General features: G+C 48.3%; 1 long non-coding RNA gene across 3 annotated transcripts; it reads right to left on the bottom strand.

Moving 5' to 3' along the window:
• Positions 1 to 12,454: 12,454 nt before the first annotated feature.
• LOC134558184 (uncharacterized) lies at positions 12,455 to 48,448 on the bottom strand. 3 transcript variants are annotated; one of them, XR_010082301.1, is made up of 9 exons: positions 48,192 to 48,448; positions 46,014 to 46,275; positions 44,243 to 44,396; positions 26,257 to 26,337; positions 25,175 to 25,225; positions 23,314 to 23,390; positions 21,216 to 21,426; positions 18,488 to 18,546; positions 12,455 to 17,642 (listed from the first exon to the last, which is right to left on the bottom strand). It is a non-coding gene; the product is annotated as an uncharacterized LOC134558184 (long non-coding RNA). The 3 variants fall into 3 exon arrangements; XR_010082302.1 differs by lacking the exon at positions 46,014 to 46,275; XR_010082303.1 differs by lacking the exons at positions 46,014 to 46,275; positions 48,192 to 48,448 and adding an exon at positions 45,015 to 46,005.
• Between the last annotated feature and the right edge of the window lie 23,426 nt (positions 48,449 to 71,874).

Genomic DNA, 71,874 nt, shown 5'->3' on the forward strand with positions numbered 1-71,874 from the left:
GATCCACCTCCATCCCCCCATCCCCACCCAGGCAGGACCCTCATCCTGGCAGGGGCTCTCTCCTGACGTCCCAGCCCAGCCGTGGAAGAAGCCCCGTGGCCAGTGCAGCTCCTCCCTTTGGATCAGTGCAAGGAAAGCACAGAGTGCCCCTGTTTGTGTATTTTACTTTACAGACACCTCAATGTTGTAAAAAATCATCCAAAAAAAAACCCCCAACCAACCCTATAAATCACTGAATACCATTAAAACCAATATATAAGAATTTAAAGAGGGTTTTCATGTGATAAATGTATCTAAAGAGCTCCTGTATCTAGAAAAACACATGACAAATATAAATATTACATAGCAACTGTTTAGACAGTCAGACAGAAAAATGCCTTTTCAGAATAGCACTGCCTGTCAATCTAAATGTCACATTTTTCAATCAAATTAAATCACACCTCTGAATATTATAACACTAATTTTCCAAACTTCCCACAGCACAGTGGTTCCAAGCCATCCCTCCCGTTCCTGCTCTCCTCTTGCTCCTGTCAATTTTGCCTGCCTGCATATTTGATGTGTATTTATAATTAAAAAGCAGCCTTTGCTGCCCCGTTAGCCCAAGAAGGTTCTGTACATCATCTGCTAGGGGATGTAATGGATAAATAATGGGATGTATTCCTTCACCTGGGGAAGCTGCTCCCACACCACGCAGAGGGAATCAGAACAAGGCACCTGAATGTCAAGGAGGGGAACAAGAAGAACCCAAAATCCCCTGCTCCTGCACGGGGCTGTCATTACCATCCTGAATAATCCATCTCCCCCCAAATTCCTGCGGAGAATGAAAAGGAAGAAGCGTTCTCGGCAAGCAGGTGTTTTTCCCATTGCTACCAAATAATTTAGGGCAGAATGTAATATTTTGACAGCGTGGCTATGTGGGAGTGTGAGCGGCTGTCAGGCAGGAATTCCCCTCCCAGACAAAGCTGTGTGAGAGGAACAATCTGGAACGACATCAAAGGCTCCCCGAGCCGGGGGCTGGGGCTGAGAGGTGACACACAGCATCACATCCACAGCCCCTGCTGCTCTGCTTTACAAACGGGGGGAATTCCTGCTCCTGTGCTCCCCTGCACAGAACCAGCCCGTGGAAGGAGCTGCGAGCTGACAGGGTTTGGTTAACAGGACACGGGGAGGTCGATCTGGATTCCTCTTGCCAGTGGAGGCTGCACACGTTCTGAGGGATGGTGTGACCCCACTGAAATCCTCAGCCCTTCTCTCACAACTCGGTGCTGCAGCCAGGCATCAACTCTGAATTTCAGATCCTAAGTGCAAAGCAAGGTCAGGCCTGCCCAGGCAATAAATATCTTTGAAAAGGTGAGTGAGAGGTTAATAGGGAACCTTGGGCTCAGCTTTGGTGGGAATCATTCCCCAGCTCCAGGGGAGCACGGCACAAAGGGCACTGGGGTTTCCAGAGCTGGGTTTTACTGTCCTTGTGCTGGAGGCACTAAAACGTCACACACAGGGCTCACATCTGGTGTGCCCTGGGCAGGGCATTCCCTTCCCACACCCCTCCCTCCTGCCAGGGGATGAGGGCAGCAATCCTCGGGGGCAGCTCAGCTTTGTGCCCTGCTGGGTGCCCGGGCAGAGCAGGAGCTCTGCCGTCACCTTTGGGCAGTGACCGTGCCCAGCCCAGGCTGCTGCCGTGGACCCCGACCTTCTCCTGCTGGATCCTGACCTTCTCCTGCTGGATCCCCACCTTCTCCTGCTGGATCCCCACCTTCTCCTGCTGGACCCCGACCTTCTCCTGCTGGATCCTGACCTTCTCCTGCTGGATCCCCACCTTCTCCTGCTGGATCCTGACCTTCTCCTGCTGGACCCTGACCTTCTCCTGCTGGACCCCCACCTTCTCCTGCTGGACCCTGACCTTCTCCTGCTGGATCCTGATCTTCTCCTGCTGGATCCCCACCTTCTCCTGCTGGACCCCGACCTTCTCCTGCTGAATCCCCACCTTCTCCTGCTGGATCCCCACCTTCTCCTGCTGGATCCCCACCTTCTCCTGCTGGATCCCGACCTTCTCCTGCTGGACCCCGACCTTCTCCTGCTGGATCCCCACCTTCTCCTGCTGGATCCCCACCTTCTCCTGCTGGATCCCCACCTTCTCCTGCTGGATCCCCACCTTCTCCTGCTGGATCCCGACCTTCTCCTGCTGGACCCCCACCTTCTCCTGCTGGATCCCCACCTTCTCCTGCTGGATCCCCACCTTCTCCTGCTGGATCCTGACCTTCTCCTGCTGGACCCCGACCTTCTCCTGCTGGATCCCGACCTTCTCCTGCTGGATCCTGACCTTCTGCTGGATCCCCACCTTCTCCTGCTGGATCCTGACCTTCTCCTGCTGGACCCCGACCTTCTCCTGCTGGATCCCCACCTTCTGCTGGATCCTGACCTTCTCCTGCTGGACCCCGACCTTCTCCTGCTGGATCCCCACCTTCTCCTGCTGGATCCCGACCTTCTCCTGCCCCCATGCCCAGATTGTCCCCTCCTGTCCCCTCAGGGTGCACTGGGAGCAGCCTGGGCTCTCCTGGGGCTGGGACCTCCTCCTCCTCCTCTTCCTCCTCCTCCTCCTCCCAGGAGCTGCCTGAGGACCCATGGCCTGATTTAACCTGTACTAATTCCCTCCGTGCTGGCAATAAATCCTGGGAGTTGCTGGAGAGCACATTCCCGTGGGGAGGGAAAAGGAGCATTTCCATCTGGGCTCAGCCAGAGCTGCCTGGGCTCTTTCCCTCAGGAGAATCTGCCTGCAGATTTAAATAGAAAATAACCCAAATTTAAATCCCAGCATTCCTCTGATTCTCTGCTTTCTTTCTGCCTCTCCGCCCCCTTTCACAATCACATTTAAACCCTGCAACCCAAAAGAGCTCTCTCCAGCTCCATGTAAATTCACATTCCTGGGAGTTTTTCTTCCAGTTTGTGGCAGTGTGATTTGCTGCACAACATCCAAAGCTCCACCGTGTCACTTAATCCTTTTCTATTTCAGTAAAAGCACAAATCACAACTGGGATTTGGTGGGTTAGAAAAGGACAAATCAAAACTAAAGGCAACATTTCTTTGCCTATTGGAGAGGAAAGGGAGGAAAACAGTTCACCTGTGATCAAACCTGCTTTAATCAGCAATTATTCATTAGAAGAACCTTCACTGTAACAGAGATAAATATGTTAAAACTTCTTCAAAATGTGACAGGCTTTTCTGTTCATTTATCATTTTTGTATGAGAATTGATTGTCTTTACATTACACAGCCCCATCTGTTCAAGCACAGAGTCACCATTAAATAAAACCCAGTGCTCAGGAATTCGGTGTTAATGGCAATATTATGAGTGCAGGAGAGCTGTGCCTGCAGTCCCAGCTCTCCATGCTTTCCTCAGAGGACTGGTGCATTTCCTCTGCATCCAGATTTTGCTTTAAATAAAATAAATGTGGTATTTACCTACTGACAAAGGCAAGGGAAGGAATTGTTCCTGCCACCAGCCTGGCTGCTAAAAATAAAGGCAGAGAGTTCTAATCTCAAGAGGCAGTTAAAAGAAACAAGGAAATTCTTCTGCATAACACAACAGCTTTTCCTTTCCCTTTCCAAGTCCTCTCCACACAGACACTTTCTTTTCCTGGATTTTTGCAGTAGGAGGGAAAAACCCCGTTTAAATTTCCCTGCCATAGCAGAGATTGCAGCAATAACCCCGGACCCAGCAAAGCAAAACAAACTAAAGGAAAATCTCTGGATTTCAAGGAGTTAGCCCAAAATAAAACCAGGAGGCATCTGAGGTGGAGGGTGCTGCATAGCAACGGTGGGAGAGGAGCAGCACTGCCAGAGCCAAGGCTGCTTTCCTGGGAAAAACCCAAATCAGCTCACCTGGCCTGGGCAGCAATTAAAACATGGGATCTGCATCTCCACAGGAAAATGTCATCATCCCCAGAAACTCCAGCCCCAGCACTGGGAAAAAAAATCCTTTCAGTAATTTATAAAATTAGAGGAGCAGAGATGAGGCTTAAAGGAGTAAAGTGAAGAAAGAAGACACAAACCCAGCGTCATGGCAGTAAGGGAAAAATATCCATTGTGAGGAGCAGGAAAACATGGGATAAAAATCCAATTATGGACCCACTAAAGGCAGATTCCAGTTACATGGATTTAAACTCAGCAGTTAGCTTGGGAAGAATCCAAACAAGCCAAAACTTTCCCTTCCAACCCAAACCATGGGATGGCTCTATGATCTGTGGGGAGGTTGTGTCCTGACCTTCTCCTGGCCTGGAGCTGGGGCAGGCACCAGACCCTGAGCTCAGGGCAGGGAAGGGAGGGAAATGCTCGGCTGTGAGATAACGTGAAATCCTCTGCAACCCTCTCCCTGCAGCCCACTGTCCCTCTGAGCACTCCCCAGGGCAAACACAGCTCTGCTCTAGAGCAAACAGGCACTGCAAGCCTGCCTGAGCTCATTCTGCTCATTCCTGCGGGTGCTGGCCCAAAGCAGCTCCACTGCCCTGTGTCCTGCAGGGAACAGCCCATTCCCAGCCCCTGGAATAGCCCCAGGACAGCCCAAATCCCCAGCACAGCCCAAATCCTCAGCACCCTGTTCTCCTGGAGGGAATTCCCCATTCCCAGCCTCTGGAACGGCCCCAGGACAGCTCAAATCCCCAGGACAGCTCAAATCCTCAGCACCCTGTGTCCTGCAGGGAACAGCCCATTCCCAGCCCCTGGAATAGCCCCAGGACAGCTCAAATCCCCAGGACAGCTCAAATCCTCAGCACCCTGTTCTCCTGGAGGGAATTCCCATTCCCAGCCTCTGGAATGGCCCCAGGACAGCCCAAATCCCCAGGACAGCCCAAATCCCCAGAGCCCTGTGTCCTGCAGGGAACAGCCCATTCCCATCCCCTGGAATAGCCCCAGGGCAGCCCAAATCCCCAGGACAGCTCAAATCCCCAGGACAGCTCAAATCCTCAGCACCCTGTTCTCCTGGAGGGATTTCCCCATTCCCAGCCCCTGGAATGGCCCCAGCACAGCCCAGGCAGGAGCTGCTGCTGGAACCAGAGGGGCTGTGCTGTCTGCAGGCTGGGAGAGGAGCCGGGGTCCAAACCCATCCCTGCAGAATTCCCAGCCCAATTCCCAGTTCCCTGGCCATCCACGCTGACCCTGCCAGCCCCTCCTCAGGCAGAGGTGCAGCAGGAGTGGCCCTGCAGGTTAAGCAGCACTGCCCCAGGGTGACAATTCCATTTCCATTTCTGTTCCAGCTCCACTTCCCAGCGCCCTGGGGGGACCGAGGGCCCTCCAGAAAGTTCCCATTGATCCGGCTGGGCTGGGGGGAATCACGAAGCCTGTGAGCCCTGGTACTGTGCCAGGAGAAAAGTGGTGCCTGCAGCGACTCCTGTGAAGGATCCAGCATTGCCTGGGACAGGGAATTAAGCACAGCTCCCAGCAAATTCCCTGCAGACAGCCAGCACTGTCCCGGCCCATTAGGCACGGAAAACATCGGAGCAAGCTTTACACTTGGTGTCCTTCTCCCAGTCATCAGCTCAGCTTTTTCTGCTCTTTCTCCGCTTATAAAAGATAAAATCACTTCTAAAAGATAAAATCAAGAGAGTCAGGATCCAAAGGAGACTTAATGTGGGTGAAAACAACAATAAAGGCTCCTGCTCCCTCCCGGCAGAGCTGCCCGGCGCTGCTCCGGCTCCTCGGGCCACGCGTGCCACAGCAGCTCCCAAAGATTCGGGAAAAGGTGATGAGTCAGTTCCTCTATCTTGATCAGATTCAGCTGGAACTGCAGCAGCAGCAAAATGCACTTTTATCTCCAGGAGGGGGAGAGAAATAGAGGGCACGGATTAGACACAAAGGACGGAACCAGCGCATCCCCAAACCCGAGATTCTCATTAAGGCACGAGCAGAGAGAACCAGTGACAAATGTGCTCTGCTGCGAGGCAGATAATGGCAAAGGTAAAGAAAATGCACATTATGCACAGGACATCACAATTCTCTGCAGCACAAAGTTTGCAGTGTTTCAGCTGAAAAAGGAGACAATTGCTGATGGGAGGCTGGGCGCTGCCCCAGCCCGCCAGCAGCTGATGGTGAGCACGCTCCTGACTTCCCGCTGGATGAAATACAATGGGAACAGAGGAGAAAAGTGGATTAGACCGTGAAATATAAGTATGACACTATTAAAGAATATTATGATACTTCACAGTGTAGAAAGAATAAAGAGTGGGATCACTGGGCTGTGAAAGTTCCTCTTCCCTCAGATAAATCCCGAGCGCGGCGTTACCTGACAGAGGCAGAGGGAAGCTCTTGCTTCAATAGTTTTTCTAATTTGTTCAATTCCTATAAATGCACCGGGAAGCTGAACAGCTCGAACTGGAATGTCTGGAGGCAGAGGGGACCCTCAGAGGGGTCAAACCTGCTGGGGGTGGTGACAGAGCCAGGCTGGGCTTCACCACCCAGGGACCCATGGGTGTCCCCCCTGCACCCACCCGTGGGAGCTGGGAGCACCCAGAGTTTGGGGTGGAAAGAGAGGGAGAGGCCGTGGAGTATCCAACAAACACCCACAGCCTGGGCAAGAGCCCGAGCTCTTCCCACAGAGTGGGAAATGGGCACCACAAAAAGCAGAAACAGCAACGCCCCACCTGCAGCAGAAGCTGTGGGAACCCCACAGACCTCCCAAAACACCCCTGGCTGAGAGGAACCCCAGTGGCAGCAGGGTGTGAGGGGGTTTGGGGCTGGGAGTCACCCTGAATCAGCCAGCCACACACCAAATGTCCTGCTTTGGCCTGCAGCGTTTGACAAGGACTCCGTCTGATCCTGAGGGATTTTTTCCCCCTCTGTTCATCTCCCCTGTTTTAAAGGCACCTCGGAAAATGCTTTCTGAGAAGTTACAAGTATTTGTTTTATCCACAGAGTGTTTCACCCTGTGAAAGGAATGCAGAGCTGCCAAACCCCACTGCTGGATGCTGGTGATGCTGGGACCCTTCACCACGCAGCACCTGCTGCACAACAGCGGGGAAAATCACTTTTTAAAAAATCCTTGTTTATATAAAAACCACCTTAAAGGCAGCCCCACAAATGCTCCTACAGCTGCCAGGGTGGAGTTCAATTCCCTTCAGAGGGCAAGAAGGAAAATGTCCTTGGGAAATAAGCAAGGCCATGTATTAAAATGGAAATTTAGATTATAAACCTTACGGAAATAGATAAAAAGTTAAAACATATATATTATATATAATGTTATATCCACTTCCCTGAAAAAAATGCCAATATATAGAAATAAATAAAGTATTTCACTTTCTAACAGCTTTTAAAAAGTATTTGAAGTTCCCAGTTAAAACAAAACAAATTCTTAGCAGGCAGCAAAGGATTGGAATAGTTCAGACTGAAGGGATCTAAACAAGATAAATAGGAGGCAGAAGGGAATGACACAGCAGCTCATTAGGAATGGTTCACAGAACAATCTTATCAGTGAAAACATTTTCCCCCTTCGTTTTAAGAAAGCATTCATTTAATAGAAAAATTAATTCTGAGCCTTGACTAAATGGAGCCTGGAGCCTTTCAGCAAGGATGGCAGGAACTTGTTGGGGGTTTGATTTCCAATTTATGCCCCAGACAAATAACAGAAGTTTGATTCAAGTTAAAAATCCATTCTTTAATTATTTCCCTGGTGGGAGCTGCAGGTACCTGCTGCACCCTGCTGCTGCCGTGGGGAACAGGGAAACTGGGGAGCATCCCAGGGAAAATGGGGAGCTGGGAATTACAGCTTTAATTGCATTGTGACATTTCCTACCACAAAGGCACTGGTGGAACTCCAGAGCTGGCTCTGAGCAGGCTGAGTTGGGCTCGGAGCTCCTGGTGGGTCCCCTCCATTCAAATCCTGTGAAAGGCCTTGATTGGTTTTGTTTGCCCTGAATAAAACCTGGGATTTTGCACTCTGTCATTTTTGGACACTGAAGCATTTATTTTTTTAACAATCCACCATCTAATTTTTACTCTTTTTTTGGAACTGAAATACTTGCACCCACTTGAAATTGAAAACTCCAACATTTCATTTTCCTTTTTAAGCAGGGGCTTTGGCAGGGGCGATGGCAGAGATTCCGAGGCCTTGGAGCTGGGCTCCCATTTAGATAAGCTGCCCGTGGCCAGAGAGGTTATTTACCTTATCCCCACCATCTCTGGGCCTCAGCTCTGCAGCTGGGGCTGGGACAGCTTCTCAGGAACATCAGCAAGTCTAAATCTCTGCAGGCAGGGCAGGGGGAGCAGGCAGGAATTATCTGCCATGTCAGACCCTTCAAACACGCAGTAATTCCAGAGCCATTAGGTCCCTGCAGGGCATTCATCAGAGCAGATACTGCAGCAGTCCTTGTCTCCCTCTCCCACAAAACCCGGGAGGAAAGCAGAGCAGGCTGCTCGAAGCCCAAGGAATAACAAATTCAGAATTAAATATATTCTTCTTTTTAATCCTAAGCTGCTTGAACAATAACATTTCCCCATCCTCCTTCCTCCAGTGAGAGCTGCTAGGGATCCAGACACAGCAGCATTTAATCCAGAATTCATGACATTGATAGGAACGGGTGAAGTGGCTCCATCACTGCCCTTCCAGACAACCCAGAGGAGCCAGAACCTCCACCAGCATTAAAACAAGGAATGATCCATTTATTGCACTAATTCTCCATTTAGGACTCACTTCAGGAGCCCCCCCAGCCCTCAAACCTGAGCCTGCATTGAGGGAAATGCTTCACGTGATAATGGACTTCAAAATTATCCCTTTCTTGTGAACAACGAAAATTAACTTCTAAACGAGGAACATTTCTAATTCCTGTGGGGACACTGAGGAACAAAGCATTTCTGGCTGTCCCCTGCAGGCAGAGGGGGAGTGCTGGCACTGCCCACTGCAGCTCAGGAGCTCCAAATTCACTGCATGTCCCACAGGCTTTCAGTCTGATGGGTTTGGGTCTCTGAGCCCAGACATTTCCCAAAATAATTCCAAATGTGTGCAAAGGGTGAGTGACACCCTCGCTGCAGCCAGACCAGCCCCTCCTGTCACACCAGCCCCAACAGGGAGCAGCTGCAAATCCTCCATCCTCTCTGCAGCAAAGCAGGAAAGGAAAAGGCACAAAGGAGGTGCCCAAAAGCTCAACAACCTGCAGTTCTTGATGTTATAGAATCACAGAATCCCAGAATTGTTTGGGTTGGAAGGACCTTAAAGCCCATCCAGTGCCACACCCACGGGCAGGGGCAGCTTCACCGTCCCAGCCCTGCCCAGCCTGGCCTCGGGCACTGCCAGGGATGGAGGTGCTGGAAACTTCCACCGTTCCCTTTCTGCTGCAGCAATTCAGTTCTGCCTCTAAAACCTCTCTCTGCTTTGCAGCCCAAGCACAGAATGAACAAACCAGGCCAGGAAGAGCTCCCGGGAGGCTCCGGCAGTGCCAGCACTGCCCTGCAGCTCAGCACAGGGACGCTGCTGGACCTCAGCCACGGCTTGGCAAGCTGGCAGGAGCACAGGAACACCTGGAGTCCGTCCATCCATCCATCCATCCATCCATCCATCCATCCATCCATCCATCCATCCATCCATCCATCCCTCCATCCATCCCTCCATCCATCCCTCCATCCATCCCTCCATCCATCCATCCATCCATCCATCCATCCCTCCATCCATCCCTCCATCCATCCCTCCATCCATCCATCCATCCCTCCATCCATCCATCCCTCCATCCATCCATCCATCCATCCCTCCATCCATCCATCCATCCCTCCATCCATCCATCCCTCCATCCATCCATCCCTCCATCCATCCCTCCATCCCTCCATCCATCCATCCATCCCTCCATCCCTCCATCCATCCATCCATCCCTCCATGCATCCATCCATCCATCCATCCATCCCTCCATCCATCCATCCATCCCTCCATGCATCCATCCATCCATCCATCCATCCATCCATCCATCCATCCATCCATCCATCCCTCCACCCATCCCTCCACCCATCCCTCCATCCATCCATCCATCCATCCATCCATCCATCCATCCATCCATCCATCCATCCATCCATCCATCCATCCATCCATCCATCCATCCATCCCTCCATCCCAGCTGGCAGCAGCCAGGGGAGCGTTAAACACCAGCCCTGGGCAGTAATGCAGGGCTGGATTTCAGCAGGGCTGGGCTTGGCAGGGGCAGTGAGGATTTCACCGTGGAAATCCGGGCTGGGGGAGTGCTCAGAGCAGCGCCCACAGCAGCCAGAGCTCCCCAGTGCAGCACCAGTTTGAGCTGACACCGCCTGGAGAAGAGCAAAGCCGCTCTAGAAGCTGGGTTGAAACAAGCTCAAATCTGTCCTGGGTGCGCTGCCAATTCCTCCTTGCATATTCCTGCTTTGTACAAAGGGAAATAAGAGCAAAATCTGGCCCCCAAATTGCCAACAGCTCTCTGAATGCTAATTTAGGCTTTTCAGATATCCAAGTACGTACAAAAGCACAGCTCAGGTTTGAAAAACAACCAGAATTGGCTTTAAAATGCTTGCACTCTCTTCTCTCCCTGTTCCCCAGGCAGAGCACAGCTCCTCCCCATGGCCAAGGCTGCATCCCAGAGGAAAACCTGGATTTTACCTGTGCTGGAGCCGGGGCTCACACCCGGGAGCTCCATCCTGGGGTTCTCCATCCAGAAGCTCCTCAGTGTCAGCAGAGGTTCCCTGGGGAGCAGTTCCTGGCTTCAGGAGGAGTTGGAACCGTCAGGGGTTTGACACCTCTTGGAGAAGGTTTCTCAGAGTTATTCCAGCGTGGCTAGCAGAGCCCAGACATCCACTGACATTCCCAGAGCTGCAGTGACCATGGAAAAACCAGTGGCCAGCAGGTCGGAAAGTTTCTTTTACAAACTTCTAATAGTTTTTATTATTATCATGCACAGGTCTTATCCCTTAGCACTTTATATCAGCAGTTATTTTAATTAAGCTTCCCAAAGTCATGATTTTCACTCAATTCAGTCGTTTCACTGAACCAGTGCCAGCTCATGTCTTTAAAAAATTGAAGAGCACCTCTTTGAGATTTGTACCCCAGGCAGAAGCTGTGCAGCTGCCTCAGGATTTTCAGCCCAGACACAAATATTCACACTGTGGCAACAAAAATACCCAGGAATTTTATTGTAGAGGATAGTAACCTGCGTGGCAATCAACCAGCAATTAATTCCTTTACAATACACTCACCTGGCCCTTGAGAATGGGCTGATTATTTATTTTGAGTTTGGAAGCAGCCCCCAGCCCCAGTTTCCCTGTGCTGGTGTTCCTGGGCACGAGGCCATTCCCTGCACTCCTGACAGAAATGGAGGTTCCCAGTTTTGGGCAGAGCCCCCCAGTGCCACAGGGCAGGGCCACAAAGGCAGTGCCAGTCCTGGGTGCCAGCCCAGTGCCACATTTCTGTCCCAGTGCCACATTCCTGTCCCAGCCATCCCAGTGCCACACTTCTGTCCCAGCCAGCCCAGTGTCACATTTCTGTCCCAGTGTCACATTTCTGTCCCAGCCAGCCCAGTGCCACATTTCTGTCCCAGCCAGCCCAGTGCCACACTTCTGTCCCAGTGTCACACTTCTGTCCCAGCCATCCCAGTGCCACACTTCTGTCCCAGTGTCACATTCCTGTCCCAGCCAGCCCAGTGTCACATTTCTGTCCCAGTGCCACATTTCTGTCCCAGCCAGCCCAGTGTCTGTCACACTTCTGTCCCAGCCATCCCAGTGCCACATTTCTGTCCCAGCCATCCCAGTGTCACATTTCTGTCCCAACCAGCCCAGTGTCACATTTCTGTCCCAGCCAGCCCAGTGTCTGTCACACTTCTGTCCCAGCCAGCCCAGTGTCACATTCCTGTCCCAGCCAGCCCAGTGCCACATTTCTGTCCCAGTGTCACATTTCTGTCCCAGTGTCACATTTCTGTCCCAGTGTCACACTTCTGTCCCAGCCATCCTGCCTGGCTCTCCCACCTCCCTTGGTGCTGCTGGCACAGGGCTGTTCTCCTTGGGAAGGAGGAACACTGACTGCAGCATTTAGAGAAATTTCAGGGCTCTGTCTGGAGGCTCTGAACACGTGCACGATGCACATTAACAAATATCTCATATTCTATCACCACAGCTTCCCTCTCCCTGTTTATTTTGCATTTCATTTTCTTCAGTGAATCAAATGGGGACAGAATATTCCATGTCTGGGAGGGAACAAATGTCCCATCAAGCAAAACAGACACTTCTGGATGAACTTGTGCTCTCCAGACTGGCTCCTCCACAGATAAATAAACCTCAGGGAAATTCAGGTTATCAAGTAATTCTCATGGATATGATAGACTAGAAATGGAAAATACGAAAGGAAAATTATCTCCAAGTATTTCAAAGTGACTATAGAAATAAACTGGCTCTTTAAAATAAGATACACAATGATATTTTAGTTAAATTCTGAACTTTATGTTTATTTATTAACAGCAAACATTTAAAGTTCCAAACCCTCACCTTGTATCCCTTTTTAAAATAACGTAGAACAGGATTTTTCAAAGAATTAACAAAAAATATTAGAGGGAAGCAGGAATTTGGGAAAGGTGCTCTCCCACAGGCTCACAGTTCCTTTCTGCAGCAGGTTTTCTCTCTGTAGCATCCTGTGATCAAAATAAGAACCCCAGTGGCACCTTCCAGACTGCAGAGAACTCATTACCCTGACAGATTGGCAGCATCCCATTATCAGGACTTATCAAATATCTGCATTTATACTGGAAAATAGGAAATTGCTGTTGAAAATCAGAGAGAAAACCACGATGGAAGGCATTTTACCCATGCAAAATTCAGGTTATATTGTAGCAGATGCCTTTATTTCCTTCCTTAGGAATGCAGACAAACAGCTCAGGTGCATCACACGAGGCGTGATGAAAGCCTGCCCATCAAAGGAGAAGGTTTTCCTGCCTTTCTGTGGAGCAGGGAGGGAATAAAGCACATTTTGTCTCACCTGACTGGGACTGGCTCCATGGGTTAATGGCTCTTGCTCTGAGCCAAGGGATTAAAGCTCCTCTGCTCTGCCAGCTCTAAACCCACGTTCAATACAGCAAATTTGTGATAGCCCTCGCTCCCTCTGGGACTCTCCAGTAAAAGCTCTCCCTTCCCTCATCCCTTCAGAATTCCTGGCTCTTTTATCCCATTTTCCCAGGTGTTTTCTGGCAGGGGCTGTATTTAACCCTTCCTGGGTGCTCCTGTGTGAATCCAGGGAAACAAAGCCATGAACTTGAGAAGCTTTTATGAGCCAGCAGAAACCCAGGGCTGACACCTCATTGTCATTCCCAAAGGGAATCTGAATTTTCCACAGCTTTCTTGGTCTCCAGATTCCAGGATACCACAGCCTCCAAATGCAGCAGTGATTTTGGGATGCTCTAAGGCAAACCCAGTTGATGACTGGTGCCTGAACTGGTGGTGCTGGTAAGCTCTCCTCCTCCTCCTCCTCTGCCTCCCTGGCTGTCCTGGGCATCCCGTGAGGGTCCTGAGGGATCGGTCACCATCCCCTGGGCACGGAGGGAGGGTCCCTGCCAGGGCAGGGTGGAACGGGATCAGCTTTGAGGTCCCTCCCCACCCAACCCAACCCATTCCAGCAGCGTTTGATTCCACAGATTGCAAACGTGGTGACAAAAATCAGCAATGAGCCTCTTCCAAAAATAACAGAGATGGAAGAACGGCCCAGCCTCCCCTGCTCCTTCCCTGCCCCTGCCCCCAGGACAGCAGCTCTGGTGTCAGTGCCAGAGGAGCAGGAGGATTCTCCCGACCTCGGAGCCCCATCCCAGCCCCGGGGCAGGCACAGGGGAGCTGTAAATCCTCTCTTCAGGCCACTTGGCAGAACTAATCTCCTTTAATCTGCTCTCTTTATGGCACCTCTCTGGGCTGACAAAACTGAGATTTATGGACTGTCAGCTAAGTCCACAAGGCCAATATCTTCCTCCAGGAGTTCCCTTCCTCCAGCAGCGTGCAGTGGCCAGGGAGGGGATTGAAAGGCAGAATTTCACTGGCTGCAGCCTCAGAGCTGCACACTGTTCCAGCAGCAGCAGCACTCTAAAGCAATAAAAACGTACATGTATTTGGCAAATTAATAAAGAATTAGGGCACGGCTTTGTCGGAGTGGTTTCCCTGCAAGGAAAGTGGAGCACGGCCTGGGAAAGCAGAGCTGGGAGCAGTGGGGAGCTGTTTGTGCACCCGTGACCCCGTGGCAGACCCGGGGACCTGCACACTCCGTTCTTTACCCAGCTCATTCCCCGGTGCCCTGGGCTCAGCAGCCTCCCCTGAGGCAGGGACAGGGACAGGGACACCATGCCAGGGCTCTGTGCCACTGCTCAGTCCCCAGCTCCCCCTGCACCGATTCCCTCCCCAGGGAGGAGCTGTGTGCTTTTCGTGCAGCAGCTACATTGAGAGGCTGAAAAGGGAAGAGGCCCTCGAAGAGTCAGAGGATAAAAATAATTACCTTTGATTCTGAAAATCAATATCCTTTTTTAACCAATCTGGCAAGACTGTGTCCAACTAATTAGTTAAGGAAAAAATTATTCCTATAAGATTAGTACTTAAATGTCTCCAATAAGATATTCATTGGCATAATATTGACGGGGCAATTGTGAAGTATTAACTGATTTAGCACAAACAGATCGAATAAATAACTATTCTGACTTGAAGGGGGTCAACAGGAGATGGAGAAAGACTTTTTACACAAGCATGGAGTGACAGGACAAAGGGGAACTGATTCACAGGGATGGGTGGGATATGGGGAAGGAATTCCTGGCTGTGAGGGTGGGCAGCCCTGGCACAGGGAGCCCAGAGCAGCTGTGGCTGCCCCTGGATCCCTGGCAGTGCCCAAGGCCAGGCTGGAGCAGCCTGGGACAGTGGGAGGTGTCCCTGCCATGGCAGGGCTGGCACTGAGTGGGGTTTAAGGTCCCTCCAACCCAAACCATTCCATGATTCTGTGACTTCACAGTCCAAAACTGAGTTACAGCCAGACCAAGTGATTGGCTGGGGGTCACACAGACCTTCTGCAGCAGAGGCAAAAGCAGCACCAGCATTTTCCAGACCAGTTCAGTCCTTATCCACCAGCTCATCCTTCCTCTCCCCATTCCCTGGGCCGTTCTTTCAGCACCCCAGGACAGAGGCTGGAATTTCAGTGCAGTTCCACACCGTGTTCAGCACCTCACCCCCACGGATTCCATTGCTAAAGCTGAGTAAAGCCATCCACATGCACAGGAGCAGCTGCAGAACTGCTCCCCGGGTGAGAAATATTTCAAAAGGCACCCCCTGCAAGGGGAGAGGCGTCTGCCCCCTCCTCCTCTCCTACATGTGTATTTTGCATCTGTAAACCATAAACATATGATAAAAGCTCTGCAAACCTCGGAGGAGCTCGCAGGCAAAACCGATCTGTTTTGCTCTGCCAGTCTGAAAATGGTTTTCTTGATGAAACTCATGAGTCTGCTGGAGACTGAGACACAGATGGATGAGCTGAGCATATGATAAACCTGCTGCATGAGTTTGTAGTTAATTGCCCATCATCTTTTTTGTCTCCCCATAAAACATTTCACGCCCACCTTGCACAGTAAAGGTAACCCGAGTGTCATGAGCCATTTGTCTCCTGAGCTTTCCCTCTGCACTCCCCGAGCTCTCGTGCTGAGAGAGCCGTGCAGACAAGACAAAGCTGCTGAACCCTTTTACAGATGAGGCACGCTGCATCTTTTATCAAATGATCTCCATTCTCTAATGAGAAGAAACACCTCCCAGAGTCATTTGTATGCTAATATCTTTATTTCTAAAACAATAAGCTGGCTGGGGCTCTCTCAGCACAGACACTGCAATTCCACCAGCCAAGGGTGGAGAGAGGCCAAGAAACCAAATCCCTTCCCCTGGGCACAGAGGGGACTTTGGGCTGAGCACAAGGAGGGGCAGAGGGGGCCAGGACAAGAATCATTCCCTGGGTGGGGCCCATCACTGCTGGGCTGTGCAGGGCCAGGAGCTGGACTTGGTGACCCTTGGGAGTCCCTTTCAACTCAGGGTGTTCACAGAATCTCACACTGGTCTGGGGTGGAAGGGACATTAAAGATCATTTGTGCCACCCTGCCATGGCAGGGACACCTCCCACTGTCCCAGGCTGCTCCAGCCCCAGTGTCCAACCTGGCCTTGGGCACTGCCAGGGATCCAGGGGCAGCCACAGCTGCTCTGGGCACCCTGTGCCAGGGCTGCCCACCCTCACAGGGAAGGATTTCATCCCAACCTTTAATCCAAACCTACCACTCTCAGCTTTCACATTCGTGGCCCTGATTTCCAGGGTTTAAATCTCCAGCACAGAGCTGTTCCCTGCCTGGAGCAGCAGAGAGCAGAGGAGCTGCCAGCACAGGGCTCCTTGCTCCTGAAAAGCTGCTGGGAACAAGGAGGACTCTGCTGAACACCTAATTTTGGAAATTGCTGAATAGCAGCAGAAACGGCTCAGGGAAGAGGAACAAACTCCTCCAAGCTCACCTGCAGCCTCTGCTGAGGCTTAACAACAACACAGATAACAGAAGTGGGACCTGCAGTTATTGTATTGGTCCTGTATTTATAATATTGATTCTGTTTTGTTACATTGGCAGCTCTCCAGAGGGAATCACACAAAGCCTTCACCTTGCTGATGAAGCTGGTGTTTTTCTGTCTGTGCATGCAGACACATCTGGTTGATTTTGGTTATGTGTTTATGGGTTTGTGTCCTTACATCTCTCTGTACATTCAAACCACATGTTTGCAGTGCCCATTTGAAATTTCACCTCTTGTCTTAGCCTGAAATGTAGTTCTACTCTGAAAATATAAAAGAATATTATAGAAAGGCAAAAATTATACTTACCTAAGACTATGACTGTTGTAAGCACTTGAGAAGTGATGGCAATGATTAAAACCACTCCTGTCCTGATATGAGGTCAAGAATTGAAATAATCTTGTTAGCAGGGAACTAGAGAGCCTCTCCCTCTCCCGGGTGTCTGTGGAAGTGCTTCAGAGATGCCCATTTTTCCCCATGGACCTGAGAAGAGCCATTCCACAGGCTCTGTTTTTCTTTCTGACTGCATTAAAACAAACACTCAAGGGAGGGAGTTTTTCCCCATCTCTTTCAAAAGGCTGCCACCATATGGGGGATTGGTTTTAATACAAGGCTCAGTCTGGGGTTTTGCAGTAGAGCCTGCTGGAGCCTCAGCTCAGCCTCGGGAAGAAGAACAGCTCTGGGAATGGTGCCACAGAAACAGCTCCGGCCCACAAAGGCCTGGGATTACCTTCCCCTTTAAAATCTGCTCAACTCCTCATGGTTTCCATTCGTGTTTCATCCATTGGTGTCACACAGAGCTGTGTGGATGTGGAGCTGCAGCATTCCCGTTCTGCTCCAGGTGAAGGATCCTTGTCACTGACTCTGTCCCCTGTCCTTGTCCCCTGCTCATGGAAGGATCCCTGCCCATGATGGATCCAGACCATCTTTAGGGTCTCCTCCAGCCCCAGCCAGTGAGCCCCTCAGTTATCCTCTGGAGAATTGAGCTCAACAGGAGTGGGAAGGGACCCTGGATCCCGAGGAAGGCATTCCCACTCGTGGGCAGCAGTGGTGAGCAGGGAAAGCTCTCACTCTGAGAATAACCATGATCCAAGGCAAAGCACATTGTCTTTCTGTGGGAATTAAAGATTAAGATAAAGGAAATGAGAGCAGGTGAAATGAGGAAAGCACAAAGCCCTTTGGTACATTGAATTTCTCCACCAGATCTGCCACTATTCCACTCTGGAGCACATCATGAAGAGCTAACCCCAAAACAGGACTTGAATTTGATAAATAAAATAAATCCCTGTCTCTCAGTGGAACAGATTAAGCCAGAGGTTCTTCCTATCAAGCTATAAATGTCATGTGAAGATCAAGTTCCCATCTCACATAAGTGTTTGTTCAACAAAGCACGGCAGGGCCTTCCCAGGGAGCTTAAACACAGCAGAACCTGCAAATAACCCTGCTCTCAATTGAATTCTTCTTGCAGACAGGGCAGGGCCACAGCCCTTCCCTTGTCCAGACAAGCACAGGGCCCTGCTGAAGCGCAGAGCTGAGGGGTCATTCCCAGCCCTGTCTGCAGATTCCCTGTGTCTGGGCAGGACTGGAAGGGAGGTTTGGAAATTGGATGGAAAAGCATTCCCTGTGCACCGTGATTGATCTCTGCTGATCCCCACAGCTGAGGAATGGCCCTGCCCTCCCTCAGCTCCTTCTCCCTTCCTGCCACACACCCCTGGATGGTTCTGTCCACAGCAGAAACCTGCCTGGCCCTCTCCAATGCCAGGGGGCATCACTGGGATTTTTATTTTATTCCTGTAGTGCCACTGGCTTTTACCAACAATGATATCCCAGCCTGAGCTTTTATTTCCCTCCTAAATCCAAAGTTTCCTTTCCTAGCAGATGTGGAGCTTGTGTGCAGTCCTACTCTGGAATAGAAGACAATAAAATTAATAAATTCAATGTATTCAGCTCATTTTACCTGGATCTGGCTCTGCCCTTAAAGCCTGGTGCTGTTGGAACACTCTGCTGGTGCCTCCACTGCAGTCAGGGAGTAAAAGAGGAGGGAAAAACAAGGAAAAGAGTTATATATATATATATATATATTTATTTATATATATGTATAGTGCCAGCCCAAGGAATGACTGAGTGTGCACAGCTCCTGAGCTCCAGCAGCTCAGACACAGAGCTGTGAAACCCTTGGGCTGCACAAACTCGTGGCTTTTCCTCACACACAAACAAGGATTTTACCACAGAGCGGCTCCTGATGCCAAGGAAACCGGCAGGATAAGGAGCGAGAGGAGAAGTTATTACATTTAAAATGTTATCATTAGCAACAAGAGGTTTAAAAAAACCATCATGAACTCTTGCCTGCCCCGTTCCCTGCCCACTGCCATCAGAACCAGCAGATATTCTGATGGTCCTGGTGCCTGTGGAGCATAAATGAGGTTTTCTCTCCAGTAAGTGTTTATTTCACTCCCCATAAAGTAAAAGGCACCACAGTTTAGAAATAATGCGTTCCCAGCCCTGAGTATTATGGGGAACCCATTATTTTTATTGCTCGCTGTGTAAAGGATGTTTCATGTTTAGGGAACAGAGCTGTTCCCAAATAAAGAAGGAGGTGGGAGCTGGAGAAAAGCCTTGGTGAAAATACCCATACAATTATGAGCCAGGCAATGCAGGAGTACATTGTACCTGCTCCCAGAAGTTTTATAGCCCTGAGAACAATCCCTTATTTGCATGTGCAATTACTGCAATTGCATTTGCAGTTACATCAATTGTCCAATTACATCAGCTGTGTTTCCAATGAGCTAAAGGGAAAAAAAAATAAAGTACACATTGCTCTTTGCTGTAATAAAAATGTAATTTGCATCCACAGAAAAAAGATTTCTGTTTGCTGGGAGATGAAATTAGACTACCTTGGGGTATTTTGCTTTTCTTGCATGAAGCTTAAGCATTTCTGTGATATTAAAAAAGGTTGGAGTTGTTTGATAACTTGAGACTGCACAGTAATTTCTTCTCCTGGGCCACTGTAATTACTATGCAGTTTTTCATTGTCATCAGAGAAATTATTTTATGTTTAGAATTAATAGGACACAGTCTTGGGGCCAGTTCCCTTAAAGCTTTCTTTTCCTAATAACTTAGATCATTAGGAGTCACATATATTCCATTTCTCAGAAATGTGCGAATAGGAGAAGTCTAAATTCCAAGCCAGAATTCTCTCCCCAGCATTACCAGCATCTGCTCTCTCTAATAACTCCACAGGAGGCAGGAAATCCCTTAATCTGCTCAGGACCAATTTCCACGTGTGAAATGAGAGCACCTGAAAGTGCAGCACCAATCAGAAAAATACAGAAATGGAATCCTGGATTTTTAAGTGTATGGAGCATTTCCAGGATTTTCAGCTCTTACTTAAACAGTTTAGGAATATAAAGTTTTGCTTATTTTCTTCAGTGCTGCATAAAGTCTGTGATTTTCCCTGTGCTGCAAATTTGGGCATCAGCAGAGAGCAATTCCAGTGAGATGTTCCGAATCCTCTCCCCAGATTTGCTCTCCCCATCCTCGTGTTGAGGTTGTGCAGGGGACAGGGCTGGGTGCTTCAGGGCCACCCTGGCCCGTGGAAATCCCTTGATTTTGGGCTGTTTTGTGGTTTTGCTTAGCCCAGGACCAGTTGATGTCCCTCAGTCCTGAGCAGGTGGAGGGGACATGTCCAGGTGTGGCCAAGCCACCACCCGTGTGTACCTGAGCCTGGACATCCATGAAGAATTTCCAGCAGGGCATGCTGAAACCCCTGTGCAGGTCCTGCTCCCACACCTACAGCATCCAGGGATGAAATCCCTCTAACCCCACATTAAATTCTAAAAGATAAAGAAAATAAATCTGCTTTGGTGGGTGAATGCTGCACCTGGGGGAAGCAGAGCCTGCTCTCCCCTGAACAAACAGCACCAAACCGACCCAGCAGCAGATTTGTTTTTCCTCTCCTCAGGAACAGATGGGAATAGCACTGTGGAAGGGAAGAGCAGGGTGTGGGTGTCATCTGTGTGTCACTAAATTCAGGTTCCTGCCTGGATCAGCCTCAGCAGGGCAGACAGGGCTCTCTGCTGCCTCTGCATCCCCGGGCAGGGAAAGCAGAGCTGGCTGAGCCCTGCCAGATCCTTCCCAGGCTTTGGCACTCTGAGACAAATACACGTTAATTAAACTGAAAAACTGACTCCTGCAAAAACTAGAAAAGCTTATTTAATTGTTATTTCAGGCCCAAAATCAAACAAATACTTCTGCCACTGAAGAACAAAAAATGAAAATGTTGAGTTCCTGTCATTGCTCAGTTTTAACCTCAGCAGAAGCGACTCAGTCCCTGGCTCAGGGATTTTCTCCTCCTGCACAGCGTTCATCTGGCATTATTTTAATGCATTGTTACCTTTCATATTTGCTGCTTTCAGGTGTATTTTTCTATTTCATTACCTAACAGCACACACTGAAGGCAACAGCAAAACCAGATTTGCTACCAAAGCTCAGCGATTTCCATTCAAAGCTGCTCCTCTCTCCCCTCACACACCTCAACGAGCTCTGGTCTAGAGAGCTCATTCAAACCACGAATTAGACCTTGGGAGGAAGTTTTTCACTGGTGAAAATGTTCCACTTACTTTGAAATTACTTTCCTTTTACTCTGGAGTCATTAAAAGTGGTGGCATCGAACAACTCCCACTTACCATGGAGAGCCCGGGAGCTCTTGGTCTCAGCTGAGCCCCCTGAGTGGAGTCTGGGAGCACTTGAAGTAATTTTTGCTCTTCAGCTGTGTTGGAGAGGTTTCCAAGAACCCTTTATTAACAGTGAGAGTGTCCCTGTGCCCTCTCCAGGCTCTGAGGATGCTGCTCCACGCGCCAGCCCTCGGGAGAGCTCAGGGTGCAGCCTCTTCCTTCCCTGGAGAGCAGGAAAAAACCCCAGCACAGAAGAGTTAATGCCAGAACATCTTTTTGCTTAGTCTGACAAAGGTCCTGAGGAGCAAAAATCAGTTTTGATACAAGAGAACGAGGCAGGTTGGGATATATTTCTGACAAAACTCGTCTCTCTTGGTGATAGTGTTCATTCTTGTCTCCAGTTGCATTTTGTTTTCACATGTAATTCGTGTGTAATGAACACAGGGCTGAGATTCCAAACCTAGACAGCAAATGTTATAAATAAAGACCTTCACAGAAGAAATGAGCAGCAAAGTGCTTTAATTTGTATTTGCCAGTTCTGGGAACAATTGCTGTGGGGTGAATGCCTGGCTCTTTCTGTCAGGGAAACTTTGCTGTTAATTCCTCAGCCTGAGAACAATTCCCCACTTAGCAGAGAGCTCTGGGGTACTCAAGCTGGGGCAGCAGTTCCACAGCAAGCACCCACAAAGGACGGGCCAGCAGAGTTGTTGGATGTGTGCTTGGAAGATGGAAACCCAGCCCAGAGCCAAACCAGTCACTGCAAACATGGTGAACATCAGCTGAAATTCATTGATAACTTACTGCACAATGTTATTTTCATTTATTTCCCTTGCCCAACCCTCCTCTCCCCTTTTCCCTTCACATCCCCAGCTGCTCCCACCCCAACATTTGGGCCTCACACCAGGTCAGTGCTGGGACCCCTCAGACAGATGGGTTAATTAATGTGCTTTAATTGGTTCCATAATGACAGGAGACTGCAAAGACAGACGCTCTAGAAACCACTGAGAGACAAAATAAGATGGTCCTTACTTTAAAGTTAAATTCACTTTATGAGCAGTAATATAGAGGGGAGGTATTTAATTGAATGACAAGGCTTCTCCAGACATTAACTGGATAAACTTGGACCCAGTGTGGGAGAACTGGACTGACACATGAACCCACTGTGCAGTTTAGGAAACTACCTGGAAAATCAAGAGTTCAATATTAAATGTAAAGGCTTGACCAGCACTGAAGATTTAAACACAAATCACGTGGAACATTTGTGACTGCACGGACCAAGCTCTTGGAGGATTTCTTATCTCTAACTCAGTTTCAGCAGCACTAAATGAAGGAATATTTAGTGATGAATTAAACATTTGTAAAAAGGCAGGAGTTTAAAATGCTTTGCATTAAGAGCTTAAGTTGACCATTCCCTTTTCCTGCCCTCTGACTTATGAGCTCTCTTATTGGAAAAACAGATTTCCATTAATAAAATACATTTATTTCAATCTGCCTGTTGAGCAAGAAAAAAGCTTTGTGCAACTCCCAGCTGTGGCTTTGAGATACTGCTGCTCCCCAGTTCTTGGCAACTTCTCCCTTATTAACATGCCTATTTTTATGCTATTTGTATAATATTTTTATGATATTTTTACAGTGTCTCAGTGTCACAGGGCTCACGGGGTGCCCTGCAGAGGTTTGGTGAGCACTGTTGCATTTGTAGCTGCTTTTCTCACGTTTCTGATCCCCAGAGCTGCTCGAGGTCATCCCTGAGCACAGAAAACTGAGCTCAGTGCTGAGATTGTTTGCCAAAAATAAATATCAGCAAGAGCTGAAGGGACATGCAGGGATCTCAGGGCTCAGGGAGGGGCTGGGTATTTGCTGTACAGCCCACAGGGGCAAACTGGACACACACCAGCCAAGCCATGTCCTCCCCAAACCTCCCCTTCACCAGCTGCCACTGAATAATTTTCCAGGCAAATCCCAGCAAAAATTATGGAAATTGCTTCTCCTACCACAGCACAGAGAAAATGCAAAGCCTGTGTTGTCCCATCCAACTGGTAGTGACAACTTTAGCACCCAAAAATAAGCTCTGAGAAAGGAGGGGAAGGAGGAGCCATCTGAGCTGACTTACGTGAGAGCTTTTTATGGCTTGGAACAGGAACTATCGCCAGCAAACCCCCACACTCTGACAGCCAGGGCCACAGCAACCTGCAAAACAAAGCACAGTGACACAGATTGAAGTTTCCTAAAAATCTGTGAAGGAAGAAAATTGTGGTGCATCCACTGCCCTGAATGAAGCTTTGCCCCTGTCCTTTGTCCTACAGTCAGGGCTTTGCATCACCCCAGAACTCCAAGCACACATATTGAGAGGCAGAGTCAAACAAAACTCATTTCTCATCTTTACCTGGAGCTCTTTGTGATTCTTTTTGCTGGGTTTGAAGGCAGACACTGAGCTGTGTTTGTTCACCCCACCACCCTGTCACCTTCACTGCCAAATCCAGACACTCTGACAGATGTGGGACAGCCACCTCTCCCAGGAATCCCCTCACAGAGAATCAGAAACGCTCCCAGGGGTTAATTTGCCTTTTTGGGGCACTGCATCGCTGCTTTTTCCCTCCTTTAAATTTGCTCCCCTCAGTCTCTGGGCTTTGACTGCTTCATTCAGCAAAACCCCCAAGCCCCCCTTGCTTCCCTGTGATCTGCAACTTAACAATACATATGCAAATGAAATTAGTGCTGGCAAAAATAATTACAGTTGCTCATGGGAGGATTAATAACTGAAGCCTGCCCTGCTTAAGCTGGGGTTTAATTCTGTTACAGGCACTAAAAGAAGTTAATTCTGCCTTCAGTGTTGTGTGTGGCAGTTCAGAGGTGTTGAGTAGAGATAATTAATTGGAGGGGAGGAGGGGCTGGGGGTACATCCCTGAGCTTGTACAGGGAAAATGATGGAATCACAGAAAGGGTTGGATTGGAAGGCACCTTAAAGACCATTGAGTTCCAACCCCATTCCATGCTCAGGGAATGTTCCACCAGAACAGGCTAATCAGAGCCCCGTGCAGTACACAACCAAAACATTTTGTATATATATGCATATGCATATATAAATAAATACATTAAAATCCACTAGTGATCATTAGCTGGCAGAAGAATGAACATCTCAACCCTTTTCTCCTGGATACACCCCCCTGCCATCCATCATTTGAAAGGGAACAGGATTGACTCATTCCTACCAGGTGTAATGATGTTGTATAAACCGTGCCCTCAGGCTGGGAGTATTTAATAAAAGAACAAGCTCCTTTTTATACAACGTTTGTGGGAACAAATCAAATTTAGAGCAGGCTGTAAATCCCTCCCTCGTTACAGCATGGCTCTGCTCCGGCTGGGGAAAGAGGGACAGGAGGGACAGGCACAGAAAGCAGGAATGCAGCAGCAGTGGGACACAGAGGGGACACAGAGGGGACACAGAGGGGACACAGAGGGAGCACAGAGGGAGCACAGAGGGGACACAGAGGGGACACAGAGGGGACACAGAGGGGACACAGAGGGAGCACAGAGGGGACACAGAGGACGGGGTGCTGCCCTCCCATCCCGCGGGAATTCTCCCCCTTGGGAAGAGCTGGGCTGGGAAAGTCCTTCCATCCTTTTCCATCCTTTCCCCAGCAGCACTGGGACAGTGAGCAGGGCCCAGTGGTGCCAATCCCTGCTCAGGGAAGGAGCAGGGAAGCCCTCAGCTCGCAGGGATTTTTAAGCACCTTCCAGGCTGAAATCCCCCGGCTTTATCTGCCTGTTTACAGCCCTGATGAGCTGGATTAGCTCAGCGCAAGCCGTGGCTACAACAGCTGCTTTTCACCTAGGATTAGCATAAAAATCAATCAGCCCCCCTTCTGGAGCCAGCAAACTCAAACTGGGAGAGCTCCAACAAAAACAACAGCCAGGTGGAAAATATGAAAGTTTTCTGGAGCCAAAGAACACACGGCCAGGTTGGACATTACCTGCTGCAGACGTGTTTGTTTCAAATCCACAATTTAGGGCTTGTTCCAGGACTGAAATGAGGCAAAGCTGATGTTATTTGATCAATTTGTAACTTGATTTTAAATTGCTGCACACCTTTAAACGCATTAAGCTTTCCAGTATTTCACCAGAGATGATATTTACCACACCAAGCTGCTTTTTCTTCTGGAAAAACGCACTTCATTAGTGGTTAGGACATCTCATTAAAGCCCACAGAAAGGGTCTCAGAAACATCCTCACAAACACACTGCAGCCATTTCAGAGTCAATTCAAATCATTGATTTGGGCTTTTCTTTATTGTCAGTGTCAGGGTTGAAATAAAGGGAAGAATATCATCAATAATCCAGTAATAAATAAATTTACTGCTATGTAAAGCAGCCAGGTGGATGATAATTCACAGGAGAAATTTCTACAAATTCCAGAGTCAAAATACTCCATTGAAAATAGTCTATTCTTATATGCAACCAGATAATATTATAGAAGTATCAGTTCTCTAAATGGCTGTGATATTGTGTGACTGCATTTGTGCTGATTTATTGTAAAGAACTTTTTATTTTTCCCCCTTAGGTAAATTTAAGTTAATTGGCAACTCACAGGAGTGTCTTTTTATTATTCTAACACCAGCAGTGCCTTGGATCAGCACAGAAAAATCCAGTTTAGCTTCAAAACCAGTGTGTGCCACAGAAATCCTCATTTGCTGCCACAGATATTGCTGGTAATTTATTTATAAATTATTGTGTGCGTGTGTCAGGCACCCAGAGACGTTCCTGTGCTTCCATATGGAGAAAGCACTGCAGAATACACTCAATTTACAAGCAGGGAAATGGGTTCTGATTGAGTTCTTACTCAGCTGCTTTAGTTCATGCCCCACATCCAGAGAATCAGCTTTTCCCCTCAGAATAAGACTCATTGCATTTAGACCAACCAGGGTTTCATATTGACTTCCTTTCCTGCCTTGACTTTTTCTTGACTGATTAAATTTAGCATTTCTCATTCTACCTGTCTCATTTAAATACTTCTTAGATGCACTTCTTTTCCACAATAACCAGAATGATGGGCTTACCTCAGTTACTCACATTAACCACCATAAATGGAATGATGCATTTGTTTACAGCAAGCACCCTCCAGGATCAGATTTTCACCCCTAAAACCAGTAGAAATTGTGAAATAATCACATACAACAGCCTCCAGAGGAAAAAAAATACTGTGCAATTCGGAACTTAGTAGTTCTTTCTGAAACAGTGAAACCTTCAGAGGCGTGGGTCAGCCTCCCCAATATTCTCAGTCAAATATTGCTAAAAATTCAGCTTTCAGATATTTCAGTGCAGACATACCACTGCTGCAGCTGCTCCCCAGCCAGACTCCGAGAACAAAAATAACGTGTGGAAGGGACAAGTGCTGCAGCACATGGGTGGCACAGCTGTGAGCTCATTAAACTTTAAAAGTGATTTGAATCAGACACTAAAACTCCTGTCTGCAGTTAATTCCGCTGCTTATGTACAGCCACAGGATGGTGAGATGGACTTTGATTTTCCTCTTTGCTAGGCAGGCTGGCTAACGGCAGCAAGGAGAGTAAATCCAGGGTGAGGGTAATTAGCCGTGAGCTAAATGAGCTTTTGTGGGAGCTCCACGGGTGCTCTTTGCTGTGTGATGGGTGCCAAACAGCAGAACAGGGACTCTGCTCACCCAGGGAAGGGCAGAGCTCAGGGCTCCAGGGAAATGATGCCTTCAGCTTCCGTATTTTCAGATTCTGTGCTGCATTGGGATATAACTCTGAACTTCATTTAAAGTGTGAGCCAGTTCTCCTCACAGCTCACTCAGACAGAACAATCCTTTTCCAGCCCCAAGGCTGGAACCTTTTCCAGAACCAAGGGAACTGTTACAGCTTCAGGCACAAAAAGTGCAAACAGAGAATTTAGGAGAGCACAGTGGGAGAATGGGGCTTCATCCCCTGAAGCTGTAACTGGAAAATTCACCCCAAGGTGGAAATGGACCAAAACTTATCAAAGTGTGAAAACTCCTGACTCAGGGTCCATCTTGGGTAGCCCTGGCCAGGCTCTTGTCCTGCCCAAGGTGTATCCTTTAAGGCCTTTTAATAAATCCCTACTTTAATCTTTTAACTCTGTCCAGTCTCTGTCCCAGGTCAGCCTCTCAAGGCAGCAGCTCCTGCTTCACCTTCTGGCCAGGGCTGAGCCTCCCCTGGTGCTGCTCACACACAGAGAGGCTCCTGAAGATGTCCTCAGGATGGGTGGAGAGCCCCTGCTGGATCTGTGCTGCCCTCCTGGCCCTGAGAGATGTCCCAGACCATGGGGACACCAGGAGTGGGCAGGGAAATCTCTTCCCATCTCCCACTTTTGTCAGCCCCATCCTCGGATTTCCTGAGAAGCTTCCCAGAGCCAGAGGGCAGGGCTGGCTGGGAGACTGGGCAGGAACTGTTCCCTGGCACAGGGTGCCCAGAGCAGCTGTGGCTGCCCCTGGATCCCTGGCAGTGCCCAAGGCCAGGCTGGACACTGGGGCTGGAGCAGCCTGGGACAGTGGGAGGTGTCCCTGCCATGGCAGGGGTGGCACTGGGTGGGATCTGAGGTCCCTTCCAACCCACCCCAGTCTGGGAGTGTTTCCTCCTTTCTGACAGACAGAGAAAAGCCTCTCTCCTCCCCTGGCCTCAGCAGACAGTCACAATTCTCTCCTGCTTCCCTCCCTTTCCTCCCTTCACGTCCAGGCCCTTCCCAGAGGATCAGAGGCTGTGCCAGGTCACCCTGCCCAGGGGGACAATGCCAAGCTCCAAAGGAAGAGGCACTCGAGGACTTTGCAGTCGCTTTCCTCGGGGCCAGCTCACCCTGCCAGGGCAGGAGATCCTGTCACAGCCAGAGGAGCTGGAGGGGTTTCATTTTCTCTGCCTCTAAATATATAAAACTGCTGCAGAACTTGTCAATATCCATCAATGAGCATAACTCCAGAGCTCGTTTTTGTCTCAGATATCCAGATTGATTCCTGAACACAAACCCACCAGCTATCTGACAGCACTTAATAGCTATTGCTTCTTCCTTTTTTCCCCTCAAAATACAAAAAAACACGTTTTCCTCACTTTATTTTTAAAGCTGGAACTTAAAGGAATCTCAGAGCATTCCAAAATCATTTCACTGTCCACCATCAGTAACAAATGCATTTCATTTATTTATTCATCACCTCCCTGTCAAACAAATGCACCTTCACAGTTTCCTGCATTTATAAGGACAAACTTAAAATTATTTCCTCAGTTTTCCACGTGGCTTTTCTCATGGTTAATTTGTTCAGACTTTCAGACAAGAACACCTGCATTTATCTCCTCTGGCCAGGTGGAAGGTACTTACCCAACTATGCATAAAATAAACAAACATACCCATCGCTGCCTGAGGAAAAATGATCTTTATAACACAACTCCCAAATTGCTGAAGATGCTTGGAAAAAGACTTTAAAAAAAAACCATGTGATTTTTTGTAATGTGATGTGACCAGCAGGCCAAAAATCTGACCTTTGATATCATCTGACACTGTTTCTAGTGAAAGGGCCTGAATACAACCCCAGCATCTCTGAGGCTGGGACAGAGGCCATCGAGTGCCCCCCTTGTCACCAGCCCAGGGCACTGAGTGCCATCTCCAGGCACTCCTTGGGCACCCCCAGAGCTCCACATGCCCCTCATCCTGAATTTCCTCATTCCCCTGGATAAATACACTTGCAAACCCCATGATATCCAGAGGTGTTAATCACAGAGTGGCATCAGCAGCACATCCCTGTCACTCACTGCTCTGTCACTGCACTTCCCACTGGGAGAGGGGGTAAAACCAAATTCCCCTATGATTTAATGTTACTATGTAATTGCATTAAGATTATTTCTTAAAGCCTTAACAAAATAGATTGAATACAGATGCTAAATGAAACTGCAGCAGGGATATAATTGAGGGCTGTTACCCAGAGAAGCTTCAGCAGCACAGGGTTATGGTATTTTTTAGTGCCTTGTTAAAGCAGCACAGATATGAACATTTTCAGGGACATCCTGTCACATAAATAATTGGACCATTACTTTCATACATTGCACACTACATAAAATGTTAATAAACCTTCTAAAACAGCTCTACATTATAGAAACATATTTTATATTCCATAAAATTTTTGGAAGGTCAGGGGAAGCACCTGGGGACCGGGGATGCTGGGAGAGGCCATCACAAGTGGGAGCAGCTTCAGCTTGATAAAGCAAATCAAAACATGACCCTACAGAGAGCAGGGGCTCAGGGGGGCTCAGCCCAGGATTTTCAGTCAATATTGAATCAGAACATCATTTCTCACTGGATAACATCTATCAGATAAGATCCATGAGCCCCAGACAGGTCCAAAATACGCGCTGTGGTTTTCTGGAGTAACCAAAGAGCAAAACAATTCAAAGTTTGGGCTGTTTCTTGTTTGACTCAGCATGTGAAAGTCATTGGCCTCCCTGTGCTCTCCTGAGGAGGGCCATAAATCAGGGATAAAAGCCCGCAGTCAGAGTTTCCTCCCAGTGCTGCTGTAATTCACAGAACCCTTGCAAGGCTGTGCAGTGGCTGGGGTTTGATTTAAGAGCTCCCAGCACTTGTTGGAGCCTCAGAAAAACTCTGTGAGCTCAGCCCTGTCTGCAAGAACCCCTTCAAAATCATCCCAAATCCAGCTGGGGATTCCAACACCACGGGAAGCAAACCCAAAAACCCTTTTATTCACTAGAGACTTTCTTATGGGATTAAAGGATGTGTGCTTGAGGCTGGGCAACCACCCAAACCCCACACTGCTCCAATCAGGAGTTACTGGGCATCCATCATTCAGTGAAGCTGAATGAATTTTTATTCTGTAGAGACAGCAAACTCTTCACTCCCACTTTCAGAACGCCTAAAAGACTTTTATATTTTCCTTCAAATAATAACAAAACATATTTTAAAAACCCTTTTCCAACATCCCCTTTTCTGGTGTTTAAAGCTGTCCATCAGCTCTGTGGACACGCTGAGCATGGATCCAGGAGCACACCCAGGGGACAGCAGGGATGTAATTCCTGCTGCTCTTATGGACTCGCTGACTCACAGGTGCAAGTTCTGGAGAAGGCAATAAAAACCAAACAGATAATGGCTGCACTGTGGAGAAAATGTTCAGCAATTAAATTAAAATGGAAGATCTTTTGTATGTGCCACATTTACATCTTCTTACCAGGCAACTAAAAAAAAAATAACACATAAAGAACTAAAGTAAATATTTAAAGTTTACTTTACAAAGCGCTGAGAAAAGTCCCCTCCTCTTTTGTGCTTAAACAAGGAAAAGTCACCAACTCTCAGTGAGACAGAAAAGACAACAAAATCTAAATCTATGAATCTCTGCCTCCATCAGCTTCAGCCCATTCCCCTCTGTCCTGTCACTACAGGACCTGTGGCAACAGTTCCATCCCCTTTTTCAAAGGGATTTGTGCACTGGTGGGAGAAATTCCATGTGATTGCACAGACACTTGGCACTTTGGGAACTCCGCTGTCGAATCATTGACCTCAGCCTTGCACTGTGACATCAAACCTGATCTTGGACATGAATAGCTCTGAGAAATAACAGCAGGTTTGGGATAGTGCACATTATATTGAATATTAAATAAAGCTCAACATTTCCCTCTTTCCTCCTCCGCTGTGTTATAGATCCAATAACCTTTATCTGCATTCCAGATGCCGGGAGAAGAGGAACTGATGTTTGCAAAGCATTTGCAAATGAAAAGCATTATATAAATGTAAGGTGAGCTATTATTCCTATAGTTCCTTGAAGCTGATAATATCATTACACCCCCAGGGCTGCTGGGCAGCCTCTCATAATGAAGCATAATTCAGCACAGTGAATAGTGGAATGATGCAGAAGCAACGGTTTCCTCTTCTCCTTGGACTGACTGCACTCAAAGTGGGTTTCTCTGTTCTTCTCAGACACCTGTGCTGCTTCCAGTGGGACATTGTGTTCTGGGAAAACAAGCACTCCCACGAATACTCAAAATGCAAATGAAAAACCTTTGCTGCTTTAGTTTATCCTTTGAAACACGACATCGGAAAGAAAAAAAAAGAATAAAAGGGGTTTATGGCTTCAAACTGAAAGAGAATAAATTTAGATTGGATTCTATACATTAATCCTTTCCTGGGAGGGTGGCAGCCCTGGCACAGGGTGCCCAGAGCAGCTGGGGCTGCCCCTGGATCCCTGGCAGTGCCCAAGGCCAGGCTGGACACTGGGGCTGGAGCAGCCTGGGACAGTGGGAGGTGTCCCTGCCGTGGCAGGGGATAAATCCTCAGTGTCCCTTCCCACCCAGAGCAGAGTGGGGTTCTGGGGTTATTTGTACCCAGCCATCAGCGTAGGGCTGACACTCACACAGCCTGTGTCAGCCACACCGCGATGCTGGCTACCATTTCTGAAACACAAATTAATAAGAGGAAATAAATAAGAATCCAAGAGGAATCACAAACACTGGATTGCAACAAAAGGGCATCGGTCTGATCTAAATATCCTTGAAGCCAAGCAATCAAACTTGGCCAAGTCTTGCAGCCGATTTTGGGAACCACCAGCTGCTTCTAAAGAACGGGCCCCTGAGGGCCCATCAGTAACACAAAAATTTAATGAGCTGGCTTTGGGCATTCCTGGCATCATCTTCAGGGATGAGAACTGCAAACTCCTGCTTCCAGATTCCTGCTGTCCAAGTGGCTTCTCCCCAGAAACTGTCTGAGCTAAGAGTGCTTAACAGAGGCTGATGAAAGCTCAAGTGCAGCAGATGCTGGCGCCTGCCCTGGGCTGCTGGACAGCCTCAGCAGCCCCAGCTGCAGCCTGGCCCTGCTGGGGTGGGCTTGGGAGCTGGACAGGGGGTTCACACCTCTCTCAGTGGCCACCAAGGCCTCCCCTCGGCTGAGGAAGAGATCAGAAGCACACACGGGTCAGGATTCACCCCCAGCACACAGCCCTGGCTCTGCCAGGACACTGCTGGGACAGACCTGTGCTGCTGCTGAGTTACAGCAGGTGAAACCTCTGCACTCAGTCCCCTGCTGGTCCACAGAAGAGCCTCGAAAGGCAGCCCTGGGATGTGTTTTTATGCTGGAGATGTCAGTAGGGATATTCCAGCTGGCACAAAAGCAGACTGGAGTGCTCCATCCTCTGCTTGCACTCCTGAGCCAGAGGTGCTCGGGCACAGCTCACCTGCAGCAGCAGGACCTGCCCTCACTCCCCAGGAGCAGAATGGGTGCCAAGCGTCCCTTTCGGAGCCAGACCAGCCTGCAGCACGTCTGGGCTCAGCAGAGCCCGGTGGTGCCGAGCAGCATTTCCCCTCCAAGGCCGCCAGAGATGAGGAATTAGAGCGGAGGCGCCGTCAGGCCGTGATGAATTTGCAGCCGCGGCAGGTCGGGCCCTCTGCCTCCCGCTGTCGCTCCCACTGCCGCCTTGCATTTGCTCCTACACAATCCTGCTGCGCCTCTCCCCAGCTGCAGGGAAGGCAGTTTTGTATTTTGGGTGTCTCTGCAGATATTTATGGCTGTTCCTCCCCACGGGGCCCAGCCAGGCACGCTCCACATGCAGGCCCTGCTGCAGTGGGGCTGGCCAGGCACGGACCAGGACGAGGATCTTCCAGCACGAGGTGATGCCTCCAGGAGACACAAATTCGAGATTTAGGAGCCTGTTTGGGCCATATTCCTGTCAGGCTATCCCTCTGCCAGCCTTCCAAGGGACAAGGACACGATTCAGCATCTCTGGCAACAGAGGAGCAAAAGGGCTGAGAAGTGTTTCTGCTCTGAGCATCCTCGCTGGGAGGAGAGGCTGAGGTTGATTTGTTTTTCTGTTTTCTTTCTGCTTACACAATCTGTATTTAACTTTGCCCTGTACAAATTCTGCAAGGGACAAAAACTTTCCCTCAGTGCCCTGAGAGCTAAAAAGGAAAAAAAGGAAGCTAAGCATGCCTGTAAATATGTTTGTGACAGGCACACAAGTTTTCTAACAACATGAAATTTTGGACTTCTTAAAATAGTGTCAAGCTCAGAGGCAGAAGGTTACGTAGGATTAAAAACAACAGTTAATTCTTCTCCTACCTTAAGGTCATTGAAACTTGTGCCTGTAGATACATTTCTCAAAGATTTCTGTAGTAAATGCTCTATTGCCTTTAACTTGTTTTTCCTTTGCCTTTTTAGTACATGAAATAATTTTCAAAACGTTAGATACAATAAATTCTTCTAGATGTTTACCACATCCTTGGAGGTCTGCATCCTTATCTTCCTCCACAATTTTCTTTTATTCAATCTGAAATCTAAATCATAAAAATAATAACCAGGAAATGACATTAAAATCTCATTGTCTTCTCTGCAAAATCCATGATATTTAACTCAGTTCTCTGTAACCACCTGCTGCTGTACATTTTCCCCGCAGAGAAATGACTAAAAGTTATTTTATGAGGATTTTTGGTTTCATAAGAGTAGAACTGCAGAGTAAAACAGCTCTAGGAGGAATTTCCCCTTCGGATCAGCCCAGTCCCTGCAGCAGCTCAGCTCTGAGTTGTGCCCTGCTCCTCCCAGAAACACAGGCTGGGAATTGTCCCCAAATGGACCACATGGATATGGTGCCATGGTAGCTTTTGGCATGACAAACCTCAGAGAAAGCAGCCACAAGATTCACAGCTCCCTTGTATAAAACATATTTCTAAAACCTGTGACGTTACCGTGAGGGAGTACAAGTTAAACTGGATTTTCTGCCATTGCAGACAGCAGATTCCTGATCCATTTACCTCACTGAATGGAGCCACAGAAAGGAGGAGCTGCCTGGCTTGAACAGCTTCTGACATGGCTCTTTGGTGGGGCAAAGCATTCTCTGCCAACAGCCATAAATCAGCTCTCCAAAGCAGCCAGTGCTGGGCATCCTTTGCACATCTCAGGATGCTCTCCAAAGGAGCACACACAGGGACAGAATGCAAGGGGCTGTGGCAAGAACACAGATTTCAGATACATTAAAGAACACCCAAAAAGCCCTGAATATGATACCTGTCCACAGCTGTTACAATTTTGGTAAGAAATGCCAACTGTGATTTAAATTATGAGAAGTTAAAACCAGACATGACCAGCCCCAGTGTTTACTGAGGTCAGCATCGTTGGCCCCCATGCACCCATGGCTGCAGCAAACAGGAGTTTGGGCTGTAAAGGGGTGCACTGTGCTTTTTTCAACACCAGTTTCCCATTTCATGCCCATTCCGTTCTCTGTTACAGAATTATTCCCACAGCCACGGAGATCTACCACAGCTAAAAGCACAGCATGCAATCAAATTAATTTTTGAATGTGGAGGAAATCAGGGACTCTTCAGTGCAAATTTCAGAGCCGAGCTCAGTTCTGAGGTGCATAATAAGATTCACAGCACTCCTCTAGCAGCACAGATCAAACATTTACTGCAGTGCTCTGGAGGCCACCAAGAGACCCAACTGCAGCAGCTCCACGTGCACCTGCACTCCCTCCCTCCAGCACCTTTCCATTTCAGTGCTGCTGGAGAAAAAGACCTCGTTTATTTGAAATATGTTTATCCTACCTTGCTGCAGGCCAGGATTTCTTCAGGATTTCCTTTCTCCTTGTGGCACCCTGGCTGAATTTTACGTGATTTCTCCAAACTCCCCTCTCTGGATTCTGTCCAGGAGCTCAGCACAGCTCCCCTGTGTCACAGATGTCATCTGCCAGTGGAACACACTGTGCCAGCCCCTCCTGCTGTTTGCAGATGTTCTGTAAGTGCTCACCAGCAAGGAGAACCTGGAAAAATCCAGCAGCAACACCTTGGGATAACGGGTGGCTGCAGTTTGCAAACTGCCATCCAGGGTGGATAATGGACTTGGCAAAGCACAAGCTGGAAGGGAGCAGAGTCTTCACACAAAACAGATTGGAGGCCATTCAACCATCCAGAAAATGCTGGCACTGGCACCCAACCTCCTCTGCAGCCAGACAACCCCAGGGGAGCATCACATGGGCACCCTGAAGGACAAGTTCACAACTTTGAGTGAGACCAGCTCCAGTTTTGAAGTTTTAACACCAGTTCTGGGATGCAGAGCTGAGAGCACTCAGCTCCCCCAGGGGAGGCAGCCCAGCCTGGCACAGCACCCGGCAGGGCTGGGGATCCACCTCCAGCTGCACTTCACCAAGGGCACCATCCATCGTGCCAGTCCCACTGACAGTGTCACAGCCTGATCATGGCAGCAGAAATCCTGCACCCCCTCTGCTGCTCCACTGCAGCTGCAGGTGCCTCTGCTGCTCAGACTGTGATGTGCTAACTTAGAAACGTGGAATCACACACTGGCTTGGGTTGGGAGGACCTTAAATCCCCCCCAGTGCCACCCCTGCCATGGCAGGGACACCTCCCACTGTCCCAGGCTGCTCCAGCCCCAGTGTCCAGCCTGGCCTTGGGCACTGCCAGGATCCAGGGGCAGCCACAGCTGCTCTGGGCACCCTGTGCCAGGGCTGCCCACCCTCACAGGGAAGAAATTCTTCCCAATATCTCATCTAAATCCACCCTCCTTCAGCTTAAAGCTGTTATTTGTTACTTCGTAAGAAGCTTTTTCCATTCAAACACCTCCTTTCCATTCTGCCTCACTGCACAGAGTCAAAGGGCTGTGATCAGCCCTGGAACAGCCATTCCTTCACCCTGCCTCTCATGCAGAGCCATTTTTTATCTCCGTTATTTAGCACTTACAGCGTCAGATATTGTTTTACAACACAGAAGAAGAAGAAAACCAGCGAAACAGGAAAGAGAGGAGAAAAGAGAATTCCAGGTCTGGGTTATTACATGCCAAATTTCTACCCAGAATAAATTTTCACAATGGATCACATTGCAAATGCTGACAGACTCTTAATTGGAGTTCCACAGAGCTCACGCACAGCTACAGAGCAACCATTTGGAAATGTCTTGTTTAAAATACATTGAGGTTATTCAAAGCAGATATTGATATTCTCGTGTAGTACGAGATGCCAACAATGCCTCGCAGGCATCTCGGAGCAGCAGAATCCTTTCCAGCAGCAGGTGGGATGAAATGCTGACAAATGGGGTGGAAGCAGCACGCAGGAATAAACTCTATAATATCCTATTTGTTTCCCAGCCTGGCTGCCTGTGTTGTTATTTTTCAGGAACTGGCAGCTGAGAGCAGCCGGAGCTCAGCCCATTCCCCGCAGCCCTGTCCCGCGGGAGCTCGGCAGCGATTTGGGCTCTCTCCAGGAAAGCACAAAGTGTCCCTGGGGACACAGGGCTGCCTGGGGCAGTAAGTGCTGCTGAACAGAGCTCTGCTCTTCCTCCTGAGCAGCTCTGCAGAGCTTTATTAACAGCAGCACCACCAGGGGAGAGCTGCCAGCTCCCACCCGCGCTGCCCCCTGTGCGCTGGCACTCCAGGACAAACATCTCCTGACGTGCCCAGCCTCACAGGGCACCAAAACTCCTCCTCTGGGGATTGATTCAGACTGCAGCAGGGGTACTTATGTCTAGGAAGATCCAAGGTGTAAAATCTTCACTAAAGCAGAATGAAGTGGCAAAGGGGGGAAAAAAATCGACACCAGGTTTTCAAAGCCTGTAAATTACAAAAAAAATTGGGTTTTTTTTTCTACAAATCTTGTTTGGGACCCATGCAGGGAGGACTTAAAACATCTAAAGAGAATCTCTTGAAGAGAACAAGCTCTTTGCAGAGCTCTGATTCTGCACAGTCTGGGCTCGGTGGGAGCCTCGCCAGTTCCTTGGCTTGGCCGGATTTTGGCCGGGCACACGGCAGGGCTGCTCATCATTTATCATTATGTTGTCTCAGCTCGTGTTGCCTTAGCCATGAAATGAGACAATAAATATTTGCCTCCCTCCCACGGCTGGGGGGAGGTTTAATAAGCTCGAGCCTGCTCGCTGTCTGTGGGAATGCCAAGTGTGGAATTGCCTCGGGGCGGAGGAGCAGCACACAGTGAATGCAGAGCTTGGGCAAACCGTGCTCCAAACGACCTCTGAGAGCTCCCCTAATCCACGACTGTTTAACCGTGGAGAAGTGTTCTGTGCTATCCTCACACAGAGAAAGCAAAGGTGAATTCACCACAACACAGACACACAAAGCAGTCAAGGGCACACTGTCCTGGGAGCCAAACGTCCTTGAATGGAGGATAATTGGGATTTCTTTTTAATTTAGAAATCGCAGCATCCCAGAATTATTGAGGTTGGAAAAGTCCTTCAAGATCATCGAGTCCAAGCTGTGCCCAATCCCCACCTTGTCCCCAGTCCAGAGCACTGAGTGCCACCTCCAGCCCTTCCTTGGGCACCTCCAGGGATGGGCATTACAAACCTCCCTGGGCAGTTCCGAAGCCTGCCCACCCTTTCCATGCACAAATTCCTCCCACTTTCCAGCCTGAGCCTCCCCTGGCACAGCCTGAAGCCTTTTCCCCTTGTTCCTGATGGCAGGAATGCTGCTCCCTGCCACACAGGAAGGTAAAGTCAGACCAGAATCCTCATAAACAGCATTCTGCCTTCTTTAGTAAAGTATTTTCCATTTTTTCTCTAACCTGTCCATCTAAGCCTTCCTGGCACCTCATTTCTCCACTGCAGCACTTCCTCACAAATGCTGTCCATGGACAGAAACCTGGATTTGCTCAGTCTGAGCTAACAAACAGCATTTGTCACCAATCCCAGAGGGAATGTTTCTCCTCCCAGGCCTGGGGAGGGATGAGGACGACAAGACACAATGGACATTGAGCATCCTCACTCTTTCTGGACCTACAGCCAAATAAATTTTGGCTGAGGAGAAAATGAAGCAATTTTTTGTGGATTTCCAGAAGGGGGTTATGAATAATGCTCTTTGAATTCCAGGATGAAAAGTGACTGAGCACAAGAATCAGGATTCTTCTGTCAAGCTGCTTCTTTCAGGAAAGGAAGCAGAGAACATCCATCCTCTGTGCTGGATGCACTGAAAAACTCATCTTTAGGGAAAAGATGGGTACATTTTCACCTTGCTAGAGAAATATTGAAAAGAAAATACCCTCATTGTCCTCTGCAGTCCTCAAACACCCATGGGCTGCCACAGCTCAGAAAATCTGCCAGGTACCCACAGGCTCTGCCCTCCCACAACCACTCCACTCTGAAGTGCTTCTCCACCATTTCCACAGAAATTAAACTGAGATTCACAGCTCAGATATCCAGAAAAGCTGTTTCACCAGTGATTTAAGCACAAACATTCAGGTTTAAGCACAAACGTTCAGAACATTCCCAGACCCCTGGTATTTAGCGTGACACAGTGTAACCAACACAAAATGCAGAATAATGCAGTCAAATCCATTTAATGGACTGAGATTCTTTGTTTGGGGTTGAAGGGTTAAAATGTCTTCAGCCTCTGCTTTACTCAAGCACAGAATTCTAATGCTGCCTCAGAGCAAACATCACTTACCTTGTCTTTTACTACTGCAGTTTTAGAGTCTCACTACAATCATTTGATTACACTACAAGATGTGCATTTAATGCTCAGTATTACCTGTGGGTTCCTGAAACAAAATCACATTTTATGTGTTTTTACATCTATAAGTTGCTCTTTTTTTGTTGCTGTGGTAGAAATCCTACTCAGAAGCAGTTTGCCTTTGAGGGGAGCAAGGACAGAATATTCCCCAATGCTGGTATGCCCTTGCACAGAATTCAGCTCAAAAGTTGCCCAAATATTTTGGGTCAACTTCAGAGAAGTGTTTTCTACTTTGCAGGATAATAAAGTCCTTAACAGTAACAACCATGGGACTAAGTGACAAATACAACTTAATCAAGGGAAAATCTATTTCAAACAGAAGGCAAATTGCCTCAGGCCTTGCTAATTATCTCTCCAGGATTAATAATCAGCTCTAATTTAATAATTGACTTAATATTTCCTTTTTGAAATTTTCAATAATTAACCTGCAGTCTCAAAAATAATATTCCCAGGCACTTCACAGAATCGTGTTATCTAATGAAAACAAAGTTCAATAAGCTGTCACTGGATTAAAAATCAAAGGGTAAATTACAGTCCTCAGAAGGCTTTCAGAACACACAGATTTGTATCAGGTACCAGCAGTGCTGTCATTCCTCGTGTGGGAGCAGGGAGGAGGTGCTGGGGTGTCCCAAGCCAGGATTTAACAGAAGGGCAGGAGAACCCCAGGAGCAGCGAGGGGAACGTGCAGTGCCACCCCCAACCCCACAGAGCTGCACCTCCTGCAGGGATTGGGAAGTTTATTTTCCATCAGAATCCCCTCAGTTTTCTCCTGGCCACCTGAGGCAGTGCATTATGGAAAGCTGAATATATAAAATGTGTTCATTCCAGAGCAAGGCAGGGCTGCCAAAGGTCGGGAAATAATCAGATGCTGGAAAAGTGCTGGCCCTTCTGCAGTGGGCTCTGCCCACTTTAAATACATTTGTGGCTGAACTGCTGAAGGTCATCCCTGGTATTTCAGTATTTTCTTCACACAATATCTTCTCTGTGGAACAAAATTTGATAAAGCATTTAAAGATCCTTAGCTCAAGGCACGGCCTGAGCAGAGGCAGTCGGGGCACAGACCCTCAGCCTGTGGGGACTGATCTACTGCAAGCCCTGGGGGCTTCTCCAGCCTTTTCTCGACCTGCCTGATGGGTCCTGGCACTTGTGGAGGTGCCCATCTGAAGGGCCTTTAGTTCTACAGCTTTGACATCTGCTGGTGTCCACCAGAAAATCTCATTTTGAAAGCAAATTACAGCGCAGAACTTCCCCGTGGCTTTTCTGGTGTCACACATTAGCCCTGGTTCTGCTGAGAAATGGGTTTTGCTTTCATAAAACACCAATCCTCTCCACCAGCACGACATGAAGGGCTCTGACCTCCCGTGGCCCTGCCACTCTCCATTCCCAGGGCAGGGAGCTCTCCCTGCTGCTCCGAGGGATCGGGAGCTGCAGCTCAGCATCCCCGGTGGGCACAGGACACAGCACAGACAGGGGCTGCTCCCCTGCAATAAATGTGTCCCTCTCACACTGGCAGACAGCAATTGCAAATCTGAAAACCTGAGGTAGAAATAACAGTCTGAAATAATGCCAAGATCTCTGACCAAACTCTCCCCCAGGACTGGATTATTCCCTCCTTCAGCTTGGTGAAAGCAGCCCAGATGAGGTATTTCATATGAGACTGGCTGGATCCTGTTAACTTTGTGTCATGGCTTATTTCAGGGAAGTTGGGTCTCAAGTCAGCCTCGATTTGGAACTTTGGCAGTACTTGCAAAATTGAAATGCACTGGGCAGAGAAACTCTGCTCATTTATTTTCTAATATAATTATGAGTCTAGAAATCAGTTACCACCAATTTTATATAGAGAGAAAAATAACAAAAGTAATTCAAAAATCAGTCTCCTAGCCTCTTAGGATTTCTAGGCGTCTTTTAAACCTGTTTTCTTTTCATAATCTCCTTTCACCAAAACACAGCACTTCCTTTGAAGGAAGCAGAGCAAGAGCTGTTCTCACACTGCTCCAAAGTCACCTTGCTCTTCCTTTTGCCTGTTTGCTACTTTATTACTCTTCTTACTCAAAGTTTCCTACTTTGTTATTACCTGATTTTAAACAGAACTAATCCAGAGCTGGGAAATCTGATTCAGTTGTGGGGGCAGCTGCAGCAATTCCTTCAAAATCACACTGCCCTGCACTCCCCTTTTGAGCTGTTCTGTCATGCAGTGCTGCCCTTGCCCAAACAGAGCTGCTATTTCAGGATTCCTCACAGAAATACCTTGCTTTTCCTTTCTTTTTTTTCCTGTTTACATTAATTTTCCCCTTCACGTGCATTTGCAGCCTCTGAAGGGACAAAGTGTGCAAAAGAAAGGTGAAAATGTTTTTAAGACCTCCAGCAATCAATAAAGGCAAGGCTCCAGAAGGCAGAGTGCTCCCTCCTGCACTGCCTGTCCTGGAAATATTGATAGTGTTGTGGGAGAGCTTTTTTCCTTCCTGTTGCCTTTTGAAAATACTGATAATATGAATGTTCCCATTAGCAAGAAATATGTCACATCAAAATTAATGGTACTCAGCCAATAACAATGCGACTCTGGCTGTCAACCTAACTCAATTCCAGGGCAGCAGAGCAGTTCTGCCATCCAAACCTTCTCCAGAGCCAGAGACGGATGCAGGTGATTGTCCCAGGCTGCAGAGCCTTGGGGAGTGTGCCCTAGATCCCAGTGAGGAACTGGAACCTTCCACAAAACCCTTCATTCCCAGTGCTGGGCTCCATCCTGACCCCTGATCCCAAACCTGGGCCGCTCCAGGGGAAAGGAGGGAAGTGGGAATGCTGTTACCTCCTCACTGGTTACAAGGCTCAGGACCTGCTCTGGCTGTTTGACCATCTTGCTTTACTCAGTTTTAGGTCCTAAAAGCAGACCAGTGTCCCCTACATAAGATTTTACTCCTTTTCATTGAAATATTCAACAGCAAGTTAAACACTTGTTAAGATAACTGAGATAAAAGATGCTTTTGCTTGCCTTTCTTATTCCAAAAGTACTCTCAAAAGATAAAAATGTGTTAACAGCTTAGCAAAACTGCAGCAAGGCCAGACTGGAGGTATCTGCTACAGCCTCCAAGACTGACATTAAATGTTTATTCTGAAAAAGGTTATGGACAGATCAATGCTCGGGGGTGATGAAGTGACCAAATCCTTTCATATGAGCAGCAGATGTTTCACTGGCAGGCAGTGGGCAAAGGGAATCTGAAATGAGCTGCAGACTGAGGTGCCCACAATGACACTGGCACAAACCTTAAATATCCTGGGTACAACAATGTGACATTGGGACAAATCAGCAATGCCAGCAGCTCCTGTGCCATGAAATCCAATGTTAATGACCATAAAAACACAGCTATCCATGCTCCAGACACTTGAAATGCTTCCTGAAGTTCCCAGCAGTATTTTGAGAAGTGCTCAAGCATTCATCCTGTTGATATGATTAGGTAAACATTTCTGAGAATTGTATCTGGTGCCTTTCAGAACAAGTCTGCTGGAGCTGGTTTGATGAATGCAATAACTTCTAGTTCCATCTGAATCTCCTCCCAGACTAAATTGCTCCTCACCAGGACTAACCTGGTTTAAATATTAAAGTTTAAGTTCAGCATTTATACCTAAAAAACTCCTTCTGTGCTTAGGAAAAGGTTTTCTCTTCTAGCTCCAAACTCTGGCCTAACGGTGGCCAGAGTTTCCCACAGATCTCTCATTGCACTGGGAATTCTTGATGATTTCCCTTAAATTTCCATTAGCTGTGTCAGGTATGGACTGGGCTATGTCAGAAAAGATCTTTTCCCAGTTTCACTCCCAGTGACCAACACTGGTTCCCATTCTCCACCCCGGCAGAATTCACAGGCCAATTAAACCCCACCCTGAGGAGGCAGCCTGGCACAGCAAGCACAGCTAAAATCACATTTGGCTGAAGATTATTTGAACTCTGACAGGTTTAATCAGGACCCCCTGAATGTCACTCTGGATGGAGGATTGACACCCCAAAGTGACACCAAAACACAGAAAGAACCAGCCCAGGATCCATCACCTCCCAATGAGCATCTTCCACCCACCCTCCCATGGAAGATCGTGTCATTAATAAATAACATAACGAATCAATAAAATGAAATCTGAGAGCAATGGCTTCAAAGCAAAGGCTCAGAGCATCTCCTTGATGTTGTGTGAGCCTGCTGCCCCTCGAGGAGCTCCTGCCCAGGGCTCCAGGGGTGTCAGGTCCCTCCCCAGGAGCAGAGCTGGCCCTGCAGATCAAAACCTGCCCTGGAGCTCCCCTTCCCTGGACAAGCACCTCAATCCCACTGCTGTGCAAGGGAAAATTGCTCCCCCGAGCCCTGCGAGTCAGGCTGAAACACGGGGAAAACAAACAGTAAATTGTTATGAGGAAAACACAGAATTAGACTTAAAATTGCTGTGGACTCGCTGCACTTTCAAAAACCTATTTGGCTGCTACCACTAGAGAGTGATCTTCCAATATTTCCCTTGCTTTAGAACAAGCAGAGTTGTTTTGCAGTATTTCTGCAAAAAGAAAATTACTCCTGATTATACTCTCTACAGGAATCTATTTTTGAATCTATTTCTTCTTTTTTTCCCCCCTCAACTCTTTTTTTTGAAGTTCAGATATGCTCTTTTCAGGCTGACAGTAAAATCAGGAACTGATTGGAGCCATTCTGAATAACAAAATCATCTCAGAAGGCAAGAGACAAGAGAGATCTGAATGTAAACTAAGGAGCTCCTAGTTTTACACCTGTAGTACAGCACAAAATGTCCAAAAGAATCAAATCATAATTTAATTTTGTTTAATCAGTGAAATATATTTATTTTTATACCAAGTGTTTGAGGTTTTTTGAGCCACAAAGAACAACTGTTTTCCATCTGAGAATAAGACTAAAACAACCAGATACTTAATTTATTTATTATATTTAACCATGAGCATTTCTTGAGTAATTATTCACTAGTTAGGATCTGTTTGATTGCTCTTTGACCTCACACTCAAATGTAAATTAGCTTCATTCACAGATATCACTGGGACTGTTAGCACTGAGTGAAGGGATCAGGGCAATGCTTTCGGAGCTGTCCTAAATCATGGAATTATTAAGATTGGAAAAGACCTTTAAGATGATGAGTCCAACCATCTCCAGAACAATGGAGTAAGCACTAAAACAACATCAAAATTGCAATATGGAAGAACCAACTACTGCTGTTGCTTCATGAATATTTGATGGCAATATTAAGGTATTATAATCACCTCTTCTAGACCCAGCTCTGCTGAAATGCCAATGAGATCAAGGTGATTAAAGGCACCACAATATTCATTAAGGCTCAAATACCAGCACCAAGATGATTTCTTTTCCATCACAATTACACTGAATTATTAAAGTATATATTCCATATGTTGTACATTAAAGTTTTACCTGTGGAGACTTTGCTGGCATAAAAATGCAGATTTAATTTTGGTTAACAATACAAATGAAGTTAAGAGCCCATCAGAGAATGTTATCATTCAAAATATTTTCTCATTGTCATCTTAAAACTTGGAGTGAACTCAGCTCCACTTACACAGCAGCCAAAATCCCCCATGGAGAGTGAGCAGGAACTTTCCAGAAGAGTGTCCAGGGCACCACTCCCACACTGAGAAAATATCTCCATTTATTTTCATTTGAAGTATCCACGATTTTCATACTTATTTTGTGCATGGCCTTGTGAACATCCCCTAATTTCAAAGAAAAAAAAATCAGTTCAATTTATAGCTAAACCCCCACTATTTATAAACAGATTGTGAAGATTTTGGAACCCTCAGCTCTGAGATGTTGTCAGGCAGCTCTGAGTTACATTCCTGGAGGAATCCACTTGTCTAGGTAAATACTGGTGTAAGAGACTGCTCCATTTCCAGGGGTTTGACACACCTTTAATTCCAGGTAAATCCTGAGCCCGTGCTGTGACTGTTCCAAACCTCTCCCCTTCTCCTGCAGTTCCAGGGGTTTTTTATCCAGCTGTGTCTGGATACAGCTCCTGGCTGATGAGGAACACTGGGATTCATCTCCAGGGCCAGCTCTAACCAACAACTCCACATTCCCCCTTCTCCAAGGGCCACACTTCCTTTGTGAACAGCTGATGAGACAAAGATGATCCCTGGCACTGCAGGGATTTACTGGGAAAGGGGGAAAACCCCAAACAAACAGCAGTGGTGAGTGGAGCACCCAGAAACTCTGGGTTTGTCCAAAAGGGAAGCAGCAGCAGCCACTGCAGACAGAGAATTCCAGAAGGGCAGCAGGGCAAGGCACCAGGGCTCCATGGAGGGGAAGGGCTCTGCCAGCACAGCCCTGCTCACCTGGGATGGGGCTGCAGCCTCAGGAGCATCCCTGGGAATTGCTTCGAGTTCCTGCAAGAGCCACGCCACTGTCCCTGCATTTGATGAGGCAGCCAAGCCCAGACTGGTGCAAGGGACTGGTGGTGCTGCTCCTGTGGGCTGTGCTGGAGGCAGTGCCCCGCTGGTCACGTTTTCACTCACAGAAATGCTCCTGCTGGGATTAAAGATCCCACTCCTCTTGCTGAGCTCTGTGAGCCTTTTTGTGTGGTGCTGCTCTTCCTTTCATCCTAAGCACATCTTTTATCCCCAAACTGTCTGGGGGAGATGAAAGGAGCAGACAGGAGGTTAATCACACCTGACAAACTCGGTGGCGTTCTGGGACCGAGTGCCAGCAGAGGTGGAAGGGAAGAGTGAGAGCACAAGGGGAGGTGTCTGCAGAGCGCAGGGACTGCACTCAGAGGGACAGCTCAGGGGAGGGAACTGTCTGCTCCAGGAGCTCATGCAGGGACAGCAGAGACCAGGGACAGGGCACTGTGTGACATCTTCCACTGTGACACACACAGTGCTGAGGCCTGAAGTTTTAATTCCCTGTATTCCAGGCTCTGTGGTGCCCAGGGTGCAGCTCTGAGCTCACACTCAGCTCTGCACACAGCAGGGACACAAAACAAATCCTTCTCCTGCTGCACACCAAGGACAACTTTCAGCCCCAAAGCACAAACAAGGGGGGCTGAGGGAGGAACAAGAAGGATGGGACCTCCCAGCCTGGAGCTGGAATTGGACAATTCAACCCCAGTGTGCAAATGGAGCAAAACTTATCAGAGTGAGACCTCGTGATGGGTCATCGATTTTGTGACCATTTTGGGTCCATTTTGGGTCCACCTTGGGTGCAGCCCTGGCCAGGCTCTTGTCCTGCCTAAGGTGTGTCCTTAAAGGCCTTTCCAGAAATCCCTGCTTTATTCTCCAGCTCTGCCCAGTCTCTGCTCCAGCTCAGCCTTCCCAAGGCATCAGTGGCTCGCTCACCTCTGCAGGTGTCCCAGGACACGGAGGTGCTGAGGGAAGGGATGCATCCAGAGGGATCTGGGCAGCCTGGACTCACTGCCTGCTTTATGCCCTCAGAAATAACTCAGCAGAGACAATAGAAATGTCCTGGCTGGATTGTCACACACACTGATGTGCCACAATTCTGCTCGTTCCCACCGGGATTACTCCTCCTTCTGCTTTGTTCCTCTGCTCTTTTGTGGAATTGTAAGGTAGAAAAGTGAAGACCATTCATAATTCAGAGCTGCAGAAACAAAAACATCCTGAGGGCTGCGGAGTCTAGACAGACAACAAACGAAGTTTGGGCAGACCATCTTTTCTCAGGGCTCTCTTTAAGGACTCAAACACCCCACTCTTCCACAAAAATGCTTTTGACCTTTGTTTTGTACACCTTTAGCTCAGTTTCTGGAGACTTTTCTACAGCTGTGCCTGTCTCAGGAATGAGACAAGTCCAAGAATTGTGCTGGGATGGACATGGAAAAATTTTAAGTGGAAAAATTCAAGGGGAGAATATGGTCAGTCTAAGGGACACAGGGGTCACCATCCCAAAGGGCCTTGTGTACCTGAGACCCCTCAAAATCAGACCTGACGAGACAGGAAAATCAGCCAATTATACCCCCAGACCAGAAAAACCCCAAGCACAGCTAAAAAATCACTTTAACCCCCTCTGTGGGCACTCATGTAGAATTTTAGGGTTTGCCTTTTTAAGTGCCTTTAGAAACATCTCCAAAAACCTACACTAAAATGAGCTTTTTACTCCAAGAAAGTTCCCAGAGAATGGGGTAATCCTGTAACTGCATCAGCTGCAACTTGTGTTTTAAGGCAAAAATATTTTCTGAACAAAAAATAAAGAGTTTAGTGCAGTACATAAATGGCTGAAATACAGCAGCTATTACAGGAATGGAAAGAGGACTACAATGCCTACATAAATTGATAGATCCATTTCTCAGTGAGATACACAAGCTGGTAAAATAAACCATGTATTACAGTAATGGCAGAGCAGAGGAGCACCTGGAGAGGTCTCTCTACATAACAAATGCATCTGAACTTGTCTCTGCCACTTCCCAACACACAATTACTGATTTACTGCGCAGTTTCCAAAGACACCCTCCCAAATGGGAGCTGGTGGGGAAGGCTCTGCTGTTCATTCAGTTTTTATTTGTACCCAACAGCAAAGCAATGCTGGGAAGGGCTCAGCTCCTCCCTCAAACTCAGGGCTGGCAGCAAACACGGGGAAAAGGAGCAGCTCCTGCTCCTCTCACCCAGGTTATCATCATTACCCTGGCCAGACACCGAACGAGAACATTCCCCTCTGATGTGCTGGGCCACACATTTCATGGACACGTCTCACACTCTCTTCCCCTCAGGCTCTTTTCCCCTTACAGGATTTTGGTTTTTTTCAAATAGCATGAGCTACACAAGATAAAAATGGGATAATTAACACATCACGTAGTGCTTTCTCTGCAGAAAGCACCCAGCTGCACTGCCAGGCCTCCAGCACGTTCCCTGCTCATTGCTGACTGCAAATCCTCCTGTGGAGCCCTGCATTTGGGCACTGGCAGCATCCCTCGCCGGTGGCCTGGCAGAGGTCAGCAGCCAGTGGAGATCAGGAGCTCTCTGCCCCTGCCCTGCTCCTGCTTTTACTGAGCTCTGCTCAGAAACCTGCGCTGGGATCAGGGACCTGCTTCAGTTCCCATTTGTAACCCAGAGCAGCTGCGTGTCTGGGTAATTGGTTACACATCATTTACAGCACAAAATATGAGTGCAAGGGGACTGGGGGCACGGCTGGGTCAGCCTGCAGGGCCAGCCCCTCATCCTGCACGGTCAGAGCCCTTTGGGCAGCCCTGGAAGGGGCCAGGAGCTGTGCAGGGGCTGGGCTTGCAGGCACCACGACCTTTTATCTAATGCTGCCCGGGGCAGCTCAGCTCCAGCACCCCAGAGCTGAGCTGAGCCCTGGGTCAGGGGCCTGGCACCGCTCTGGAGGTGGCTCAGGAGGGAGTGACCCCCACCAGCCCTGCAGCAGCAGCTCCTCACTCCCAGATCCTGCTGCAGCAGCCCCGGGATTGTCCCCGGCAGGGGAACGGGACCAGCCCTGAGTGGCAGAGCACAGGCTCAGGTCTGTCCCCAAACTGCAGCTGGGGACATCAGTGTTTGACTTACCCTGGGCTGGCTGCACAGCAGGACCAAAGCTGTGCCCTGAGTCCTGCCCATCCTGCAGGTCCAGCTCGCTTTAGCTGTCCCCAGGTCCCCGAGGGCTTGGCAGGAACGAGGCTGGCTCTGGTTTCATCCAAGCTGATTTACCCTGCAAAAGTGTGGGGAGAACTGCAAACAAACGAGGCACAGGGTGTTCCAATTTGCAGGAATACACAGAAAAGTGAATTCATGGGGTTTTCCTTTTGCTCTGTTAAAAATGAATGTGAAAACCATAAACAGTTCTATTTGAATACAATATTTTGAAAATTTAAATGTTGTTTTCACTCTACCCCCAAGAGCCTGCTGTTCTACAGGATATTTTTATGGCTCAGAACTATTTCTGTAGAAATGGTCTGCATTTCTTGGCAGTGAGGAGCAGAGCTCCACAGAACAGAAAGGCAGCAGCAAAGAGGCTCTGCTGGTTCTGGCAGATCCACCAGCAACCACGGGCAGACCTGCTCACAGCAGCTGCTAAATTGTGTCCCCAGGGGCCACCCAGCACAGATTCACCCCAGGTTTGCCCTCTCTCACCTATGCCAGGGACAAGGAGCTGGCCTGGCTGAAGGAAAACAAGAGAAGCTCAATCTCTTCAGGGCCCCCAGCACAAACTGGGGTAAATAACCACACACAGTCCTTGGGTTTTGTCCTTTTTTTCAGTCAGTTCTGCTGCTGTCCAGGATGTTCCAATGAGTCAGAAGAGGCTGAAAGCACAGGAAAATGAAGCTGGAGCCTGCCATGAGAGCAGAGTGCCAAATCCCTGCCTGCCAGGAGCCGGTGGTGGGTGGGAGCCAGCCCTGCACACCTGCAGGCTCCAGCAGCTGGGACAAGGCTCTGTCCTGCTCCCCAGAAGAGGGGAAAGGTGCAGCAGAGCCCTTGGAGCGCAGCAGAGGGGCAGAACCACCTCCCTCAGTCTGTGCTTATCTAAAAAATGAAAATATTTATTGACATCTATTTTGGAATGCATCATGAAGCCATTTAGATATTTATATTCATCCCATGGAGGTGCCACAGGACACACATTTAACCTCAGGGCTGAATGATTCCATGCCTTCCTTCCACACCCTGACCCTGCAGGTACATGGGAGAGGCCAAGCCCAGCTGCAGCATCCCACAAAACCTCATCTTGTGGTCCAGCTGCTCCTAAGTGTGCAGGAAAAGAGGGAAGACAAAAAAATAGAGTGACCTGAGGGGGCACTTCAGACAGTGACAAGGAAGCCCAAGTTCCATAATCATTTGTTTCCAAGACAAAAACTGAAGTGGGAGAGGAAGAAAGCAGCAAATGGGCTTCTTAAAATATAAACTTCTTAAAATAAAATATAATCCTGTCAACTGTTGTCTCACTGTGAGCTCAACTGCTATGCTAAAGCTGCAAGGTATATTAAGAGTTGAAGAACCCATAAACTCGACCATAACTCTCTTTAATTTATGGTTGCCTGACAGTTTCCTTCTCCTGAGCCATTTACTTGATGTATACCTGACGTCACCTCCAGTGCACATTGAAATAGAAATACAATGGGGTGGGATAAACAAGTTTGCTTGGGAGACTTTCCAAAGCAGGCCTGAAACAAACCTGGCTGAGGAACTTCCTCACTGCTCCCCATCCACACATGGCCCTTCCCACACAGAGCCTGGGCCAAAATGCAAATCCTGAATTTCCCCTTCCTTTCACCCTCGTCAACAGCACCATATAATCTAAACTTGTGTTTGTTTGTTTCCCAGCCAGGGAAAAATCAAGAGATTTTCACCAAGGTTCTCTTTGAAAGCTGATAAAAACAACTTAAAAGGTGTTGGGAAAAGGGAGCCTCCTTCCCATCAAGAGCTCATTGCCTCAGTCCAGCAGAGCACACAGATAATTTCCAGCACACAAATAATGTCACTGTAAACAGTACTAAAAAGCAGTTTATAAGATCAAGGATAAAACATCCACAACCTTTCCTTATGAAGCCTCAAAAGTACAAGGGAGCCTATTAAAGCAGCTTCCTAATAGAGCATCTCCCAGAAGGGCTGATCCTGACCCTTTTCCTTCTGTAGAACAAATGTTTATCGAAATATTCAACAATTAGTCCTGGCAAGGAGGGAAACCTAAATCACATCACGCTACAGAGATAAAGCCCTCATGGTAATGAGCTGCTACTCAACACTTCTGCAATGTTCTGCCTCATAATTACCCTGTCCAAGGCTGCTCAGCTCCAGCCCAGCGTGGAGGTTGGATTTATTTGGGCAGAATTCCTGCTCTGCACCACCCTGGGAAGGATCCACCCATAAACCAGTCCGTGTCCAGGCAGGAGCAATGACAAAGGCAATTCCTAACGCTGCCACTGCAAAATCCTTGCCACCAAGAGCACACTAGCCCATTATTAGCTTGTCAGGAATCTTTGATTTAAAGGCCATAAAAGCTGTATTTTTCCGGGATTTTGCTGTACCAAGGAGTTTCTAGCCTGTAGGATGAAATTGCTTAAGAATGAGAACTCTCCAGTCCTACCTGCTGCTGCTGGCACGTGGCTCCAGGGCTGTGCGGTGCCAGGGTGAGGGAAACGAGGTGTGCAGGGGTCCTTGAAGGGAGCAGGAGCAGCTTTGGGTCACTCCTGGGGGCCACTGGCACAGCCCAGGGACAGGAGTAGGGCACAGCCACACCCCATGAGGGACAGGACTTGCTGCTGCACAAGGGACAGGGTCTGCCACGAGATTTGGGGAAGTTTAGGGGAAAAAAAAATCACCACACCTAAAACTGGCACAGTTCTTTACCCTTTCCTGTAGGAAATGACTGATGGAGGGAGAGCTGGAAAAGGTCTGGAGTCACAGAATGTCCTGAGCTGGAAGGGACCCACAGGGAGCATCCAGTCCCACCCTGGCCCTGCACAGACCCCCAACAACCCCAACTGCCCAAAGGCTCCTGGAGCTGGGGCAGCCTCGGGGCTGTGCCCATTCCCTGGGGAGCCTGGGCAGTGCCAGCACCCCCTAAATTCCACCTCGGGAATGTGGCTCAGGAGATGATACTCTCTGAAAATGCAGAGACACAGAGAGAAGCTGAAATGCTTCATTTCAAAGCACCTCTCACTCAGACCCTCCTCCTGCCTACACCCTCCCTCCAGCACAACACAAGGTATTCCAAGAAGCCCCTTAAGGCAGACAGATTTCCTACAAGCTCTGAAAATGAGATTAAAAGTGCCTGTCCCTTGTCATGGGCACTTTTTCCCAATGAGCTGCTGGTAGCAGATTTTGCAATACTGTTTTCCCATCACATGTAGGCATCTGCATCCTGTTCTCACTTTAAAATCCAACTCCAGAACTCTCATTTTCCATGTGGCATGAGAATGTGTGCCCAGCTTCTCTTCCAGGAGAGCAGAAATGTCTGGGAGGGAAAGAATCTCACCAATTTGGACAGTGCTGCTTCCACCAGGGAAGAAAAGGGTTATTTCCCTTCTGTCAAAACAACCTGTCCTGAAATGTGCTTCAATTTTCTCACAAAATGGACCAGAAGGGAACGAAAAAACCAAAAAACTAAAAACATATCAGAAAGACTGCTGAAAAGAGAAAATGGTCTCTGCTGAAGAATGCTAATATAAGGGAGAAATATTGGGAACTGTTTCAGGGAAAGGAGAGGCCTTGGAGCTGCCTGGGGCAGGTACAGCCTTGGAGAACTTTGAATAATAGGACAGAAGCTTAAAGCCCATCCAGTGCCATGGCAGGGACACCTCCCACTGTCCCAGGCTGCTCCAGCCTGGCCTTGGGCACTGCCAGGATCCAGGGGCAGCCACAGCTGCTCTGGGCTCCCTGTGCCAGGGCCTCATGTAACACAAAACACCCTGAGCAGATCAGGAACTCCTTTGAGCCCAGATTTCCTTGTAGGAAACCACAAAAATCGTTACTGGAGCCAAGACTGGTGGATGGGCAGAACATTCCTCGCTCCTGTTTGCTTGGCAGTGCTGGCCCTGCTGGGTTCCTATGGGTGACAGCCTTGGGGTGCCCCTCGGTGGCCCCCAAATCTCCCAGCTGTTCTGGAAAATCCCAAGAACTCCACGCTGAGTCTTCACAGCAGCAAGGTCAAAGGCAGAGATGCCACACTCCTGTGAGAGCTGAAACGCCAGGGATGAGCCCCAGGGATTTCTGGGGAGCACTGCAGCCTCACAGGAGGAGCTGTGACCCCAAGGAGCTCCCAGAGCAGCCAGGAAAGGCGTGAAACATCCTCCCAGGTACAAACATGTTCTGCTTGTGTTTTCAGTTGGGTTTTTTTAAAAATTCATGAGGCCTTGAACACTGCAAAGATCCAGCCAGTGTTCAGCTATTAAAAAAATAACAGTACATAAAGTACTTGAGGTTTTTTCCCTCTCTATAAAAAACCAGTGCAGTCAAGTGGAAAAAAAAAAAGGGATATGAGCTCCTGCCTTGTAAAGGTTCCTGCACAGCGAGAACCATCCGTGTTTTTCCCTCCATCCACATCCTCCTTCCCCTCTGCAGCCTGGGTTCTTCCCTGCCCCTGGACCTTGACCTGCCCTTTGGGTTGGGTGCCCTGGGAGATGCTGGAGTTTGTCCCAGGGAACACCCAGAGACTGGAACCAGCCACTGAGACAAACAGATTTAAAAATCCCATTAAGCTGTGAGTCAGCAGAGACAAATCAAACTATTTAAACAAATATTTCTGGTTGGAAAGGCAGAGTGACTGCATCCAAGGCTGGGCAGGAGGGGAGAGCCCCCCCCCCCCGGAGCTCTGTTTATGTGGAAACTCAAGAATTTTACCAAATGCTTTGACTTACTGAGTGAATTTCCTGCAGAAGGCAGAAGAGTGGGGGATTTTCATAAATATAAACAGGAACTCACCACCTTTGGGACACCTTTGGGTAGATTTGGCAGCTGTCCATCAGCACTCTGCTGGAAGCAGGGGGGTTCCAGCCCCCACATCCTGTCCCCTTTCCCCCATCCCTCTTCCCTGTGCCCAGCTGGGCACAGCCCTGTAATGCACTGCAAGGAACAATTCCCAGAGGTGGAAGGAGAGAGGCTCCTTCTGTCTGAGGCAGCAGCAGCTCCTGCTCATCACATCTCAGCTGAGCTGGTGCTCTGCATATCTTACAGGCAGGACAGGCCCACCGTTCTTTATGTGCTTGGTGAATGTTTCCCTGAAAACAATCCACTGAAAAGAATTTAAAAAAATAAAATAAAAATTAAAATGAACAACAGTGCACTGAGCAAAACACGGAGAGCAGAGCTAGAGAAGTGAAGAGCACTGCTGCAATGCACTCTGCTGGAAGGAGAGGAGAAATCCTGGACACACCAGGGACGGGGATGCCGCTGGAGCAGCTCCTCCTCGTCGGAGCCACGGGCAGCACCCCGAGCCCTGCTGGCTGGAGCAGAGCTCCTTCATCCCTCAGCTCCCAGTGCTGCCTTCCTAGAGCACCCACCTAAACCTGGAGCAGCACACACCTGCACCGACACAGAGAGGGGCAGGAGCTCATCCAACGTTTCCTGAGCGATAAAAACCAGACCAGAGGTGCAAAAGGACAATAAATCTTCATCCCCTCTCCATTTCAGTGCCCTCCTCTCTGCAGGAGCCTTTGAGGGCCGTGTCCCCCCAGCAGGACCAGGGACAGCTCCAGGAGCTCACCCGTGGCTCCGGGTGACTCCAAGCCCTCAGCAGCGCTCTGGAATTCAAGGAGCAGCTCCAACCTCCCAGAACGTGCCTCCAGGAAATTCCACTGCCCAGGAGCTCCCGGGGCACACTCAGGAGTCTCTCCCGGCTTGGAGCAGAGCAACCTCTGGGTGTCTTTGCAGGAGAGTCGTGCAGGCACCGAGGGAAAGCAGGACAGCGCCAACATCCCGGAATTGCTGCTGGAAATGGGGATGATGAGCATGACCAAAGCACTGGAACAGCCATTAATAAATAATAGTGATGATAATGGGGGAATAATAACTTATTAACAGCCAGGAATAAAGAAAATTTCCATGCTCTAGGGTGCTACTCAATATGAGGAGCCACTCCAGACCTCAGCTCATTAACAAATTGTCTCAGTTGCTCCCTGAAATGATTTGCAGGACGTGTTTTGGGTTTGAAAGCGCTGCACTCTGGGTGATGGCAATCACAAACCTCAGTTATGTCCCCAGGAGAAATGAGCAAGTTTAAAACAAGAGACAAAAGCGTTCAGGGGCTATCACATCAGTAAATGAATCCAGCAGAGGGGATTTTTGGAGGGGTTCCCCACTGCCCGTGGCAATGGCACAATGGCCACAGTGTCCCCTCCACAGAGAGCACAGTCCTGAAGGGACATCTGGATAAATCATAAATAAATGGTAACATGAGAATAAATGCAAGAAATGTCTCAAAACTCCACAAATAAGGAGCTCTATTTCTTGAATAAATTGCTCCTTGAGCACTATAGCTAATAATTATTTTGCCAAATTCCCAATTTTCAATCTGCCCATTAAAAAAAATACATTTTTACCTGATATATCCATACTATTTATATTACTTTGACACTCACTATAAAAATCAACCCTTTTGGTGACTGGGCATGCTTATTTGCTGCTTAATAAATAGCATTTATATTTGTCACTATTTTTCTTCTAAATATTAAATCACAGACTGATTTTGTTAAATATACAGTGTGATGAAAAATTATATGTGATACTTAATCAGATCAAAATAAATTCAAGCTAGCACTGACATCTCCATGAGATAGAAGCATTCTTTTATTTTTATTTTCCAGTTCATTTGAGCTCTATTTATGTCTGTGGAGTAAATACCAGTAAAATTAGGCACTATTTATAATTTCAAATTATAGCTGTGCATATACAGCAGGATAATATTTGTGTTCCCAACAGCTGCTGGGAAGGAGGGGAAAACTGTGAGGATGAGGTTTGCTTTGCTCTTACTTCCATGTAAAACAACCCCATAACCCCAGACCCTATGGGATGTGATGTTCTGGAGGAAAAAAACCAAATTATTCTAAAATCTCCATTTATCCAGACTCCCAAATAGGAATCTTTTCATCAAACCCTAGTTCAAGTTGCTTTGAACCCACTGCTGGAGTTACTTCCAACTGGAAATGAACTTTAGGAAGGGCTTTCAGGCAAGTGTTTCCCAAAGTAATCCTCTCTGGGCACTCAAAAAGATTGAAGGAACTAATATGGCTCTCCCCTCTGGAACTCCAAATGTATATCTATTAACAGGACATAATAAATCATCAAAGTCTGGCACAGCCGGAGACAACGGAATGAGCTGGAAAGAAAGGATTAAATAAAGTTTAATAAAAAAGTATTATGAAGCAGTGATAAATGGGAACCAATACTTATTGTGTAATTCTACCATATTTCTTTGACGTGAAATATCCCAAAATGTCCAAGTTACTTCCAACATTATTTGGTTTTCAGCTCAGCAAGCATTTCAGGGAGAGCCAGAGACTCTTACTGGAGATCCCAGTCAATGCTGCTTATTAAATAACTGGGAAGGGACATTCCCATTCCCATCCCTCCACACCACATTCCCAGCTCCAGCTCCATGACTCTTCCCCCAGCCAAGCCATTCCAGCTCCCCGAAGAGCCTGATGTCTCTCCAAGGGTTGTTTAGCCAGCCCCAAATATATATATAAATATAAATATATATTTGGGATAACTCAGCCTTCCTCTGTTCACGGCAGATTAGACACTGTGGTCAGTGAGTCTGAAAAGAAGAAACGCAGAACTCATTTGCATTAATGCTTTCAATTTGCTCAGAATGTTTTCTCTTTTAATTATTAGCCCACAGTAAACTACTTATCAATTAATTGCTAGAAAATGGAAGTGAGTGCGTGTTATTGCTTAAATCTCTAATTGGCTAGACTGTTGCTTTCTTGTTAATGCTAATTAAAGTTTTGAAACAGGCAAACGTTACTTAACTTTAAATGGCTTAACGAGCTCCACCAAGGTATAAACATTTACATTACACATTGTTTTAATGCCAGATCATGGGAAACCCAAAGCAAATATGACAAGGGTTGTTTTTCACTAATAAATTCCACAACTCATATAGATTTTAATTAAATTAAAAAGGTCTATTTCTTAATCTCATTTGCCAACTACCCAGTAAATATTGCAAATAGCACTTTTCCCATCAGTGATTAGAGACGTTTTTTCTTCTCAGAACCACAGAATTGTTTGGGATGGAAGGGACCTTAAAGAGCCTCTGGTTCCATCCCTCTGCCCTGGTGATCTCATTGCCATGAGGAGAAATTGGGATTTATGACCAAGTTTATCATGTCACCATATTCACCTCAGCAAAAACTTATGACCTCCACACACTTATTTTTCAGAACAACTGAAAAAATATTCCTAAAAAAATAAAAAAATAAATAAACGAGTTACTGATGTTAAATTAAGTTTGTGGAGCTCAGCCAAAGTTAAAACTATAGGCAAGAGAAGAGCTGTGGCAGCCCCAAACGTTATTTTTAGTGTGGCATTTCAAGCCTCAGATTGAGTTCAGCTACTGGAACCAGAAATGTGAGAGATTAAAGCTCAGCCACTCCCCCAGGCATTGCTGTCCCTGAAAAAGGTTCAGTCAAAAAAGGAAAGTCTCACATGGGCAACGTCATCTTCCCAGAGCAGTTTCTGACCAAAGAGGGAAGGTGTTGGCATAAAAAATGAGATGTAAGAACAGGCAGTTAACAGCAAGCACAAACACTGGGACTTCTTCTTGGAAGTAATAAATAATTTCATTAAAACCCCAGAAGTCAATGAAAATGTATCAACTATTCATTGTTCAGTTCAAGCATATCTGCAATCTCCATATTTAATTAGATGTTGGGCAAGGCAAGCAAACATGCTCATTTATTTAGATCCTGGAAATCAAACTGGGCACTGAGGCCTTGACAAAGAGGGATGAGGGAATAAAGCAAAGCTTCCTCTCTATGCTCCAGGTCTTTATCAAGTGTTTTAAAAGCATAATTTAACACCCCCCAAAGGTGTGCCCTAAGCACAGCTCCCAGAACCCTCCTCACCTTTAAGGGAGCAGATTAGAAAGGCCCAGGTAGAAGTGAGGAGCTGTAAAACCCAGTAATTCTGAAAATGAGAGAGTCATTTCGAGCCCTGAAGATGGGATTTCTGAGGGAGTTTCAGTCATTAGAGGTGTAAAAGTCCCATTGATTTGCAGTGGAACTTGATGTCCCTGGGCAGGTGAAAATCCCATTCTGAATGCCAAATAAAGCAGCCAGCAAGGAGCAATTCTTGGCTAAGATCTGAATGCCACAATTACACCTGCCTGTGCCCTCCAGTGCCTTTAACCCTTCCAGCTCCTGGGGCAATTTAAAACTGCTCTCTGAAACAGGAATATCTGCCAGTGGGTTTCTGAATCTGAGAAAGGAAAACCAGGGAGCTGCCCCAGAGTCACCCCAGCCCGGGCTCCCTGTGTTCCACACCCAGGCAGTTCATAAAGCAAACCCTGCCTGCTTGCAGCCAATTATTGTCACTGCTGAGCACATCCTTCCTTTTCTGAGATCAGCAGAAACAGAATATTCCTCTGTTTTTATCCCAGACTGTGCTGCAGCCTGACTGAGCCATTAACAGGTCCTGGATGTCCCTTTCCCTGCCTGATAATGAGCATTTTTCCCAGGTTCGTGTCCAAAGTCAGCCCTCAAAGCTCAGTTTTCCAGGAATTCAGGCAGGCAGGAAGGGCACTGTGCAAGAGCAGCTCCTCCCAAAGCAGCTGGAGCTCTCCAGTGCTGCACACTCACTGTGGGGGACACCGGGGAATTCAGGTTCATTTAGAGCTGCTCTCATTAACCTGATACACGGTAACAAATTAAAACTTCAATTACTTGCAAGTCAAAATGGAGACACTACAGAGACCGGAAAGATACAGGGAAGCATTTAGCCTGCTGAAGTGATAGCACTTTTTTTTTCAGCTTTAATTGATTCCCTAATTTCAGGCTGTTTCCATGGCAGCCACACACTGGCCCTGTCCCTGTGCCCAGCAGCCTGTCCCTCTGGAGGCACCGGCACCTTTGGATCAGGAGCAGCTTGGTGGAACACCACCAGGCAGGGTGGAGAAAATTCAAATACTGCCCCAAACCAACTCCTCCTTTTGAGCCTGTGGCTGCACGGGCACAAAGCACAGGTTTGGAGACCTCCGGAGGTGGAAAGGTTTTGCATTTCCAGGATGGGCAGTCAGTGCATCCTTAGAGGCAGCAGGGACAGAGCTGCTGAGCCTGAGCAGGCTGAGCTCCAGTGCCACTGGTGCTGTTCAGAACACGGTGCTGCCCTGCCCAGGCTACCGCGGGCACCGTGGGCCAGCCGCGGGCACCGTGGGCCAGCAGCAGGCACCGTGGGCCAGCAGCAGGCACCGCGGGCCAGCAGCAGCGGGCACCGTGGGCCAGCAGCAGCGGGCACCGTGGGCCAGCAGCAGCGGGCACCGTGGGCCAGCAGCAGCGGGCACCGTGGGCCAGCAGCAGCGGGCACCGCGGGCCAGCAGCGGCGGCCAGGCTGAGCCAGCGCCGAGCCAGGCCTGGGGCCAGCGCCCGCCTTGGTTCTGACAAAACATCGAGGGCACAGGCGACAAGGGGCAGATGACAGCAGAGAACAAAAGGAGGAGCTGGCTGAGTAAGTCCAAGGGTTTATTTGAGGGGTCAGGCACCAAGAACTGCTCAGACCGAGCCACCTTTGGCTTTTTGCAGCGCCCTTCTATGAGGGGCGGTACAGAGGGAGGTGAGGGGGGTACAACAGATTGGGTTTGATACAGAAGGGGTCAAGAAGGTGACTGACACAAACGAGGACCACACAGAAGGGAGAGGAGGTTTTTTTCCCCAAACCTAGCCTATCACTCGAAGCCCCTCACTTTCTAGAACTTTCTAGCTCTGAGGGGACACGCAGGCTCCAGGCAGGTGGGCAGAAGGATTGACACCCATCAGTTACTGGGGTATTACCAGGGACAACTATCAGGAGAGCAAAACAGGGGGTACAAGGAACAAACCATCTTAGAAAGAACTTAGAAAAACTTATAAAATATGAGTTCTTTATATTAAATTAAAATTCCAGGAGAGGCCTTAGAGGAACAACACTACACTCCAGGATGGGTTAAAATTCCTCCTCTGGCACCCAAAAAGCTTCACCTGGCACAGCTGCTCCCCCAGCTCCCCAGTTAAGATCAACATAAAAAAAACTCTCCATGTTTAAAGGTTCTGCAGGGAGAAAGGAGAAAGTTTATGAGAAAACTGCCTGATAAAATAAGAGGGGAGAAAAAACTCCCAAGGTTTAAGAAAAAGCTGCCATCCAGGGATATTACACTGAGCTTGAAAAGAGATTGTATCTGACCAAAAGCTTGTTCCTCTAAGGCCTCTCCTGGAATTTTAATCAGTCTGAGGCTTGTCTGGCTACTTTGCATCCCTCCTTGCACACCTTTCCCTGGCAGGGAGGAGCTGGGGGTCTCAGGACCTGCCTGGGGAGGGGGAAAGGCAAATCTGGAGCCCAGGTTCATTGGGGAGGGAGCCCTGGTGCTGCTGGTGAGCAGCAAACCATCCCACGACACAGACTGCACTGCTGAAGGGCGATAAAAAACCTGCTGGAGGCTCTTTCCAGCTGCACCTTGTGCTGGGCAGTGATGAGAAAACCTCTCTGAGGAGAGGAGAGCTCCCCAGAGGGACCTGTCCTGCTCCAGCAGAGCCCATCGGGCAACCACAGGCAGAGGAGACCTGCAAAAGCTGCCAGGAGATGTTTCTGAGGAGCACAGAGCGAGACAGGAGAGCTCTCACCTGCCTGGAGCCCAGGTGAACAGGGATTTCTCAGAGTTCAGCTGGTAAGAGGCAACTCAAGGGTAACAGTCTCCTACAGAACAGAGTGATAAACAAAATAAGCATGTAAATAAGAGATTTCTATTAAAAATAAACTCCCCAGCACATTTTGGGACACCCAAACCTCCAGCTGTATCTCCCTTAAACACAGTTGCCAAAAAGAGCCAGTTGTGAGCTGACAATGTTTGCTGGTATTGTCATGTTAATGTAAAATCTGCCCAGGAAATAAGTCCTTGACAGCAAAACAATCATTTTTCTCCTCATGGCACAACCAAACACAGAAACCAAGTGTCCCACACAGCTGTCTGCTTATAAAATACAACACAAATAGCTCTGATCACACCTTGAAAGCTCCCAGGAGAACTGCTTAGGAAAACAATTGTTTACATCCAGATGTTTTGGGTCACTGTTCTCTCCCTGGGGCTGAGGAAATAAATATACCTGCTAAAAAGGAACCTACAGAGATTATTCCAGCAAAATATACTATAAGCAAATGAAATTTTGCTGTTAACAAAAGAATTCTTTCACCCTGCATTCCCTCTTATAAAAAAGTTAATTCCATTGCTTGCTTTGCTCTCTCAACCTTCAATTCCTCCAACACTGCTGATTCCAAAGGAAACATTCCTGGTACTGCCAGTGTGAGAGCTCAAGCTCTGATGCCAACATCTGAAATCCATCTGGGATTGCTGGGTCTCCTCTGCACCACCCTGCCTGCCATAAAGCACCTGCACAGCATTGTCTGCATCCCAGGGGAGATTTCAGGGATGGGACACAACTGTGGATGGACAAATCCCATCCCAGCCAGCCCTGCTTGCATTCCCCAGCTGCAGCCAGATGTGAGTTCTACTCCACAGCAGCATTGCAGCTCCCCTGCATCCAGCCAGGCCAGCACAAAGGCCTCAGCTGCTCTAAAACGTTGCATTTGTCACCTCTGAAGCCCAGGCAGAGGGTGAGGGGTTTAATCAATGCCAGGATCTCCCCACACTCCTGACACCCAGCAAAGGGGGATGCAGGGGGAGAGGGGACCTGACAGCCCATCCCTGTCTGGGGAGGAGAGAGGGCACCTGGAGGGAAGGCTGGCAACGCCCCACCTGCCTGAAAAATGGAGCTGGAGTGGATATTGTTGGTATGATTTGATGTCAATGGATTGTTAAGAAACACCCTGTCATTGGTAAAGATAATATTTCAATATTAACTTTGTTATTTAGATGAAATGTCTGTGGTGTAGCAGCGTTACCCTCACAACTGTATGGGTGATATATTGATGCACTACATAGTCTGGCTGAAGGGAAAAAAATAGTTACAATATTTTTAATAAAAACCTCATTTTCCTGTTCATATTTGTGCACAGCAAACAGATTTCACCGTAGGTGGTTGGATCTAATTCATTAGCTCCATCATGCACTGATATCACAGAATAATCTCCCCATCAGCCCAGCTGCCTCCTTGCAGCTCTGCTGAAGGGACCTGGGAATCCAATTTCCACATTGAATATCGATCAGTCACTTCTGACTCCGCCAGTGATGCACAAAATGGAATTTGGCAATTTGGAATTCTGGAATTTTGGCACCTTTCCCTGTGCCCCAGGCCGGGGGGAGGCAGCAGCAGGGGCTGGGAGGGGACAAACCCCGTGGTGCTCCTTCTCCTGTGGGCTGGGACATCCTGGGCTCTGCCTTGGCCAAAAAACAAACCTTGGAAAACAAAATGCTGCAGGACTTCCCCCACAGGCCTGAGGGGGATTGCTCCTGGTCATGGGATAACCCCTGAGGCTGGAAAAGCCCTCCAAGGCCAGGAGAACAGGAGATCTCAGAGACCAGCTGGTTAAGAGGCAGCTCAGGGGTAACAGTCCCCTAAAATAAAGAGTGATAAACAGGCTAAGTGTATAAATAAGTTATTTTTATTAAAAATAAGCTCCCCAGCAGGTTACCAAGACCATCAATTCCAGCCAGCCCCAGCAGTGTCCCTGTCCCCAGGTGCCACATCCACGAGGCTCTCCAAGCCCCAGAGGAGCCCTGAGCAGACCCTGCAGGCTCAGCCTGTTCCACACCAGCCCCGCAGGGTTTGCCCTCCTGATTCTCCAGCGTGGAGACAACAGCATCCAAACCCATCCCAGAGCCAAGGACCTGCAGGGAGCAGGCAGAGGGGTCCTCACCCTGCCTGCCCCTCGCCTGGAGGAACCCCTCACCAGGACCTGGGTCTCTGTCCTTCCATTTCACTCTTAAATAATTTAGATGGGGGAAAAAAAACAAACAACAAACCCACAACTTTTACAAGTGTATCCTCGGCCAAAAAAAATATTTCATAACCTTGAGGAGATAAACTTCCCCAGCAGTGATTTCAATGCATATTGCTACAATCAAAAGACAATTTTGTTCTCTGACAGTTATGATATTTCTCAGTGAAAATACAGCCTATCCCTTCCATTTCCGCTGATTCATAAATCAGATTGTTGTGTTTTGCAACACTTTTCCCAAAACATTTTCATGCTAACCCTTCCAGAAGGGCCCCCCAGTGCCCCTGGCATCAGGGGGTTGCACAGAACATTGTGGTAGGAATTCTTCAGCACAGGGAGTTCAAAGGTTTTATTTTTTAAGATGTTCAGCATTCCATCATCCTATTTCAAGGGATGAGCTTCAGTGGTGGGTGTGCAGGTCCAGCCCCTGCTGAGCCCACAGTCCAGGGGAGGTCTGTGAGAGGGGATTTCTTTGCTGCCCAAAGCCCCACAATCCTGAATCCACGTGGATCCAGCTTTGGAAGTCACCAAGCTGGAAGTGGCAGGAGGCAGAGAGGTTGGAGGAGGACATCTCCTCCTCTGCTCTCTCAGTTCCCACAGTGGCACTGCCACACCAAACCAGGGGGCAGGACAACCCTTGTGTGACCTCCATGAGCATCCCACCACTTCCACAGGGAACATCATCCACACTTCCATCATCCCCAGAGCCTCATTCCATGTGAGCACCTCACAACTTCCACAGGGAACATCATCCACACTTCCATCATCCCCAGAGCCTCATTCCATGTGAGCACCTCACCACCTCCACAAGGAACATCATCTGTCCTTCATTCATCCCCAGAGACTCATTCCCTGTGAGCACCTCACAACTTCCACAGGGAGCATCATCCACCCTTCCATCACCCCCTGGAGCCTCATTCCCTGTGAGCACCTCACCACCTCCACAAGGAACATCATCCACCCTTCCTGCATCCCCAGAGCCTCATTCCCTGTGAGGACCTCACAACCTCCACAAGGAACATCATCCATCCTTCCATCCCCCCAGAGCCTCATTCCCTGTGAGCACCTCACAACTTCCACAGGGAGCATCATCCACCCTTCCATCATCCCCAGAGCCTCATTCCCTGTGAGCCCTCTGTGGTCACTTCACCACCTCCACAAGGAACATCATCCATCCTTCCTGCATCCCCAGAGCCTCATTCCCTGTGAGGATCTCACCACCTCTACAAGGAACATCATCTGTCCTTCATTCGTCCCCAGAGCCTCATTCCCTGTGAGCACCCCACCACTTCCACAGGGAACATCATCCACCCTTCCATCACCCCCAGACCATTCCCCGTGAGCCCTCCGTGGTGCCCACAGGCCCCAGCAGAGGAGCTCAGTCCCCGGCTGAGGGGACCCTGCCAAGCACACCCAGGTTCATTAAGAGCTCTGCTGGTGATTTATTTGTGCCTGGGAGGGATTGCAGCTCCATCCCCACAGCCTGGCCCCTGCATCCACTGATTCCTCAGCAGTGATTGATGATCACTTCAGAAGGGATTCATTAGGAGATCCCTGCACACAAACCCCTCCCCAAGCGTGCTGCGACTCCTTTAATAAAGCCCAAAAAAAGGTTTTAGCGGCTCGTGCCAATATCCCAGCAATGAGTGTGAATTCAGCCCATCTCCATTGTTCAGGTGAGCGTGAAGCAGAACGAGGAGCGAGGTGCTTTGTGCTGTTATTGCCAATCTGCCAGGACCCACGGATTGGCTTTACTGCAGTAATGGGCTCCTCTGCAATCCCTATGCATTTCGGGGAGCTGTGGCAGCAGGAAAACGGGTCCTGGCAGGATAGCGGGTCCTGGCAGGATAACGAATCCATGCTTCCCTCTCCTCTGACTGGAGCCCAGCCTGGCCCTGCCCAGTGCTCCCAGTAATGCACTGCCCTCCAGAGGAAATCATTTCCACCCCGCAGCAGAACACCTTTACACAGCTCATCTGCTCAGGCTGGGGAGCCACTGAACTGAACAGCAAAAAGGGATTTATTCCTAGAGCTCCCGGGATGTATTATTAATGCCGGAGTTCTGTATCCTTCAGCAGCACAGCCGCTGTCACCCCTCCACTCTCCCAGCCCAAAATGCAACTTTTTTTCCATTTTACTCTTTCAGTTATCTCAAAACCCAATCAAGTGTTAAGGAGCTCCCTTGTGTGTTTTACAGTTTAAATGAGCTGCACTCTAAATTATATTATGTACAAAATATAAGTCCAGGGTACAGAAATAATGCTGAATTTTGGATTTGCCTCTTTGGTGGATTGTTTCTGTTATTTCTGTCCCCATCCAGAAGTGCAATTTAAGATGAAGTTGCTGGTTCAAAGCAGTGTCTGGGGTTTAGTCTTTCTCAAGAACTGAAGGAAAAGCTTTGATAAAAAGGGTTGGAATCAGCTTCATCCAAGCATTTAAAATTATGAAAAGATGAAGACAGAGCAGGCAATTTTCTGTCAGTTAACTAATCATGGAACAACAGGACAGAAATAGCAACAACCCCAGATAATCAGCAACGGGCTCCCAGTGGCAGAAGAGAAGAATTTGTCTACACATACACAGAGCTGTGTCTGCCTCCTCCCAAAGTTTCAGTCTTTAGTTAGAGTCAGGCTTCCTTAGGAATGCTGCATTATTCTGCTTGTGGGTTTGCTGCAGGTTTAGATAGCATTCTTATAGTAAATAAAAATCTGAATTTAAAACTGCTCTGCCAACTCCAGCCTTGCCAATCACAGTTGTACAAACTCTGCTGGGAAGGTTTGGGCTGTGGGGGGTCCCCTTTGCTCCCATGTTGGGGTTCCCAGGGTTTGGGCTGCTCTCCAGTGGCAGGATAGCAGCGTATCAGGTGCTGTGGAGTGAGCTAAGGATATAAGAAAACGTAAAAGAAAATAGTCCCTAAGCAATTTAATACTAAATTAAAAATTGAATCCTAAACCTATTCCCCAGTAATGGACTATTTCTAATTAATTACCTTGTGTGTCTATAAAGATTTTTGTGGACCTCCCAGGCATGATTCATTTTATCAGGGCTGTTTTTATAGGAACTCATTTATCCCAGTGAATGAGTCCCAAACCATTTGGAAACCACACTGAGCTTCACCTCAGAGCACAGGGGCAGGTAAATGTGCTGGAGGAAACTGAGGCACAGGAGGGAGTTGTGATCCATGGTTTGGGCTCTCCAGACACACAGGACTCTGTGGACTTCAGGGATTTACCACAAATTTATTTACACTGCAAAACTGTGCCTGTCTCTGCAGGGCTGGGATTAAAACCTGCTGTTTAGGAGAGAGGAACTCATCCAAGGCAACAACACAAATTCCTAAATTTCAGTTTGACTCCAGCTCACAGACAGGAAATGCTAGAGAATCTCACATGTAACAGAGTGACCCTGTGCTGTCAGAAACAGCAGAGATCAAATATCTAAGCACGATTTTGTAGGAATTATTTGTCCATTTTACCTCGGAAGAAGGGCAGGGATGCAACAAAGCCTAAAGATCAGCCAAAATCCTAATGAAAACACCACCAGCCCCTGGGAGAGCTCAACCCTGGGCTGTTTGTGGGATAATATCTGTTCAGCAGAGGGGGGAAAGCTCAGCTGGCAGAAATTCTGCCTGGTTGTTCTCTGATCCCATCCCACAGCTCCAGGGATGGGGTCATTCTCACTCACATCCTTTTAAATTGCTTTGCTAAATGTCAGCTTGGGCCAGGCTATGAAATCCAACATCCCAGCACCAGTGTGGGGCACCAAAATCAGAATTTGATTTCTCATCCAACTGCTCCCAGAGCTGGGCTGGGCAGGAGTTAATCCAGCACTAAGGGGATGGGACACTTCAAATTCCTGATGGATCCCACTCAGCCCTGCACTCCCTCTCCCATCACATTCCCTGCCACTCCCACCTGCAAAGGGCCCCCATTCCCTAAATTCTCCATCATTCCTGCAGTAATTCCCTCTGCAGGCCCAGCACAGCCCTCCCCCTGCCCTCCTCAGTCAGAATTCCTGACTGAGGGAGATGCTCAGGCCCATGGAAGCAGCCCCAGCAGTTTGCTGCACTGATAACTTCCTTAAGAGCAATTTCCTGATGGAAAAAAGAAGCTGTAGGAATTACTTTGTGAGGCATCTGTTAAGCAGTTATGGCAGGGCTCTTTTCTCTGTCCTAACGTTCAGATTTTCCAGGAAAATCCTAAATCAGCAGAGATAAATTCCCTGTGATCTCCCTGATCTGCTGATCTAGCAGCACACATCCCACTGAACCAGGATTCCAACCCACTCAGGAATTTGCATAGGATAACTGGGAGTACTGGTGGGTAACAGCAAGGAAATCTGTTTCTAAAAGGACAATTAAAAGGGCTCAAATGTTGTCTCAGAGGGTGAGAGCCTCATCCATCCTGCAGCAAAGCTGATTTGGGCAACGTGAGCAGCATTGAGCTGTTCTTTGTAATTATGGGCAAACTGAATTTCTAATTGCTTCTGTTTGCCAGCTCCCTGCAAATGAGTTCAGAGCTAAATAACAGGCAGTTATTGTTGATATTACTGCTATTGACCTCTCTCAGCTGCTCCTTCCACAGCTCCATCAGGCCCTTTCCAGCCCAGGATATTCCACAATCCTTGGCTCAGCCCCATCCCTGGCTCCAGATCTCCCCTCCATGCAAGGCACAAAGCACAGGGGAGGCTGCTCTGTGCAGGGTAACTGGGGAATTAAAAGGTTCCAGAACAACAGGAGTGATGTTCCTCAGACTTGTGTAACACAGCAGGGTATTATGGACACGTGTCTCAGACAATCCAGGGAGGAAATCCATAAAATGCCGAGTTCAGCTTCACTCACACATCACACCAGGCACACAGGGGCATAAACAACTCAGAGTAAGCTCTTTATGATCCTATAGACTCTTCCCTTTCTTTTCAATTACTTTTTCTCTTCTAAAAGATATAACTACAGGGGGGTTTTTTATGCTTCTGAGGGATTTTCCATTCTTTAACTTATTTATAATTAAAAGGTGTGTGAAATGCCAAGAGATTATTTGCTCTTTCATGAGGGATTTAAAGAACCATCACAATAAATCAATGAAAGGTTCACTATAAAGGGAGGGAGAGATGGATACTGTCAATATGAAACAGCAGTGAACTGTAAAAATAAGAATTAGGGTGCTGAGCTGTTTGTCAAACATGTGAAAGCACTGCCAGGGAAAGCAAGAAATTCTATTTAGAATCAGAAATAGCTTAGGTTGGAAGGGAACTTAAATCCCATCCAGTGCCCTGGCAGGGACACCTCCCACTGTCCCAGGCTGCTCCAGCCCCAGTGTCCAACCTGGGCACTGCCAGGGGCCCAGGGACAGCCACAGCTGCTCTGGGCACCCTGTGCCAGGGCTGCCCACCCTCCCAGGGAAGGATTTCTTTTGCATATAACCTCAATTTCCCTTCTTTCAGTTGCTCTCCAGGCCCCTCTTGCACCACAAGTGCAGAAAATCCCTCCCCTTCCCCTCCAAACCAGAATTCCTGCTGACCCCAGCAGCAGCTCCCTGCCCAGCACAGGACAAGGCCATGGCTCACAGCCCTGTTTTCCTTCAGCTCTTATCAAATTTCCCAATATCCCAGGAATTCCAGGAGGACAATCCCTGCTCGGGGACTCCTCTGGGACAGGAGGGTTTGGGCTCAGTGCAGGTACATCCCTGCCCCAACAGGGAACCCGAGCACTGCACACCAGCAGAGCAGGCTGCAGGAAATGCAGGAGCCCTGCCCTGCTCTGCAGAGGGAAGGGGCTCTGTGCTGAGCAGAGTGCCAGGTCCAGCCAGGCTGGAGCCTTTTGGGAGGGACTCCTCCTCCTCAGCGGGGCACGAGGGTCACTGTGAGGAGCAGAACCCGTGTGCTGACACCACGGATCCAACCCGGTGTCCCTGAGGAACCCAGCACTTACAGCGGAGCCCTGCTGATGGAATGGATTAATGAGGATAACACCCTGTGCCTCAGAAGAGTCCTCAGGTTGTATTTCTGCCAAAGGAGAACATCTCCCTGCCTCAGCCAGCTCACAAATCACGCTGCAGTAGATCTCACTGATCACAGCATCTCAAGACACGGGAATTCATTCACTGAGCACCAGAACCATTCACCAAAGAGCTTCACCGTGGAATGCAGCCACAGTTAGCCCCTCCTGGATGATTCCCTCATCATCCCAATAAAAGCCGGTGTTATTCCCTCATTCCCTAAGTCAGTCCAGAGGCTGCTGTGCTCCTTTCCTCAGATCTGCTGCCACAAAGGCAGCCAGGCTGGCGGTGCTGGAACAATTCATTACTTTGGAACGCCACGCAAATGAGCCCGTTCATATGCATATATCCAGTCCTTAAATCACCCTGCCTGCCGCCTGCCACTTGGCGAGGGTGCCTTTGAACAGGGACAGATTTACAGGGATTTTTCCCAACGTTTCAGGTCTGTTCTCTGCAGGAGCGCTCCTTCTCCTGCGACAGCAGCCCCGCACTCAGCACCTTCCATGCCTGGATGCGAACGAGAGGGGAAATTCAGAGGAACTGCTACTGGTGGAAAAGAGCTTTTTTATGGCCACGGAGCCCTCCAACCCCAAATCCTGGAGATCCCGGGGATGGCAAATGGCTTTGTGCTGGCCCAGCCTCTGCTTGGAATCCCAGCTGGCGCAGGAAGAGCAGCAGGAAGGCTCTCAGAAGAAAGAGGGGATTTTATTCCATTTTTGCCTTTTCCAAGGCCCATAAGACAAACCTGAATCTCTTCACACAAACTCGCTCCGTTCCTCCACAGTTTACAGCTTGTCCCAGGCGATTTTTCATAGTTCTTGAGGGAAAGTGCCACACGCTACTTAAATCTGCACAATTCAACAGCAGCTCTGACGCTTACCAGAATCTTTCATTTCATTCTTTACTCACAATTAGGCTTCACACTAATTCCTGTAGCTCTCAATTACTAAGGCTGTTTAACAACACACCTGAAAGGATTTGAGAGACATTTTATCTCCCGATGCAAACCCTGAAAAAGGGCCATAATTGCTTGTCATTTCAAAGAAAATTCAGGATCATTCAGGGAACGGTGTGAATGGAATTCGCAATTAATCTGGGGATTTTTCCCTCTCCGGGAGGAGCGCTGTGCGGTGGAGGACCCTCAGCAGAGAGGTGAAGGACAAGAACTGCTCTGGGTGTGGATTTTACCTCACCAAGGATCCCTCACAAGGATTCAGATGTTCAGTGGTACCCTCAGATGACCTGTAGCTAACCAGGCTGCAATTCCCCTCCCTCCCATGGAAATGAAGCTGTCAGCTGCTCCTGCCAGCCCGGCAGGCAGGAACAGGCAGGAATTAACCCATGGGCACCACTCACCCATCCCCTCCCCGCACTGAACATCATCTCCCTGAGGTCACCAGCACAAAACCACGGCCAGATTAACTCACCCTGCAGCAGGTGGGTTTCCAGGCACAGCAGGGGATAGTTTCATATTAATAAAAAGAAAACCCAATCCAAACTCCCGGGTTTAGTGCCAGTCTACATTTTGTTTTTCTTTAAAGGTTCAATTGGGAATAAACCATTTTTTTCCTACAGAACATCTGGCCCTGTAATCCACAACACATTTTCCTATCAGGAGCCACCCAGAGATAAGAAAATAGATGGACTTTCATAGAGAAATATTTTTCTCTAACTGAAGTTTAAGTGGTTAATTTTCTTTTTAATAAAATTGTTTGTGTTTTTAGTGATTTTAGCACAATCTCAGGGCAAAACCAGCCAGAACATCTCATTTAAGGCCCTCAATAATTATAGAAATTAGTGACATGGCATAACTTTGTCTGTCCACCCTCAGCCCCACCTGGCTGTGCATCTCCTTCATTTACACGTTTTTAATTACATCATCAGCCCTTCCCCACGTGTGTCTGCTCCCTGAGCACACCGAGTTCAGTCCTTCCTCCTAAATGAGCCTGGATTTAATATTTTGGGGTTGCCTCATTTTTCAGAGCATGTCTGAGCCTTATCTCCTGCCGACTGTCCAAACACTGCTCCGAAGAGAGAATTTTTCATTTCCTTTGGGCTTTTCTCAGCTGTTTGTCGCTATCTGAATGCTCCACAACATTAATTAAACTGACAAGGTAAGGCAGCAGAATTATCTCCACTTCACACACAGGGGGCTGAGGCAGAGAGTTCAAGCTAAAACTGAAAATAAGCTCCACAGAAATGTTGGAGTTGAAACAAGCTCCAAAAGGCAGCGTTGCCTTTCCACGAGGGCATGGGAGGAGGACCTGGACAAGCACAAGTTTCAGGTGAATGCAGAAAAACCAATCTGAAAACTTCCATTTAGCCTTTGAATTTACAGTTTGAGCCTGAAAACTCAGGAGTTTGGTTCAGAGCAGCCAAAACCAGGCACACATTGGATATTCCACACTGGCCTTCCCATGCAAATGCACAGATGGAATCTGAAGGGAAGCAGCCCCAAAAAAGCACCATTAAGGGATTTAAACTAAAGGTTCCAGTGCTGATAAAGAAGCAAACATCCCTCTCTAAGGTCAGGTGATTCAGGGATGCCTTTGGCTCCTGTCCCATCCCTGAGGAGGCCCCGTTGCAGAGCTCCCATGCTTTGCTGGCATCACCACTCAGCTTTCCGTGTTTCCACCACCAGGAGAGGCTGCTTGGACCTTCCCAGCCCTGGTGCAGCCACGAGGGTGGCAGAGGCACCATCTGACTGACCCCGGTGCCATTGGTGAGAATTCTGTGTGCAAACTGCACATCTTCAGCAGTTTGAATCTTAACCCAGCATGGGCAAGAGCAGCTCCAAGAATAACCTGGAGGAGCTGGAGAAATGGGGCCAAGCATCTCTCCTGAGGTGGGGCTGCACTTCTTTCCGGCTGGGGACAGCCCCTGAGTGCCATCACAGCCCCCAGCTCTGGCACCAGGCGTGACTCTGTTCCGTCTTCATGCCCTGAGAGCCTGCTCACATCCAAACCCATGGGAACGAGGGAATCTCATCAACCCAAACAAGAGCTACCAGGAGGGGTTTGACAAGGAACAGATAATCCTGGGTGCTCCAGTCACTGTGCTCTCCTCTTGGCAAGGCAGAGCTTCATGAGGGCCCCAACGTGCCAGACAGCTCCCAAAAATACAGTCCTCAAGGTAATTAACAGACTTCCAAAGCCAGTATTTTCAAAAATAAATGACAAACATAAGGACAAAATCATCAAAACACTCGCAGAAAGCAAGGGCTTAAACTGCCAAAGAAATGTCATAACATTTTCTCTAAAAATTATTCATAACCTCCCAATCAGTTCCAGAATCTTCTGCTTCTTTCCCTCCCTGCAAACTGCTATTAAAGGCAGCAAGGTACTGACTGCAAGGCTTTGCCTCTGCTAAATCCCTTCCCAGCATGTCAAGTGTATCAATATTTGAACAGGCAGTGGCAAATTCCACAGCCACACAGATATATTTATTAATTTCAATCATCCAGGCCAGGGAGGTGTGAATGAGGGCACTGTCATTTAGGGCTGTAATTAATCATCCTGGACACTTCCCTGTCAGGGCCCATAAATCAAGAAGCAAAGTGTTTCTCCTCCTGAGCGATACGGAACCAGCATTAACGGGGTGACAAAAATCTAATGCTGTCAGGCAGTGGGAGATATTTTATCTGTCTTTGACACGGGGCTGTTCCACACAGGTGC

The sequence above is a fragment of the Prinia subflava genome, chromosome 14, assembly GCF_021018805.1.
Source record: "Prinia subflava isolate CZ2003 ecotype Zambia chromosome 14, Cam_Psub_1.2, whole genome shotgun sequence".
NCBI lineage: Eukaryota > Metazoa > Chordata > Aves > Passeriformes > Cisticolidae > Prinia > Prinia subflava.